Source organism: Aquarana catesbeiana, linkage group LG01 (assembly GCF_042186555.1).
Source record: "Aquarana catesbeiana isolate 2022-GZ linkage group LG01, ASM4218655v1, whole genome shotgun sequence".
NCBI lineage: Eukaryota > Metazoa > Chordata > Amphibia > Anura > Ranidae > Aquarana > Aquarana catesbeiana.
In genome coordinates this window covers 61069465-61141553 of record NC_133324.1, presented here as the reverse complement: position 1 = coordinate 61141553, position 72089 = coordinate 61069465, and the positions used below count along the sequence as shown (strand labels likewise).

The 72089-nt window shown below is 43.5% G+C and overlaps 1 protein-coding gene across 1 annotated transcript; it reads right to left on the bottom strand.

Moving 5' to 3' along the window:
• Positions 1-24430: 24430 nt before the first annotated feature.
• Positions 24431-65739, bottom strand: SMAD7 (SMAD family member 7). Its single transcript, XM_073619250.1, has 4 exons — positions 64742-65739; positions 60152-60205; positions 50764-50838; positions 24431-28581 (listed from the first exon to the last, which is right to left on the bottom strand). Exons 1-4 carry the CDS (start codon positions 65241-65243, stop codon positions 28043-28045), a joined length of 1170 nt encoding a protein of 389 aa, XP_073475351.1. The 5' UTR covers positions 65244-65739; the 3' UTR covers positions 24431-28042.
• Positions 65740-72089: the final 6350 nt, after the last annotated feature.

Genomic DNA, 72089 nt, shown 5'->3' with positions numbered 1-72089 from the left:
ATGGTTTTATTTATAAATTTAATTTACATGTTGATAGGGAGGGGAAGGCAAAGTATAGGGTGATCAATCTTCCAAAACACTTAAAAAGAGTGTAATAGTATATATACATACATACATACTCACTGGCCACTTTATTAGGTACACCTGTTCAATTGCTTGGTAACACAAATTGCTAATCAGCCAATCACATGGCAGCGACTCAATGCATTTAGGCATCTAGAAGTGGTGAAGACAACTTGCTGAAGTTTAAACCGAGCATCATAATGGGGAAGAAAGGGGATTTAAGTGACTTTGAATGTGGCATGGTTGTTGGTGGCACACGGGTTGGTCTGAATATTTCAAAAACTGCTGATCTACTGGGATTTTCATGCACATCCATCTCTCGGGTTTACAGAGAATGGTCCAAAAAGGAAAAAATATCCAGTGAGTGGCAGTTGTGTGGAGGAAAATGCCTTGTTGATGTCAGTGGTCAGAGAAGAATGAGCAGACTGGTTCCAGATGATAGAACAGTAACTCAAATAACCACTTGTTACAACCAAGGTATGCAGAATACCATCTCTGAACGCACAACACATTGAACCTTGAAGCAGATGGGCTACAGCAGCAGAAGACCACACCGGGTGCCACTCCTGTCAGCTAAGAACAGGAAACTGAGGCTACAATTGGCACAGGATCACCAGAATTGGACAATAGAAGATTGGAAAAACTTTGCCTGGTCTGATGAGTCTCGATTTCAGCTGCTACATTCAGATGGTCGGGTCAGAAAGTGGAGTAAACAACATGAAATCATGGATCCATCCTGTCTTGTATCAATGGTTCAGGCTGGTGATGGTGGTGTAATGGTGTGGGGGATATTTTCTTGGCACACTTTGGGCCCCTTAGTACCAATTGAGCATGATTTAAACACCACGGCCTACCTGAGTATTGTTGCTGACCATGTCCATCCCTTTATGACTACAGTGTACTCATCATCTGATGGCTCCTTCCAGCAGGATAATGTACCATGTCACAAAGCTAAGATCATCTTATCACTGGAGATTGGCATCATGGATGTGCAGCCGCGACAAATCTGCAGCAACTGTGTGATGTTATCATGTCACTATGGAGCAAAATCTCTGAGGAATGTTTCCAACACCTTGCTGAATCTATGCCATGAAGAATGAAGGCAAAAGGGGGTCCAACTTGGGGCTAGCTAGGTGGACCTAATAAAGTGTATATATATATATATATATATATATATATATATATATATTAATATACCAGCGACATAACCCAGGAGAGCTGCCGCAGTAGAGGTGAAGTGTATATTCTGGTGGGCCATGCAGCAGGTGTCGGAGGGGCCTTGGCCTGCTGTTCACTTTTCTGGTTTGCTTCTCCCCTCCTTGTACTCTGAGTATTACAAGACACCTCGAACACTCTGAGGAAAGGAATTTGCCAAAGTAAATATTCAGCCCGGTGGCCATCTTTGCCTCTCTGGAAATGTGTCACCTGAAATATGGAGTGCAAAGTGTCATTGTTGCCCCCACAAAGTATGATCCTGAAAAATACTGAGTGCTGAATTTGTTAAAGAAAACGGCTCTATGGGTTTATAACCCACCCCAAACCCAGGTATAAAGGGTTAAATTATACTTGCTTTTATGAAGATTTAATGTAGATAAGGTATGGCTATGTGGTACTTGGTTGCTGGCTCTCCCTTCCTCATTTAACATTGGATGATCTTGTATTTTATTAAATGCATTTGACTTGTATCCACTTTCTTTGCAATCCCTATACAGCAAAGCTCAGACCGTGGGAGGGAGAAGCAGTACACAAAGCCAATCAGGTGTGTTGCAGTGCAAGGAGCATGCTGATAGGACGAGAGAGCAGAGTGACAGAGATCAGCTCCTCTGTGTGCTGCTTCTCCTTCCTGCTAAAATCTTGTATATAGTCCCTTATCATCCCCTCCAAGAGCTTGCATACTATTGATGTTAGGCTAACTGGTCTGTAATTCCCAGGGATGTATTCTGGCCCTTTTTTAAATATTGGTTCAACATTGGCTTTTCTTCAGTCAACTGGTACCATTCCAGTCAGTAGACTGTCAGTAAAAATGAGAAACAATGGTCTGGCAATTACATGACTGTGTTCCCTAAGTACCCTCGGGTGCAAACCATCCGGACCCGGTGATTTATTAATGTTTCCGAAGTCTAATTTTAATCTGTCCTCTGTTAACCATGGAGGTGCTTCCTGTGTTGTGTCATGATGATAAACATTGTAGTTTTGGTAACTGAAGCCCCCCGATTCCCTCAGTAAGACTGAGGAGAAGAATAAATTCAATACCTTCGCCATCTCCCCATCCTTTGTAACTAGATGACCTTCCTCATTCTTTATGGGGCCAATATGGTCTGTTCTCCCTTTTTTCCGAATTTGTAAGCAACTAATCATTCAAGCACCATGCCCACTCCCTAATCGGAGTGGAGGGGAGCGAGAATGCCAGGTGTATAGGAGAGTGGTCAGACTAGGCCATTGAATCTATGTCACATTCAGGAGACCAATCCAGACAGCTGTGGTCACTCATTAGGTAGTCTATGCGACTATAAGTCTGATGTACATGAGAGAAGTGGGTATAGTTACAAGTTTCAAAGCCCTCAGTTTGGGGAATGAGATACACGACCGTGAGGTGGAGGAGTCCAAAAGTGGTTCCAGAGGGGTGTTAAAATCCCCTCCCAAGATGAGCTTACCCTCCATGAATCCTGACAGAATCCTCAAATACTGCAGTGAGGATGGCAATTGATTAATATTTGGTAGGTACATGTTACCTCCTGTAAATTTGGTATCCCATAGCAAGAATTTCACAAAAACATACCTTCCCTGAGGGTCAGAGAGATGATCAAGAACTTCTATAGGGAGTGTCTTATGGAAGGCAATAGATACTCCCTTGGCTTTCTGGGTTGGGTTAGTACTATGGAACCATCTGTTGAAATATCTGTTGGAACAGGAAGGAGTGGAGGCAGAGTGAAAATGAGTCTCCTGTAGAATCAGCACATTAACTTGACGTTTGTGCATTTGATAGAGGATTTGTCCTCTTTTGGAGGCAACATTGAGGCCATTTACATTGTATGAGCAAAATTGTAGCCGGGGGGTGAGAAATCACTGTGTGGGCCATGATGGAGAGACAAGAAGAAAAGAGAATAAGAAAAATAAGAGAGAAGGGGGAGTGGAGTAGAGGAAGAGGGGTCAAGGAAAAGGTGGGGAGGGATGGAATAGGAGAAAGGAGAGTAGTGGGAAAGAGGTTGGTCAGAGAGAACACCTGGAGAAGGTGGCTCAAAAGCGTAACACTTTGTGAAATACCATGTGGTAGGCACAAACCGTACCAATCCTATTTAGGGACAGAGGACAAAATTAGAATAGCTGAGTTGTGATCCCAACAACTCAGCAGGCACATATAACGTAAATGTAGCACACCCATTGACCGTGGCATCTATTGCTTAAAATCTTAGTTACTGAAGAGCACAGTGTATACCTTAGTCATATTGCAGATAAACATTGCGGGTGACCTAACGTAGTCATTTATCACCATTGGTACCCTTGGGTATCATAAACATTGTAAAGGTATATAGAAAATAAAATTGGTGAAGAACAGGATATGAGCAAACTGGGGGCAAAATAAAGGCACAAGTATTCCTAAGTGGTAATGCGTAGATTGAATACACCAATTACTACATCTATAACAGCATTATCTACAATCATAAAAGCACATTAGGTACTATTGAGGAGGTCTACTAATCCCAAGCTACAGGGACATTTAGGTCCGGTACTGAGGAAAGACTTGGAAGCCCCAGGACAAGCCAATGGACCATAGTCAGGAAACACCAAGTCAGTCTGCAGGTCCAATGCATTGAGAAAACATAGCGACAATAGGAACAGTCCCATGAGAATCAATAGTTGGCTCAGTTTGGTCTCAGACCGTGTCCTCCTCAAAAAAATAAAAATAAAAAATCTGAGGTAGCGAAGACCTAATTGATAACAGAAGGCTCCAGGTGTATCTAAACACATGTAGCAGTCATGACGTTATCAGTGTAATCAATATGGTGTGGGAATATGGTGAAGGCCAGGGCGGTCTGGTGCCAAACGGGTCCCCTGTAAATAATTAAGCAATAGCAACATTACTAACATCCCACCCAGAGCCCCAGCAAGCACAACCGCACCAGCTGAGGGCAATGAAAGAATCCCTGAGCCAAGCAAGACAGCTAAACTGTCAATAGCATTTCATTGCAACAATGAGCAGGAGACAATAGGAGGGAAACATAAAACAGAAAAAATATAGTTAAGGCAAACCTGGCCGAAGTCCAGGACATAAACCATAGCCTCTTTGCAGAGAGGAAAACATGGAAAAAAGAACCAATTTAGGTCTTATTTGAAGGAATTCGGGTCAGTCTTCCAGTGACATGGGTCGCTGTACTCTACAACCGGAGGATGCCGATCTAGATCTTGGGTGTCTACGGCGTTGCGGGGAAGGGCCCAGGCCCAGCAGCCTCTAGTGGTCATCTGGAGGATCCAACCAGTTTGGGACGGTGATAGGGTCTTGGTCCAGGTAGAGGAAGAAGGCAGGAAGTTGGTCTGGATCTGACAGGACAAATTTATGGTTATCATCCCGGGTTACTTTGATGCTGAATGGGTGGCCCCAAGTGTAGGTTGCACCGACTTGGCGAATCAAATCCAGCAGTGGGCGGACCACTCGCCGCATGTACAGCGTGTTGCGGGAAAGATCTGGATATAGGTGTATTGAGGATCCGTCAAAGTTCAGTGGGCCCAAGCGCCAGGCCTTTTGCAACATCTCTTCCTACAGGGTATAGTAATGTACCCAGCAAAGAACATCTTGAGGGCGGTCTCTTCGGTCACCCCCCATGCCCCCCACTCTATGCACTCTGTCCAGCTCAATAGGGGACGTAACTTCCCTGCCCAGGACCTGATTGAGGATGGAGATGATGGTGGGTTTGAGTTCAGTACCTGAGGTTGCCTTCGGACACCGTGCAGCCTGATGTTGTTTCTGCGGCTTCGGCTTCAGGATCACTATCCTCTATTTGGAGTTGGTGTTGCCGTAAACCAGGGATATGCAATTAATGGACCTCCAGCTGTTGCAAAACTACAAGTCCTATCATGCCTCTGCCTCTGGGTGTCATGCTTGTGGCTGTCAGAGTCTTGCTATGCCTCATGGGAATTGTAGTTCTGCAACAGCTGGAGGTCTGCTAATTGCATATCCCTGCCGTAAATGGTAGAGATGAGCCATAGATGCAGTTTCAAGCGCCGCTATACGGCTGTGTGGTCTTCTTGGGTGGTAGCCAGAGCAGACACTGCAGTCACCGATGCCGAAACCTGTTGTTTGAGGGCATTCAGTTCAATGCGGAGAGAAGTTTCCATCTTGGAAGCCCAGGACTCAAAGTCAGCCTGGAAGGCAGAGAGCAGGGCAGTGGAGGTGGGGCCCAGAGCTCCACTTGAGGCTGGGGGAAGCAGCTCTGCTGGGACAGTGTCTGCGTTTGTGATAGGGGACAGTGCAGATCTGGTTAGGGGAGCTGGGGGGTCCATCAGAGAAGCCGGGTGCTCATTTGAGGTATCCCTGCTTGCAGAGGAAGCCGCTGCGTTCAGGGGAGGAGGCTTGGGTTTGCCTGGAGTTTGGCTGGTCGCCAGTTTGTCTTTCCCCATATGGGGGTCCTGTGAGGTTGTACGTAGCAGGTAGCGCCGGATAGTGCCTTGCAGGAGGTCAGCAAGTCAGCAGGGTTAGAGCTGGAAGCCGCCATCAGCAGGTCGGGTGTGGTTAGCTGGGAACACAGCCTGCAGTTGTCGGGAGAGCACAGAGCTCAGTGGTACATGTCTTCAGCCGCTCTTCGTCAGCCACGCGCCCCCATAAGTGAAATAGTGAAACAGCTAGTGCGACCTGTGCCACAGGCACTGGCAGAGTAGGGATCTCCAGTGACCAAAGATGTAGTGGGTCAAGCACAGAGGAGTCATCTAAACCATAAAATTGTCCTGCAAGATATTTAGGAATTGGCGAGCCTTAGATAAATGCGTGGTTCCCTCCCCCCAGTCTATGTCTGGATAATTAAAATCCCCCATTATGATAACACTTCCCATCCTTGCTGCTAATCCAAATTGAAATAGGAGATCCGTCTCCCCCTCCCCCTTCAGGTTAGGGGGCCTATAGCATACTCCCAGTAGTGGGGAGGAAACATGTAAGTGAAAGTGAAACTTCTGCAAAAAGGACAGAGCAATGTTAATAGGACTCAAGGCTAAGCGGAGTTCCACCCAAATTTTGAACAATATCTGTATGTATTCTCTTCCTTGCCTAGATGCTGACATGCCGTTTAAAAAAATTTAAATCGCCGTAATTACCTTTTATTTTTCTATTCTTCTTTGCACTTCCTGGTTCTCGTCCTGTGGGAGTAGGCGTGTTTCTAGCCTCTCCCAGACTCCTGGGAGCTAGTCTCAGGCTTCCCAGGATGCCACTGAGCATGTGCGGGAACGAGCAGTGAATGCTGGGAGCACAGCATTCACCACGTCCAGGAAATAAATGCTTGTGGGCTTCAAATGCCCACAATGAAGATGGAAACCGCCTGCAGTGAATAATATAAGTTATTCTTTCCGACAAAATCTGACACAGGCGGACATATTACACACAATATGTGAGTATGTAATGCTGAGAAGAAAAGTTTGTGAATGAACTGAAAAAAAAAAAAACATAGATAGGTGGACCGCCGCTTTAAAGTATAGCTAAAGGCAAAACTTTTTTTTTTTGGTTTTGGGTAGAGTAGGGAGAAATTTGAACACTGTTCAGGTTGGTACTGCTATCTGTGCCTTCATTAGGGAGGTTCACACTATTTGTCCTGTTTACCGTTATCACCAAGAGTGAAAGTGGAAGATAATCCCAAATTCACCAGAACAGGAATAGAGGGGAAATCTTCCAATGGGGACATTAATTCCTGTTTTGTCTATGGGAGAGGAAGTGAAGGGAAATCTCCCCAATAAGACACAGATGAAAAAATTAAAAAAAACAGAGAGGGTTTATATGCCTTCCCTTACTCTATCCGAACTGAAAAAAAAGTTTTACCTTTAGTTCTACTTTAATTCAACCCCCCAGAAACATCACAAAAGTCAGTATGATCTCAGGTGACTTTTCCCATTACCGTGCCAACCCATCTACAGTCCAGCAGAAACATCATACTGGCTTTAAATGTTTCCGGTGATCCCACTATTCTGTGTCCCATGGACACTCTGGATGCCACCCCAATGCGGCCAATTTGGCCACTTCCCCCATTGTGGTTGCTAGGACACTGCCAAAGCAACCAGTGATGCTGTGACTGAGAACCCAGCTTCTTAGCAACCAATGACACTGTGTAGCATGTGTGTCATTGGTTGCTAGGTTGCCAGCGGTGTTATTGGTTGTTATGGTGCTGGCGGTGCCTGTATCCTAGCAACCAGCTGAGTAACACTGCTGTCTGCATACAGGACAATGGTACCGAGCTGCAGTAAGGATGGAGTGTCTGGTATGGGCACTGCAGCCTCAGGGTCTCCCCTTGATTTGATTCAAGCATCAATGGGTGGTAATGCTGAACTGGACAGACAGAAATACAAATCTTTTAGCAGGTATTTGACCGGACTTTTAGACTCCATTCACACTTGCATTACTTCAAAATCATGCGATTTCCATTGCAACTTTACAGTGCGACTTGCTGCGATTTTGATGTGACTTTGTTGTGACTTTGGATTTGACCAATGATAACATACATGAGATGACACAATTCCTTTTCCTGACACAGTGTTGGCTAGGGTTGGGCTAGGGTTAGACTAGGGTTAGGGTTATGGATAGGGTTAGGCTAGGATTAGGTTTATGGCAGGGACGTGCGGTGAGGCCAGTAGCTGGTGAGGCACTGGCAAGTATCAGAGCCAGATACACACAGGTTACATACGCCACGATCGTTAGAGCGAGAGCAATAATTCTAGCGCTAGCCCTCCTCTGTAACTCTAAACATGTAACCTGTAAAAAATGTTAAAGCGTCTCCTAAGGAGATTTATAAGGACTGAAGTTTGGCGCCATTCCACAAGTGTGCGCAATTTTAAAGTGTGACATGTTAGGCATCTATTTACTCGGCGTAACATCATAGTATAACACCCATAGTAAAAAAAAAAAATCGGGCTAAGGTTAGTGTTAGTGTTTTTTTCATGAAACTGTTTTTTCCAAAAAAAACCCATGTGCTGCGCAAATACCATGTGCCATAAAAAGTTGCAACGACCACCGTTTTATTCCCTAGGGTGTCTGATAAAACAATACATATAACGTTTGGGGGTTCTGAGTAATTTTCTAGCAAAAAAAATATGATTTTTACATGTAGGAGAGAAGTGTCAGAATTGGCCTGGGTGGCAAGGGGTTAATTACCATAACTAAGTAATATACAAATAATTATTTTATATTGTTTTTAAGGTAATTAAAAACAATTTAAGGTAATTTTCCAAATCTGTTCTCAAGCAGGTGGCTTAACGGACAAATGACTGAAGTTTGAAGTTATAACTTCCAACCAGTAATTTCACAGTAAATAGATAAATAATAAATTGTTATCTTATAACATATAGCATAATGATATTTGATTTAGCTTGATTAAAACAGTAAACATTGATTAAAACAGTACATTTTCAGCAGGCAGCAGATTCTCATTCTCCCTCTTAACTGTGTGAGAAAAACATGGGATTGTGGTTAAATCTTATACCCATAAACACATGTTTTTCCTTGTAGTTAAGAGAGCTGGGCTGGAAGGGAGCATGTGTCTTTTAGACACATGCCCCCTTCTATGACACTGCATTGAGAGGTGTGCCTCCATTGCAGCATTGTTATTGGACAGCTTGGATCAATGGTACTTTACTATTGGTCCAAGACTCCAAGCTGTCCATTGAGCTCTGTGCTTCTGACAAGAAGTGAGGAGAGGCACTGTGTGCTCATCCTCTCGGTCTGCTGCAGAGTGTGTCAGCTTGTATTTAAAGTGGCCGCTCTGTATTTAGCTTCTGACAGGCTACGCAAGGAGGCCCGTATCTCCAGAACCATAGGTCATAGGAGCTCGATTAATTTTTTGTTTTTATGTTTTTTATGTTCATGGCAGGTGAGGCAGGGCAGGGTTCCGGAGATACGGGCCTCCTTGCACAGCCTGTCTCCCCTGACTGCATGTCCCTGGGTTATGGCTAGGGTAGGTTAGGGTTATGGCTAGTGTTAGGGTTATGGTTAGAGTTAGGGTTATGGTTAGAGTTAGGGTTATGGCTAGGGTTAAGATTATGGCTAGGGTTAGACTAAGATTAGGGTTATGGCTAGGTTTAGAGTTATGGTTAGGGTTATGGCTAGGTTTAGAGTTATGGCTAGGGTTAGGGTTATGACTAGGGTTAGTCTAGGGTTAGGGTTATGGCTAGCATTAGGCTAGGGATATAGTTAGGCTAGGGTTAGAATTAGGGTTAGGGTTAGGCAAGGGTTAGGGTTATGTCTAGGATTAGGCTAGGGTTATAGTTAGGCTAGGGATAGAATCATGGCTAGGGTTAGGCTGGGGATAGAATTATGGCTAGAGTTAGGATTAGGCAAGAGTTAGGGTTATGGTTAGGATTAGGCTAGGGTTATGGTTAGGCTAGGGATAGAATTATGGCTAGGGTTAAAGCTCATTTCTCTTGCAGAAGGGACCCCAGGAACAGAGATTGCTGGACAGTTTGCTTGGGAGGGGCTTCTCTGCAGAAGGGATGGGCTGGCACAGGGGTCAAAAAAGAGACTATGTGATTGTGCTTTACAAAGTCGCACACAAGTCGCATGTATATCATGCAGGTGCAACTCCCATGCGACTTTTGAAGTCTATGACCCTCAAGTCGCACGAAAGTCGGACCTGCATGACATACATGTGAGTTTTAGTCACAAAAATTTGAACGGTAATCATTGGGAAAAAATGGGGTGCGACTTGTCTTGTGACTTTGAGGTCCAAAGTCGCATGACAAGTCGCACAAGTGTGAATGGTGCTTTAAACAATTTCCATTTCATGCTGGTAGCAACTATGTTTTTAATAACAAGAACAGTACTTTTCACCTTTTCTTTATCCTCAGTGCTGCTGATCCCCTGCAGCCTTTTTGCAGCCACTTCCTATCTACAGGCACTCTAGTGATGGCTGTGTGGCATTCTTCAAGTCTGGTTCCCTAGATGTGATAACAATGGACTATCCCTGCATAATGTGTGTTACAATGGCCAGTTGTAATCCCCATCACTAGCCCGTGTGACAAGGTGACAAAGCAGTAGACAGGGTCAGAGAGTTGTCACCTTATAGCAGGAAGTGCCTGAACAAGAACTTTCATGCCTGCTTATATTTTAATCAAAGCTGCAGATTTAAAAACGTTGTTAAATGTTTAACGCTTACATGTGAGTTTAGCATTTAGGTTCAAATGCCGGCCAAAAGGTTTTTTTTTCTTTTTTTTGCATTTTCGATAACATCTGTAGAAGTCGAAAAGTCTGTTAAATTTTTTTTGCTGTCTGGAAAACACAGAGTGACATAAATACAGATGATCTGACCCCCTCCCCCTTCTACAGAATATATGTACATTTATGTAACATTATGTACATCTGTGTCCCCAGTAAGGAGATATCTCATCACTTCCTGTACTTGTGACACCTCGCCTACAGGACAGGAAGTGAAGACAAATCTGTATAGCACACAATATCAGGGGGCCTCTAGTCTCTTCCTGGCCCCCTGATGACACGCGGCAGCAAAGGAGGGGGGAGACAGCCTGTTCCCGATGATGTCAGAGAAGATGATGGTGGTGGGGGGGGTGAGGGCCCCGTGACATTCATTTTGGTGGTGACTGTTCTCCGCACCTCTCTGCTCTGTGATTGGGCCCATAGAGCACAAGTGTGTTCTGACTGCCCTGCCTTCCTCTGTGCAGATAATCGCACATGGTGCGATTGGGCGCATTTAACTCCTCCCTGCCCAACCCCGACATCTTTTTAACAGGGTGTTTACACCTGGGGGGGTTGGGGGCCGGGAAGAACCGAGCAATCAGGGGAGGAGTTTTTCAGGCTCTATTTTTAGCCCAAAAGCACCCGAAAAACGCCCCAGTGTGAAAGGGGTCTTACTGCAGTCACTGGTACCAATGTTGGGAGTTACGGTATTACTGGGTTCACTGACATTATTAAGGCATTTACTGACACCAATGTGGGGGGTTAATTTTGCACTCACTGACACCAATGCTGGGGATATTAATGCGCCCACTGACACTAATGTTGGGGGTTATTATTCCACTGATTGACACCAAAGCTTGTTGTTTTTCAACTGATTGACATCACTGCTGAGGGTTATTATTGCACTCACTGGCACCAATGCTGGGGGTTATTATTGCACGTATTGACACCAATGCTGGGGGTTATTGCATTGACTGACACCAATGTTGGGGGTTATTGTTTCACTCATTACCACCAATACTTGGTGTTTTTGCACTGATTGACACCAATGCTGGGGGTTATTATTGCACTCACTGACACCAATGCTGGGGGTTATTATTGAACTCACTGACATCAATGCTGGGGATTATTATTGCACTCACTGACACCAATGCTGGGGATTATTATTGCACTCACTGACACCAATGCTGGGGATTATTATTGCACTCACTGACACCAATGCTGGGGATTATTATTGCACTCACTGACACCAATGCTGGGGATTATTATTGCACTCACTGACACCAATGTTGGGGGTTATTATTGCACTCACTGACACCATTGCTAAGGGTTATTATTGCACTCACTGACACCAATGCTGGGGATTATTATTGCACTCACTGACACCAATGCTGAGGGTTATTATTGCACTCACTGACATCAATGCTGAGGGTTATTATTGCACTCACTGACACCATTGCTGAGGGTTATTATTGCACTCACTGACACCAATGCTGGGTAATATTATTGCACTCATTGACACCAATGCTGGGGATTATTGCATTCACTGACACCAATGCTGGGAAAAATTATTGCACACACTGACACCATTGTTGGGGGTTATTATTGCACTCACTGACACCAATGCTGGGGGTTATTATTGCACTCACTGACACCAATGCTGAGGGTTATTATTGCACTCACTGACATCAATGCTGGGGGTTATTATTGCACTCACTGACACCAATGCTGAGGGTTATTATTGCACTCACTGACATCAATGCTGGGGGTTATTATTGCACTACAACTTCTTCAGTGTGCATTGCAATATACTGCAAAAAAATGCACGAGGACCAAAATGTTTGGGTGTTGAGGTGGGATAATTCTCTGCTATTGTGCGGCCCTCCAGGGTGTCAGGTTGCCCCCCAGTGCTCTACGTGTTACCCGGGTGACAAGAGGTTAAAGGTAATCTAAGCAGACTGTGGCGGTGATTTCCTCTATTTTTATCCTTCCACAGATCCGGAAGCCCGGTTGCCCTCTCCCGGGCCATGCTGGCCCTCCTGCCGGGCCCCCCTCTCCCGCCATGCAGAGGGACGTGCTCCTCTCAGCGTCTCCTCTATCACAGATTGTCATCTTTACACAGATTCCGTCTCAGAATTCTAAGAATGGTGAGCTTGTGTTTCTATTGTGTCTCTGCACGGCGTTGTCATGGCAACTGTCACATTATAAATGTGCTGAGCGACACCCTGCACGGGGTGATATCATCCGCTTTAAAGGGAAACACGCTTAGAAAAGAAAAAAAAAGCTCCACTTTCATCGACTGGCATTTTATTAGGATTTATAATAATATTTCCTGTCGGGATCTGTGACTCCTATTCACCATGATGGCGCTTGTGGGCCACTGCCTAGGGCAGCAGGGATAGCGGGCCAGCGCCAGGCCTTCGAATTAAAGCTGAAGTTTAATCTGCTTATATTTTAGATTTTACACAGCGGGAAGCTGATCAGTGGGTCCCACGGATCCAGTGTCCACCGGGACCCGCCGATCGTTCGTTACACTGACAGAATGACAGTCTGCCTATGTAAACAAGGCAAGGTTGTCATTCTGTCAGAAGGGAAGGCGTGGGTCCTGTGTTCCTGTAAAGCAGGGACATGGCTCTATGCCTTCCCCTAGTAAAAGCACCTCCCACACTACACTGAAACACAGGCTAGGAACACATTTAACCCCTTGATGTTAACCCCTTCCCAGCCAGTGTCATTAGTACAGTGACAGTGTATATTTTTAGCACTGATCACTGTAATAATGTCACTGGTCCCCAAAAAAGTGTCAAAAATGTCAGTTAGGTGTCCACTGCACTAACGTTTGCGCAAACCAATTAATATACAGTTATTAGGATTTTTTTTTTACCAAAAATATGTAGCAGAATACATATTGGCCTAAATTGATGAAGAAATTAGATTTTTTTTTATATGATGTGTTTTAGAGCCCTTGCACACTGGGGCGGTTTGCAGGCGCTATTGCGCTAATAATAGCGCCTGCAAACCGCCCCGAAAGTGCCGCTGCTGTCATCCCAGTGTGAAAGCCCCGAGGGCTTGCACAATGGAGCGATGCGCTGGCAGGACGGTAAAAAAAGTCCTGCCAGCAGCATCTTCGGAGCGGTGAAGGAGCGGTGTGTATACTGAAATCAATGGGACGGCGCGGCTATACCGCCGGCAATGCGCCTCTGCAGAGGCGCTTTGCGGTGGTATTTAACCCTTTCTCGGCCGCTAGCGTTTTACCGCCGACGCCGCCCCCCGCCCCAGTGTGCAAGGGCTCTTATTGAGAAGTATCTTTGATATTCTTGTATTATATGTTCTGGTATTATATGCTTTGTAATATCTTTCTTTAGTATTTTCATGTTGGCGTTTTCCTATTTTCTTGGGAAATAAATAATTACATAGTAGGTGAGGTTGAAAAAAGACACAAGTCCATCAAGTCCAACCTATGTGTGTGATTATATGTCAGTATTACATTGTATATCCCTTTATGTTGCGGTCATTCAGGTGATTATCTAATAGTTTCTTAAAACTATCGATGCTCCCCGCTGAGACCACCGCCTGTGGAAGGGAATTCCACATCCTTGTCGCTCTTACAGTAAAGAACCCTCTACGTAGTTTAAGGTTAAACCTCTTTTCTTCTAATTTTAATGAGTGGCCACGAGTCTTGTTAAACTCTCTTCTGCGAAAAAGTTTTATCCCTATTGTGGGGTCACCAGTACAGTATTTGTAAATTGAAATCATATCCCCTCTCAAGCGTCTCTTCTCCAGAGAGAATAAGTTCAGTGCTCGCAACCTTTCCTCATAACTAATATCCTCCAGACCCTTTATTAGCTTTGTTGCCCTTCTTTGTACTCGCTCCATTTCCAGTATATCCTTCCTGAGGACTGGTGCCCAGAACTGGACAGCATACTCCAGGTGCGGCCGGACCAGAGTCTTGTAGAGCGGGAGAATTATCGTTTTGTCTCTGGAGTTGATCCCCTTTTTAATGCCAATGTTCTGTTTGCTTTGTTAGCAGCGGCTTGGCATTGCATGCCATTGCTGAGCCTATCATCTACTAGGACCCCCAGGTCCTTTTCCATCCTAGATTCCCCCAGAGGTTCTCCCCCCAGTGTATAGATTGCATTCATATTTTTGCCACCCAAATGCATTATTTTACATTTTTCTACATTGAACCTCATTTGCCATGTAGTTGCCCACCCCATTCATGTGTTCAGGTCTTTTTGCAAGATTTCCACATCCTGCGGAGAAGTTATTGCCCTGCTTAGCTTAGTATCGTCTGCAAATACAGAGATTGAACTGTTTATCCCATCCTCCAGGTCATTTATGAACAAATTAAGTAGGATTGGTCCCAGCACAGAACCCTGGGGGACCCCACTACCCACCCCTGACCATTCTGAGTACTCCCCATTTATCACCACCCTCTGAACACGTCCTTGTAGCCAGTTTTCAATCCATGTACTAACCCTATGGTCCATGCCAACGCACCTTATTTTGTACAGTAAACGTTTATGGGGAACTGTGTCAAATGCTTTTGCAAAATCCAGATACACCACGTCTACGGGCCTTCCTTTATCTAGGTGGCAACTCACCTCCTCATAGCAGGTTAGTAGATTGGTTTGGCAAGAACGATTCTTCATGAATCCATGCTGATTACTGCTAATGATATCATTCTTATTACTAAAATCTTGTATATAGTCCCTTATCATCCCCTCCAAGAGTTTACATACTATTGATGTTAGGCTAACTGGTCTGTAATTCCCAGGGATGTATTTTGGGCCCTTTTTAAATATTGGTGCTACATTGGCTTTTCTCCAATCAGCTGGTACCATTCCAGTCAGTAGACTGTCAGTAAAAATTAGGATAAGACTTTTTTTTTATTAAGCAGTGTGCTTGATTTCATAGCTAACCTTGTATTATAGTGATATCAACAGTAACATGTGATCAGATAGATAACAATAGGAATAGACAAGGGAAACATAGGTGCAATAGATAGAGTGAATCCGTAATCCGTAATATTTATTGTACCAATTACTTCAATTATTATACAGGATTTATATAGCGCCAACAGTTTGTGCAGCGCTTTACAACATGAGGGCAGACAGTACAATTACAAAACAATTCAGTACAAGAGGAATTGGAGGGCCCTGCTCGGTATATAGCTAAAAAAGTAATAAAAAAAAAAAAAAAAGCGAAATTGTCGGTCGTTCTTTGTTTCTAGCACGAAAATACAATACTATCACAGTCCGACTATAAGTAGCTGATCATCAGTGTTAATTTTGACAGCAAATTTCGATTCAGTTTTAGTTATAGCCTTTTGACTAAAGTGCCATTTTAGCTTGTGTCCTATTTTAGTCATCTGAATTGTTTTAGTTTTGATTGTATTTTAGTCGACTAAAATCTCCAGTACATTTTAATCAACTAAAATCGAATTTAGTTAAGTTAAATTTGAATGCATTTATTGGATTTGTTCTTTAGAACTGCCAAACATTATATACTCCTGGAGTAAAAATCGAATAACATGTTTATTATTTATGGTATTACGGTTTGAACATGCACTACAGACATGGATTTAGCCGCTGTGATATAAATTTAATTTAGTTTTTAGTCATAGTCTTTTTGACAAAAATGTCATTTTAGTTTTAGTCGTATTTTAGTCATCAAAATTGTTTTAGTCATATTTTAGTCATCTGAATTGTTTTAGTCGTATTTTAGTCATCTGAATTGTTTTAGTTTTAGTCGTATTTTATTAATCTGAATTGTTTTGGTTTTGGTCGTATTTTAGTCATCTGAATTGTTCTAGTTTTAGGCCTCATGTACACTGCTGCTGGTAAACGGACGTACAGAGGCAGTTGGATGCTTTTTTCAACTCATTGAACTCATCCAATGTTATCTTATGTGTACATGTACACAGTTTCATTTAATGTCGTTTTTAGGCAGTTGCGTTTATAAGCTTTTCTTGGAAGGCAAAAACAGACGCCGAAATTTCCGACATTTCAGACGCCAAATGCGGCTAAATGCGGTAACTCAGTTTTAGTTTACAGGCGCTTTTCATTTTTGGCTACTTTGAAAAAAAATTAAAAAATGTAAAAAATGTTTTATTTTTCAAATGCTTTTAAACGCGAACGCGGCTAAACGCAGCATGTAAATGCGGCAAAACGGTCGTTTTAAACGTGGGTTACTATCTGTTAAGTTAAATCGTTCAGGAGAGGTTGTAAAAACATCCTGTGTAAATTAAGCCTTATGCCCCGTACACACGGTCGGACATTGATCGGACATTCCAAGTTTTTAGAGTCCATTTTGTTTGAAAGAACAACAGCATGGTTGCTAATAATCTGACAATACTGTATGCATTATAGCTATCTATCCAGCAGGTGGCACTGCAGCGTTATAAGGGGTATTCTGTGGTCAGTGTTAATTTTGGCAGCAAATCTCGATTTAGTCTAATGCCCCGTACACACGGTCGGACATTGATCGGACATTCCGACAACAAAATCCATGGATTTTTTCCGACGGATGTTGGCTCAAACTTGTCTTGCATACACACGGTCACACAAAGTCTTCGGAAAATCCGATCGTTCTGAACGCAGTGACGTAAAACACGTACGTCGGGACTATAAACGGGGCAGTGGTCAATAGCTTTCATCTCTTTATTTATTCTGAGCATGCGTGGCACTTTGTGCGTCGGATTTGTGTACACACGATTGGAATTTCCGACAACGGATTTTGTTGTCGGAAAATTTTATAGCCTGCTCTCAAACTTTGTGTGTCGGAAAATCCGATGGAAAATGTGTGATGGAGCCCACACACGGTCGGAATTTCCGACAACAAGGTCCTATCACACATTTTCCATTGGAAAATCCGACCGTGTGTACGGGGCATAAGTCGTATTTTAGTCATCTGAATTGTTTTGGTTTTAGTCATATTTTAGTAGACCAAAATAGTATTAATTTAGTCGATGAAAGTATTTTAGTTGACGAAATTAACACTGCTGATCACCCCCACTCTAGTATAAAAAAAAAAAAATTAAAAATCCAATATCTATAAAAGACGCTATAATTTGCACACAAACCCAAAAATGTACACTTATTAGGATTTTTTTTTTGTTTACCAACAATATGTAGCAGAATACATATTGGCCTAAATTGATGAAGAAATTTGATTTTTTTTTTTATGGGATTTGTTTTATAGCAGAAAGTAAAAAATCTTTTTTTTTTTTTCCCTCAAAATCGTCGTACTTCTTTTGGTTCTAGTGCAAAGAATAAAAAAAAACAAAAAATGCAGAGGTGATCAAATAGCACCAAAAGAAAGCTCTATTTATTGGGAAAAAAAGGACACAAACTTTATTTGGGTGCAGGGTCGCACGAACGCTCAATTGTCTGGTCGGGAAGAAAGGTAAACCTTCCGGAGGTGAAGTGGTTAAACCCATCGATCACTGGGGTCTCCATGCTTCTCTATGCAATGCGGACAGATCATGGCTGGTGGGAGGGGCCAGTAGGGTGCTGTACATAGCTTCCTGTAAAAAATCACAGCGCCCTGTACTACTCTCAAGAGCCCTGGTGCACGCAATGGGCTGGCTCTTGGGAGGAGTTATGCAAATATCAATAATGCCTTAGTGCAGTGATGGTGAACCTTGTTACCCCAGATGTTTTGGAACTACATTTCCTATGATGCTCCACTACACTGCTGAGTGCATGAGCATCATGGGAAATGTAGTTCCAAAACATCTGGGGTGCCAAGGTTCGCCATCACTGCCTTAGTGGGCGAGTGTGAGTCTAGAGAAGTGGGCGTTCCCAAGCAGCGTGCGTTGGCATACAAACCACCCTAGGTAATGCCCACATGTAATGCTGAGCTCCCATGATTGGAAGAACTGAAAATCTAGTGAATGAAATGGGGGGGGGACCAGGGACCAGTCAGGATGGAGGATGAAGGGTGCCCCCGGTTGCCCATGTGACGGTAGCCTTATTTTCAACCAATGAGCAAGCAGGATAACCTAGCCTGTGTGCACTCTAGTAAACCGTACTGCACTAGAGCAAGACTTGTCCAACACTGACCCCGCCTCCTTCCCCGCGTTCGCTCCTCCGCTTCCGCAGAGCGATTTGCAGCATAGATTGCATGTAATGCTGTGATTGAAATAGCGAAATGACCCGACGTGTGGAAGCAGAAATAATCCAGGATGACAGTGGCGATTTGTGATTTGTGAATTTACGCGCGACAGCGGGGAAAGGTTATGGTTACAATAATAACATCCTACCTATCTCTGCTTTAACGATCCCCATGGACGGCTTCTGTTGCTAGAGTCACAGATAACACGATCAACAAATAAATGAATAGGTCACAAAACTGTCTTTTCTTTCACAGATTGAGAACGATTTGATTTGTTAAGGGCATGTCCTCATGACATTGTTTTAGTTTTAGTTGTATTTTAGTCATCTGAATTGTTTTAGTTTTAGTCGTATTTAGTCATCTGAACAGTTTTAGTCGTATTTTAGTCATCTGAATTGTTTTAGTCGTATTTTAGTCATCTGAATTGTTTTAGTCGTATTTTAGTCATCTGAATTGTTTTAGTTTTAGTCGTATTTAGTCATCTGAACTGTTTTAGTCGTATTTTAGTCATCTGAATTGTTTTAGTTGCATTTTAGTAGACTAAAATAGTATTAATTTAGTCGATAAAAGTATTTTAGTTGACGAAATTAACACTGCTGATCACCCCCCACTCTAGTATAAAAAAAAAAAAAATCCAATATGAACATGGCTAGTCCATGTAAGCTCCATTCGCACTTGTACGACTTGTCATGCGAGTCACATGGCAAGTCGCACCCCATGTTTTTCAGTGACAGCCGTTCAAATATGTGCGACTTCAAGTCACATCGACTTTAAAAAGGGTTCCTGCACTACTTTGGGCCCACTTGAGTGCCGTAGACTGCAATGTAAACCCCTCAAAAGTTGCACAAAAGTCGCACCTGAATGTTATACAGACGATAGTGGTGCATTATAATTGGTCAAAGCTAAAAGTTGCATTCAAGTCGCACCCATCCAAAGTGGCATCAAAGTTGCACTCCAAAGTCACGCGACTTTGGAGTCATACACGTGTGAATGGAACCTTAAGGCTGGGTTCACACATGTGTGGTGCGATTTCCAGAGAAAAAGCAGCTGTTCAGCGGTGCTGTTGTATCTGCGGATCAGCTGAGCAGGGAGAGAGAGAAGTTGTAGTGAGGAGGGGGGAGAGAATTGCCTGTTCACAATGGAACGCATCTGCGAATCAGATGCATTCCCATAAAAGATTATGTGCCTGCAATTCGCACCGCACTGCCTAGAAAATGCACACTTTTTTGGGCAATGCGGAGTGCGAATGCAACGCACATATGTGAACCAAACTGATTGAAATAGATTTTAAAATGTTCTGCAAATCGGATGCGTTCAAACCGCATCCAATTCGCATAGGTGCGAACCCAGCTTAAAGGGTAACAGTCACGGCTCAGACTCCATTCACAACTCCAAAGTTGCACCGACTTTGGACGGCAACTTGGATACGACTTTGGCTTTGACCAGTGATAATGGACAACTGTTGCACACAAGTTGCATTGTATAACATTCAGGTACGAATTTCATGCGACTTTTGAGGATTAACATTGAAGTCTATGGCACTCAAGTTGCATGAAAATCAGACCAAAGTAGTGCCTGAACTACTTTCAAGTTGCTGCAACTTTAAGTGGCACATATATGACTGGTTATCATTGGAAAACATGGGGAATGACTCATGTGACTTTGATGTTCAAAGTTGCACAAGTGTGAATGGAGTCTTAGTTCAATTTTTTTTTTCTATGCTTGCATGCATCTTTTGTTGTATTATTCACACAGTATCTTGATTTTACATGTATAGATTTAATATAGAGGGCACCAATTAAACTGGTTTTACAAGGCATTCTGACCGATAAAATGCAAGGTCCACTTATACTGTCAGGACCCCCTTCCTTTAAAAATTCATCTAGTGGTAGTTGTTCCAAAATTTACCTGTAAAGAAAAAGTTAGGATTTATACTTCCCTTACCAGCCCCCCCCCCATTTTACACTTGCAGCCCCTAGGTGTGGGGGGGGGGGGGGGGTGACGTCTCCTTCTGGCTAGATCCTGGGAAATACCAAGCCATCAAAGTTTGGGGAGCAGACGCTCAATGGACTGGATTGTCTTCTGTGAGATTTCACCTGCTCTGCATTCAACGGGATTTTTCCCGGATGGTGACATCACACCCAGCGATGCGGAAGACTAGGATAGAGAAAGTATCAAATGCTTTTTACACACACACACAGATCAGCCATGACATTATGACCACCCACCATAACCCATTGAGGCATGGACTCCACTAGACCTCTAAAGGGATGCTGTGATAATCGGACACCAAGCCATCAACTGCAAATCCTACAAGTCCCGTAGGTTGCAAGATGGGGCCTCCATGGATTGGACTTGTTTTCCAGCACAATCCTACAAAATGCTCTATTGGATTGAGATCTGGAGAATTTGGAAGCCAACACCTCAAACGTGTGTTCCTCAAACCATTCTTGAAGTCATGAGACTGGCCACCTTCCTCCATTGCTCTGTGGTCCAGTTCATGTGCCCATTGTAAGTGCTTTCGGCTGTGGACACAGATCAGCATGGGCACCTTGACCAGGGTGCGACTACACAGCCCCATACACAAACCAGTGGCGGCTGGTGCTCCATTTTTTTTTTTTTTTGGAGAGGTTGGCAAACAAACCCCTCAATCGACCCACCACCAGCCCCACTCGGCCGCCCCATTTGCCCGATCGGCAGCCCCGCTCACCCCTTACCACATCCAGGTGCCGGGCGGCTTCCCCAGCTTCTCCTCCCGGCCAATCCGGTCTCAGGACCCACTTCCTATCCTGATTGGCTGGGAGGAGAAGCAGGAAGACAATAGTGAATGTTGATTTGCTATTGTCACAAGCGGGTGGGCTCCGGGCGCAGTAATTTGAGCCCACTCTTTTTGAAGCCAATTAAACCCCCTGGCTCTAATCCCGTGCTTCACAAAAAAAAAAACAAAAAAAACCCATAGCACGCTATGCATCTGGTCCCCTGCATGGAGATTAGGGGTCGGGCCCATAGAGATTAGGGGGGCTGCGCCCCTTATAGATGGGCCGTTGCAACAAACTGATGCACTGTGTTTTCTGACACCTTTCTATAGGAACCAGCATTATTTTTTTCAGCAATTTGACCTACAGTAGCTCTTCTATTGGATCGGACTATACAAGGCAGCCTCCTCTCCCCATGTGAATCAATGAGCCTTGGCCACCCAAAACCCTTATATCAGTTTTCCTTCCTCGGACAGCTTTTGGCCGGTCCTGACCAATGCAGACCAGGAACATCCCACAAGAGCTGCATTTTTGTGGATGCTCTGCCCCAGTCGTCTAGCCATTAAAAATTTGGCCCTTGTCAAAATTGCTCAATTCCTTGCATTTGCCCATTTTTTATGCTTTCAACACATTAAACTTCAACAACAAGTTGGGTTTTTGTTGACAGAAATGATCACAAAAAGTGACAATTTTCATTGGGGTGAGGACAACAGGCATCTGACAATCTTGGAACTGCGGCACTGAAACAGAGGGAAGTTAAGAGACATAGGCCCTTGGAGAGGAAAAAAAAAAAAAAAACACAACACACACACGTCTCTTGTAGAGAAACCCTTGGCTGTTTACCAGACACTTTACCATAGGTTGCGGTAATATAACACAAATTTGAACGGACCTGCAGGGTTTTTGTTGCATGCTGGGCACTGTTCAAATAAATGCCACCACACTTACCGAATGCATTAAATGGGTGGTACAATACATATGTTCAAGTTCAATGCAGTAGTGTTAACGGGGCCCTTACTGGGTGCTCTGTGTAGCAGGATTTTAAGTGTAGGAGCTAATGGATTTGGCCCATGGGCTTTGCCCTGAATGGAGGCTTGCCCTGGAGGCCAGCAGATTAAGCAAACATGCCCTCTGTGATCCACCAATGAGGCCAGTTCCATTAAATTAGATTACGATCCCTGTGCCAAAAAAAATATTTTCTCTATCTGGGCAAACCTCTGTCAATAATCTATTTTCGTCAGTGCCTTATGCCGCGTACACACGGTCGGACTTTCTGGGAAGCTAGGTCCGACGTACCTGCCGCCAGACTTCCGCCGGACTTTCTGAACGGACGGACTTGCCTACACACGACCGGACTTTCCGGAATCCGGTCTTTGACGGACTTCCGCCGGACTTTCAGAATGAACGGACTTTCCCACACACGGACAAGTCCGTTCATTTTGAACGTGACTCTGGTACGACGGGACTAGAAAAGGAAGCCAATCTCGCTGCTTTTATCAGCGAGATTGAAACCTTGCGAGCCCCGTCGCAGGCATCCCAGGCCCTTAGGTCTGGTATGGAACTGCAAGGGGAACCCCCTACGCCGAAAAACCGGCGTGGGGGTCCCCCCAAAAATCCATACCAGACCCCGATCTGAGCACGCAGCCCGGCCGGTGAGGAAAGGGGGTGGGGACGAGCGAGCGCCCCCCCCCCCGAACCGTACCAGGCCGCATGCCCTCAACATGGGGGGTGCTTTGGGGGAGGGGGCGCCCTGCGGGGCCCCCCCACCACAAAGCACCTTGTCCCCATGTTGATGAGGACAAGGGCCTCTTCTCGACAACTCTGGCCATTGGTTGTCGGGGTCTGCAGGCGGGGGGCTTATCGGAATCCGGGAGCCCCTTTAATAAGAGGGCCCCCCACCCTATGTGAATGAGTATGGGGTACATGGTACCCCTACCCATTCACCTAGGGAAAGTGTCAATTAAACACACTACATAGGTTTTTAAAATAATTTATTAAACAGCTCCGGGGGGGGGGGGGGGTCTTCTTCTTCAGTCCGGCGGAGTTACGACGTAAAGATTTGAAGAAGTTTCAAATCTAAAGTACGTCGGATGTCCGACCGAAAAGGTCCGTCAGAAGTCCGATGGAGACCACACACGGTCGGATTGTCGGCCGGATTTGGTCCGGCGGACTTTTGTAGCGGAAAAGTCCGACCGTGTGTACACGGCATTAGAGTTCCAGTGACCCCTATTTCCCCAATTTTTCATCCCTGGTGTCACATAACAAAACAAAATCTCCCTGAGGGAGCAATAAAGACCCCACACATCACCAAAACCTTCCCAACTTCCTTCAAAGCCAATATAACATGTTCTGGATGGAGTCAGACTTTAAATAGAGACGACCATATGAAAAATTGTTCTTATAGGATCTAGTAACTTTTGAACAGATCTAGACAGAGCTTAGAACCAAATTCTGAGGATCATCTGCAACTGGAGTTTCGTTTTTGATGAGGTGGGTTCAACAGTTCTGCACAAGGGGTGGGTGGGAGGGTCGGCTGCCCTGGGCGCAGTGGTTTACTGGGGGTGCCTCTCTTCTGTTGCAAGGCTGACGGCAGTAGTGACAGCGGCAGGGATTTTGACAAACAAGTGACTGCTGGGTGTAGGATCCCCCAAAGCTTGCACATCATGAGCGGGGGAGGGGCAGCAGTTTGGAATCTCTGCCCTGGATGACCTGATGACCTTGTCCCGGCACTGCTGCACATATAAAAAAAAAAAAAAAAAAAAAAAAAAAAAAAAGGTATGATGGGGCAGCAGCATTTCTTAGGAGTGCCCTCGGGAGAGTGATAATTTGAGTTCTGCACGTCTAAAGACCTTGTTTTTATGTCCTCTGACGTCTCCTGCACCAAGCTACATTCATCATAAAGCGCAAAGAAAGGTTCACTGACAACCAATGAAGATCCAAAACTGATCAGATGATTAAAAAGGCAGAAACGCTTACACAGCCCTCAACTTTTAGGCCTATGGCACTCACTATCTATAGGACACATGCAGGCAAGCTTCAATAAGGTTTTCAAAATGCTTGAAATATTCACTTTGATAATAAATGATGATAATAAATAAATTAAAAACAAGACAAGTTAAATTTTTGATTTTTTTTTAATTTGGCATTTGTTATTTGCATTTATATTAAGCAAAGTGCATCTTTTAAATTTTTCTCGTTTATACACATTGCACAATACATAAATAATGAGGCTTATAAAACGTCTTTTATATTTACAAGTAATAATATATTTATATATAACATAAAATACATTTCTTTAATAAATCTGATTTTTTTTTTCTTTTTTTTAAAGAGTCCGTTTTTGTTTCTGTTTTTTTTTTTCTTTTGCCTTTTTGTTTTTTTTCAAAGCACTACATTGCTTTAAGTTCCAAAGAGTGCTTACCCTCTTGTTCATCTAAATTTCGTTATCTAGAAAAATAGCTTATGTTTAAACATGCTCATTGAGCAATAACCAATGTTAACGTGTCATACGCCACGTATGATATATAGAAGAAAAAAAAAAGGTTCTCTGTGCATAACTTGTACCTTAAAAAAAAAAAAAGGAGGAAAATTATTGAGCAAATACTGTATGTTTCAGATACATAGCCGCAGATGGAACCGAGTTCAGAGGTTGCCTCCCAGAGGCTTCCAGTTTGGACCAATGTGTATGAGAAGGTCAACTTGCGAAGAGCATCAGGTTTGTGGTTTGCAGCTTTTTGTGGCCTGCTAGGCTCCATTCAAACACACATTGGTTTGGCTCCCAACCTGGCTGCCTTAAACCCACCCAAATACGATGATATTTCAGCTTTGTGTGGTTTGGGCAAGCTGAACTACTTCTTGGCTTGACTTCTACTCTTGGGGTCTCCAGAGCAGAGAGATCTCCACCAGAATGTTCTTTCCTTCCTCAACGGATGGACATTACAAGGTCAAATGATGGAAACCACAACCCCTTAGATGGATTCTTCATAATGCAGCTACGAGTGGGCAACACCTTCAATATGGCCTTATTGGAAGAACCAGAGTCACAAATATGTTGGGGAAAGTCAAGATTTGATTCTGTTGGAGATATAAGAAGCCAATAGGTGGATCCAACCCACCAGTGCCCACTTAAGATGTAAATAGCGGCTTTGGTTGGAATTTGCTGTATGGCAAAGGGCACATTCAGAGTGTTTATGCACTGCGCCTCAGTGCCCATTGTAAAAAGCTTTAAAATAAATCTGATATTTTTTACCACAATTATCACAGAACTAGAATTTAGAAATTGTGCATTCAAGGCCCCCTGCAGCCAATGAGAGAGCCAGAAATAGCATATATTCACAATCTTAAGATCACCATATTTCTGAGTTTTCTCCTTAAAAACGGACAATGAGAAGCCACAGTACAAAAAAAACACTTTGTTGCCACTGAAAGTTCCAATACTCACTGGCAGTCACGGAATAGTAAAAAAAAAAAAAAAAAAAAAAAAAAAAAAAAGGGGGGGGGGAGAAAAAAAAAAAAGAAGTTTAAACAATACTTTTTGCACAGCGCAGGCGCTTATTCAGGAAAACATATCCCTAAACCATTGACCACTGCGGCTCTTGAATATCATATAGGTATACATTTACATTAGACATACATAAAGTGAATTTGTCAGTCTGTGAGCTATTTTTTTTTTTTCTTAGAAAAGTCAGCTTTTTTTTTATTGCATTGGCTTATTTAAAACAACAAACCACATGCACTGCCCCTTTTTTAAAAAAAATTGTGTTTGACAATCTGCATTATGAGGGTGGGAGAGGGGGGTCGGTTAGGCAGTTCGGCAGTTTTTGGTTTGGTCTTTGTCAAAAATGAAGCACAATCACTACACTCCAGACTCAAGCACATATTTCTCTGTACATCTTGAGTGCAACATCAGCAAGGCTGTGCCAAACAAGCCATGGCAAAGGCAAAATTCACCAGTCCTGAAGAGGAGATGCGTGGGCCTTGCTTTGACAGCTAAATCTTCCACCTTTATGGTAGCCCTTGACTCTGGGTTTTTAGATGATTTCAACCACATCCACAAAATCAGACTTAAAAGAACAAGTGCACTTTACGTAAAAAAACAAAAAAAAAATTTTTTTTAAATAGTTATGTTGTCCCTCAAACATGGCCAACTCAATGCATGCAGCTGCGGAATTTCAGTGCATGCCTTCAACAAAGTGCCTAGAACCATGTATAGAAGGAGGGAAAAAAAAATAAAAATAAAAAAAAAAAGAAGGGGGGGGGGGGGGGGGAGAGGTGCTCAGGGGGAAGAAAAAAAAAATGGAATAGTGACCACTGTATCCATATATCTTTCTTTCTCTAGAAGACATTATCAACAAATGAAATGACAGTTGAGCTGATATGGCCCTTGAGGATCCACAACTCACAGAAGAATGAGAAAGACAGGAAAAAAAAAAAAAAAAAAAAAAGAAGTGTGAAGTCATATTTGAAAACCTGCTTGGCTTGTCTTGCTAAAGCTGGCCAGGTTTGAATCTCGGCCGGTTCTGTAGGACAGGCAGAGATTCGAACTATGTATGGGCAGGCTGAATGTACCCAACTTGGGTACAACCAGTCTATTGTATTTTTTATAGCAATAATCACCGTGTTCTCCCAGTCGGGACGGCTCCCCCCCCACTAGGAGAACACAACAGCTCCATGGGAGGGATTCCTCCAACACTGACTGTGTTGATTGGGGGGGGAGGGAGAGAAATGGAGCGATCGGTTCATCTATGGGGTTTTAAAAGTGCACTCCTTCCTTCATGTCTGTTCTGTGTGCAAGAGTTTACGGACTATAGTAAAAGGTCACCACAGGACTTAAAAGGCCACCTTGATGCGAAGAGCATTGAGATGCAGTAGTCAATAACAGCCAATCGGAGAAAAGCTTTCATTATGCAGCTTCCTCTTGAGTTTTTAGGCCAATGTACGATTGGTCACTAAAGGTTACGGCAACTCACGCTCTTGAAGTGGACGTAAACCCTCCTATAGTTTTTAGCCAAAGAAGCTGCCATCTTGGCCTCTGTTTGATCTCCAACTGCCGTGATGCTGCACGTGATCAGTTATGACACCAGCCATTGGATGGTTTGACAGTTCAGTTGAGAGCACAACAAATGTGACAGTTACATTCCCGACAAATGACGGGAATGTAACTTTTTTTTTGAAACTGTTAAAAATCGAAGGGTTTACTTCCACTTCAAGTACATGCACCGCATTGAAGGTGGCCGGTGTAGGACCAAATGGTGGACATCTCTAGCTGCTGCCCAACCTCAGCCTCCCAAGCCTGCCCCCACATACAGCTTTATCCATTGTTATGGCGGTTTGCCTTTCTGTACCCAAACATCCTAGAGAAGGTAGAGCAGGGGGATTCACCTCTATACTGTAGAAAAATAAATACTGATGTCTCTCCCCATGCTTTAAATAAAATATGTTGCAATGAGACAGGACAACGTCACATGAGGGGGGGGACCTGTCCTTCACCCCCGCCCCCCCCAACCTACCGACCTCATTCACACTTGTCAGAAAAGTTTAAAAAGAAAAAAAAAAAAAAAAAAAAAAAAAGAGAAGAATCAAATCCTTGACATAAGCCATTTCTCAAAAACAAACACAAATATCTGTGGAGGGGAGGGGGGGAGAGGGAGTATGCACAAAGAAGAAAGCACTCGGAAGGAAATTTTAGCAGCAAGTAGTAAAGTCCCGAAGTCCACTTGTTTCCGAGTCATCGGTTATTGAATATCACCTCTAACCAGCAGGGACAACTACTGATAAACTGTCTCGTGTAGCACTGTCCCCAGCCTTTCACAAAGCTTATCTGTACAGTGTAGCCAGTCCAGGGCTGTTGCATAAACTCATGGTCGTTGGGCCTTTGCAAACTGTAAGCCTTCTCATAGTCAAAAGCTTTGATGGAGAATCCGGGAAACACTTTATGGACCAATAACGTCCTAGAATCGGGGTTGTCCAGTGTGGCCGACTTGATGAAAATGGGATAGCTGCTGCGGTTGTAAACCCAGACGCCGTCCACTTCCTTGGTGAGCTGGATGCCATAGCCGATTTTGCTGCGCACTTTTTGCACCAGCTGGCTTCTGTTGTCCGAGTTCAGTTGTCCTATGCAGAAGCCATTCCCCTGAGGTAGATCATAAAAGATATCCAGGGAAGGTTCTTGGACAGAATACAAACGACCCACCCGCGTTTTTTCTTCCCAGTACGCTACCACGCACCAATGGGACGGGTCCCCAGACTCCTGAAGAAGTTGGGAATCTGCAAAGAGAAGACAAAGAAACATCAAGATTTGAGCTTGATCTACATCATAGCAAACAAATGTGGAGCAATTGGTACAAATATTAAAGAAGATGTATTTACATTACTGAAAAATCCATGTTGAATACCCTAGGAGACCAAGTGCATGTAGCCCTTTCCTATTGCCATAACCATTTTTGCAACAGTGCCACCCAAAAGGCCAAGGAGAGTTACTGCAGACAAAACAACCAAAAATGTTTTAGGACTTTGGCATTAACCTTCAACCAAGCAATTCATTTGAGCCTTTCAAAGTAATGGAGAGCGATATAGAGCAGGGGGTCTTCAAACTTTCTAACCAAAAAGGGCCAGTTTACGGTTCTTCAAACTTTAAAAGGTAGCTGAACAGTGGCCAGTGGGAGTAGAAAATATCCTGGTATCAGTGGGATAGTTGTTCTATCCTTGGTGTTAGTGGGAAGAATAGTGCCCCATCATTGGTTTAAAAGGGGGAACAATAGTGCCCCATTGGTGTCATTAGAAGGAATAGTGCCCCATTGGTGTCATTAGAAGGAATAGTGCCCCATCATTGGTGTTAGAGCAATAGTGTCCAGTTATTGGTTTCAGTGGCAGTAATTCTGATAAAAGGTAAGCAAAGAGCCAGTTTGGACATCACTGATATAGAGAACACCATTGCCAATCTCCCAAAAATGCTTCCCTATACTTTGGGGTTGACTAAAAGGCAAATAGACTCTGCAAGTGCAAATGCTCCGGAACTAAGGCTGGCCATAGACCGTTCATATCGCGGCCAGTTCAGCAGGAACCGGATGAGATTCAAACCGTGCATGGGCAGGCTAACTGTCGATTGATCAACTTGAGTACAACCAGCCTGCCAGATTTACTTGCAATCATCGCTACTGGCTGCTATAGCCGCTAGCAGTAATCATGGTCTTCTCCCGGCAGGATCGGCTTCCCCTGCCTGGGGGAAGCCAATAATAAAAAAGAGCAGAAGCAGATCTACAAGGCCATCCCTCTGCTCACTCAGTTCTCTCCTGATTGGCTCCCACCGCCTGTCCCGAGTGTAGTTTTACAAATCCAGGCACTCAAAATGCATGCGATATATAACTTTATTTTATTTATTTTTACCTGCCCCCAAAAGGTCAGCTTTAAGCATCGCTATGTGCGCAGACCGTTGGAATGAATGGGAGTAAATGAGACGCTGCAATTTTTTTTTTGTTTTTTTCACGACTGCGTGGAGGCTTTGTAATAAAGTAAGCGGCTTGAGTAACAATCTCTACCCAGCTCATCAATCTGTGGTTTTGTGGCGTTGCAGGGTGGGGACCGGAAGTCTTGCACTGAAGCATTAATTGTATTTTTCTGCTAAACAATCGCAACTGCCACCCACCACTGCTCGCAAAAGGGAGTTTGTTTGTACTGACAGCACACCTCCCAGGCACATCTATGAGGGGGGCGGGGGGGATTGGTACAACAGGACAAAAAAAAAAAAAAAAAAAAAAAAAAAAAAGGGAAGAAGAGTTTGCATAAATAGCTACAAAAACCCTTATTAAAACAGCGTCTCTTGGTGGAATGGAGGGGGAGGAGGGGAGGGCATGAGTCACGACCGTCAATTTAATTCCATATCATTAGCTTTGAAAGAAAAAAAAACTTTTTCCAGAAGTTAGAAATCCAGTAAACTGATCTTCCAAGTTTTTTTTTTTTTTAATGTGCGGGAAAGGAGGGAGAAAATTCTATCAGGGAGGAGGAGGTGGTGTACCAAATTCCATGTAAAAAAAAAATAAAATAAAATATAAAATAAATAAAAAACCCTCTAGGTGTGCTTGGTTGCTCGCGTTTCCCCCTTTCATGGTGCCTCACAATACTTTGCTCAAATATCTCTATCCAACTGAAACCTGGTACCAAAAAAAGGCAGCTAGCTGGGGGGGGGGGGGGTTTAGATTAAAAAAAAAAAAAAAAAAAAGAAGAGGGGGGGGGGGGGGGGCGGTGAGGGAAGTTAGGAAACCGATCAAATTACCTTTCACCTAACCTCTGCAAACTACAGTACGTTCATGCAGAAACTCAGAAAAGTATTTGTTGAAAAGGAAGGAGGGGGGGGGGGGTGAGCAATCAAAAAAAAAACTTTGGCGGAGCAAAACCATTACAGACGTTTTACAGAAAAGTAAAACAAAAAAAAAAAAAAAAAAAAAAAAAAAAAAAGCAAAAAAGATTTTCATTTAAGTGGAAAAGGTTTTTTTTTTTTTTTTTTTTTATTTCGGAGTTTGCATCGAGAAACTTTTTAAAACATGTATACACACACGAAGAAGGAGAATCTTGACTCCCAATACATTTTTTTTTTTTTCAGAAACTAATAAAGAAAAAAAAAAGAAAAAAATGAAGGTCAGGAAACATCTGTAAAATGAAGCTCTGTAGCCACCCTGTTGCGTGAAAGAAAATCCTCAAGACTGCATTTTTCCCTTTCATCTCAAGAGCCCCGCCAGTACACCCAGCAATTTTAAGACAGACGTCAGTAAAGAGACGTTTCTCAGATTATGGTAATTACCTAGCCCAAATAAATTGCAGGCTTGGTGAGTAGAGCTACTCTCCGCTTAACCCCTTCGTTGGCTGAGAGGCGTCTCCTGGCCCCTCCCAGCAGAAAAAAAAAAAAAAAAAGAAAAAAATATGGGAAGAAGGAGAAGGAGAAGAAGTCGTCTACGGTTGGAAATGGGGAAAAAAAAAAAAAAAATAGCCACGGCAAGGTTTGAGTGGTCCAAGATGACATTTCTAGAGCACGAGCCCCAGGCTTGGTTTGCGTTTTTATGCCCTGGGGAGGGGGGGAGCGGGAGCAGACGCCCCCTGCTGTCATAAGGAACAAAAGCACAGAATGAGAGGACCAATTTACAAAGATCTTTTGAATGAAAAGGCAAAGGGTTTTTGGAACTTGGGTACCTTGATCTTCATACCAAACTGGATTATTTTTAAATTGAGCAAATTACAAAATAAAATTAAAAAAAAATAAAAAATACAGAACTGAAGTTAAACATTTACATCCCATATGATTTACCTGCATTTCTATTGCGTCAAAATTTTGAGGCCGTAAAATGACCCTGTCAATTGGTCAGCAAGAAAGATGCTAACCGGTGAAGAAAGTAGCATTACACATGTTGGCCCGTTTGCCAACTTTACTCTGTAGCAGAGCTCCCTGACACTGATCCAGTTGGACCCCTCCATTGGTCAAATAGGCCTATAACAAATAAAACAAACAATAAATCTATAAACCATGATGGGACTGTTGATCCTGCCTGAAATCCAGTGCCGTCTTGTGCACATAGGGAATGTAGAAGAGCATGTCTACACACTGGCCACTGTGGTTTTCGCCTGCTGACCCCCGTTCATTTCAGGACTCAAAAGTGATGTAGGGGATCACCATAAGGAACCACAGTGGCCAGTGGGTAGACATGCTCTTCTACATTCCCAGTGTGCACAAGACTGCACTGGAATTTCAGGCAGGATCAACAGACCCATCATGGCTATAGATCTATTGTTTTGTTGGGGGGCAGTGCTGAGACAAGATCATCCAGTGCCCAAGGCAAAGATGTCAAATTAACCCCCCCTTTCAAAATGTGTAAGCTTATGGAGTAGAAGGGGAGAGAGCACAGACCGCACCTCCTCTTACTCCTCTCAGCCTTATAGTAGAAGGAACTTGCAGCGCCCCCATCCCTACAATACACGCTGTGCCCAGGGCAGGTGCCCCTTCTGCCCCACAAGCCAGCACTGGATTTCTGGCAGGATCAACATGTATATATTTCTCCCAGTTGGTAAATGGTATAAAAACACCAGCTACAAAGGAATGAAAAAAAAAAAAAAAAAAAAAAAAAAAACAGACTTTACACTATTTTCAATGGTATATTTAATAGGCCAGAAGGGGGCAAATAGACATGGATTGTTTGAGCTTACATACACTAAGAAAAAATTTAAAAAAATTAAAAAAAAAACGTCCTTAGGGCAGCGAAAAAGGTCCAGAGAATGAACTTTGGGAAGTTAGTAAAAGTAAATATGAGAGACCTCATATTCAAAAGGAAGAAGATATTTATTTTTTGACTCGGCACAACTTGTATACTACAAACTCTTACATTAAAGCTTCGGTGGAACGTTTGAAGAGTAGCAATAGATAGAAATTAGATTTTTTTTTTTCTTTTACCCCCTTTTTTGTTTATTTTTATTTCCTTTTTTCTACACCAACATGAAAGAGTCCCTTCCAGGAAAGACGAAGGGGGGGGGGGAGAGAGAGAGAGCTAGACAAGTCTTGTGTGTTTGTGTATGCGTTCGTGAATACCACATAACAGGCCGCTCACTGCCTCATACAAAGGCCCATTTAATTGGCAGTGTGTATAAAACGGACCATCCTGGCTTGCGATGAACGGATCCAGTTATGGGAAGTACGGCTCGAGTTCATGAATGAATCTTACCAGCTTCTTCAATGACATCGAGCTCCAAAGGAGTTTTTTTTTTTTTTTTTTTCTTCTTGAAATTTTTTATTTTTTTTAAAAGGTAATTTGCCAAACTTATTAATGGTTTCAAGCCAAGGTACACTATAAAATATGTCGACTAAGTTCCGTTTTAAGGGACAGCGGTGTTGACGGGATGTCTAGTCATTAAATCTATAACAATGATGGGACTGTGATTTGTTTCCTTAAGGAAAATATACTCTTAGTTATATATTAACATACAGCTATAATTTATATCTGGCTGGGCGTTTGTGGGGTCGGATGTTTAAAGGAGGCAGAAAGGGGAAAAAAAAAAAAAAAAAAAAAAAAGGACCAGGCAGCAGTAGGCACCACTTTTAAAGAACTACAAACTTTCATTTCACATGTATTTTTCTCCAAAAAAATAAATAAATAAATAAAAGGAGAAGAAGAATTTGGTCTGCTACCTGTGGAAATTTAATCAGGTCTGGGCCTACCTGAAAGGTTTTGTACAAATGCATTTAGGCTCCATTCACACTTTTCCCCCATGTTTTCCAAACGATAATTAATCATATAAGTGCGACTTAAAGTTGCAGCAACTTCAAAGTAGTTCATGCTCATGTCAACTATTTTGGTCCGACTTTCATGCAACTTGATGACCACGAGTACAACAACAATTGTCCATTATCACTGGTCACAGTTCTTGGGGCACAGTGCTGTCCACCCAGTTGTGTGACAACAGCGAATTAATATTTGCTATGGTCTTCCTGCTTCTCCTCCCGGCCAATCAGGAAGCGGGTCTTAAGACCCCATTGAATGAGAGAAGTGACCGAATCGGTTGGGAACAGAAGCAGGGTGGAAGTTGCCGAGGAGCAGACGCAGGGTGAAGCTGCCCACGACCTGGATGGGGTAAGTGCGGGGTTGGTAGGTGGACGGATGTCCGAACACGGGGAAGGGAGGGTCGTTTGCCGATTTCATAAAGAACCATTAATAGCCTTATAATGCATAAGATAATATGATTCCTCTACCACAGTTACGCATATAAGTACCAAATAAGACCTCATAGGGCAACGTGGGGAGAGCTTTTAAATAAAGGTGATGCCCTTGGTTGAAATCAAACCATCAGGTTAGATTTTGGTCAATCATTTATATCTAATCATGGCTATCTACGGCGGTCAGTTTGTGAAGAACCTCTCTGTATGGCACGAAAACAGATACAATTCATGGGGGAAATAGAAAAAGGACCGAGCCATTCATTCATGCTCCAAGGACATATAAAAGGCCATAAAATGAACCTATTCACCTTCTCTCTAAATGTTACCATTCCTTTTGCTGCTGCCACACAGGAAAAAAAAAAAATATATAAAAAGAGAAAAACAAAAATCTTGTCTGACTGACTCCAGTGGTTGGGGGGGGGGGGGGGGAGAGAAAAAAAAATCCCCAGCCCAGAATGGAGTCTCATCAGCCATGCAAATTATAGAGTGTCCTTTGTAGGCTGGAGTTAAAGCTTAGCTTAATAGCAAAATGCCTTAGAGGAAGGGTGGGTTTTTTTCTAGGGAGGCCAAAACCCATTCACATTGTATTATTTACAGTGTGCGATGCTTAGTGTTTGTTTAACCCTTTTATGTCAGAGTGCAGCCTCGGGCAAGAAGCCGATTTCCCTATTAAGACATCTTTCAGGATCTGACACAAGATATATTTGTGCCTGCAAGTCACAAAACATCTGAGCTAGTGCTGCACTGGCGATCTCTCGATTGCCCACATGTGCAATTAAAAACGCCTGCTTTGCGGCACAACAATTTTATTGCGTATACGTGCCATATGAGCGCTCACGGACAGCATTACGATGTTCAAAATCAGCTGCGTTGTGGGAAGTAGTATTTTTTTCCCAAACAATTGGTTGGGTACAACAGCTTCTCTCAGTGACTGAATACAGAAAATGGATCTGGTGACCCCCTTCACCCTCCAAGCTCTTCATTTGGCTTTTCCCATTAACCAATTCCTCTTATTTTTGGGATATGTGATTGAACGAAAAGACTATACTTTGTTGTTGGATACTGATTTGGTTGAAGGGCTTTTTAAAATTTGGTCTTTTATCACCATAACCTGTATGGTTATACTTTCCTGGTTGGGTCCAAAACCCTACTCCATAGAAGCCATGGTTTCCATATGTGTCATTGATAATCACCAAATAAAAAACTGCTGTATTAGGCTAGATTTGCACTATACTCCCAGTAGATTTGGATTTGTCTTCGGCCACTGGGTCGTAAAAAGGTACGATTTAGATGATTCTGCAAATTGTCCTAAAACGAGGAATGATCCTCTTATTTTTGGGATATGTGATGGAACGAAACACGTGAATACCTTCTGTTCTAGGAAGAGTCTAAAATGCTACACACCAATTTGATTGGAGGTCTTTTCAATTCCTTTAGTGTAGTCTCCAAACTGCGGCCTTTTGCCTGCTTTTATCCGGCCCTTGGGGCACCATTTCATCTACAGATACCAACAATGGGGCATAATTCTCCCCCACTGACCCCAATGAAGGGGCCTCCCAATTACACCAATAATGGGGCAAAATTCCTCCCAATGACACCAAAGATGGGGCATTGTTTTTTCCCCACTGTCATCTGGACCTTTTCTACGCCTTGGCCATAGTCAAGTCCCCCAAAAGTCTGAAGGACAGTAAACTGGCTCTTTGTTTAGAAAGTTGTGAGACCCCTGCTTTAGTCTCCTATTTTTTTTTTTTTTAAATAATCTAACAAAAAGACCCAAAATAGAAACCACACGGAGGCCATACAACAAAAACAAACTGTAGCACATTATAATGCATTCCTCAGAGACCAAGCTAATGGCGGTGCCGGCGTCAAAGATGGCCGCTGTATATACTGTAAAGGTTACTCATAGTCGTATATTTAAAAATAAATAAAGAAGAAGAATGAACTCTAGAGCAAAATGAGGGAGGAAAAACAAAATGGAGGAATACTAAAAAGGAAAAACAAATTTTTTTTTTTTTTTTTTTATTGCGGTGCTCAGCCTGCGGTTAAACTCTTTCATACGGAAAGGAGACTCTGTTGTACCTCAAATCTAAATAAGCAGTAAAATGTATATTATTGTGCCAGTGTGGTTAGTTGTTTAAAGACAATTTCAGCATATAAAAAGGCCCTCAAAGTACAAACTGTCTGCACTAAAAAATGCATGGTAACCTCAATTTCTGCAAAAGACAAGAACTGGAAAATGCTAATGTAAAATTGGCTCTTTTGGGAACTTTCAGCTTCCTGGTCTGAACAACGGATAGAGAAGTCATTAAAAGAAAGGGGAAAGAAAAAAGAAAAAAGAAAAAACACGATAGACCTAGTATTTGGCTGCTACAGGTACCCAATGTTTCTTCTACAAAATTGAAATAAATAAGGCTTACAGATGACATTACGGGTTGATTTACTACTAAAACTGGAGAGTACAAAATCTGGTGCAGCTCTGCATGGTAGCCAATCAGCTTCTAACTTCAGCTTGTTCAATTAAGCTTTGACAAAAAACCTGGAAGACGATTGATTTATATGCAGAGCTGCACCAGATTCAGCATTCTCCAGTTTTGGTAAATCAACCATTACATGTCTACAAATGGTCCTCCAACTTGTCATGAAAAGAAAGCAGAGCCCTACGTTGGCAAAACTTTGTCAACTTTCTCAACTCAACGCAGGGTTTTTGGCCTTTCACTAGATCACTTAGATGTTTAGGGTTCTGAGGATGTAGTTTGGTTTTTTTTAGTTGAGTCGTTAGGTTGAACAAGGAGAAGCCTTTTATCAACTTAATTCTATATAGGCATCAGATGCACTTTGCATTGGTTTAGAGCAGTGGTCTCCAAACTGTGGCCCTTTGTTTGCCTTTATTCAGCCCTTGGGGCACCATTCCTCTCAATGACACCAACAATTACCATTTCCCCCCACTGATACAAACAATGGGGCACTACTCCTCCAGCTAATACCAAAAATGGGGCGCTAGTCCTCCCATTAAAACCAACGATGGGGTTGGTTTACTCCTACTGACAGCAGGGCATTATCTACTCTCACCAGCCACAGTCTGGGCCCCCTAAAGCCTGAAGGACAGTAAGCTGAGCCTTTGTTTAGAAGGTCTGGAGACCCCTGGTTTAGAGGAACCCAACCTGCAACCCCAATTGTCAAGCCATTGAAGCATGAACCCAAAGCAGGCGCCTGCTTATCCCCCCGTGGGATGTATAATAAAAACAGTTTGCATGCGTGGACATTTTGTAGCATTTTTACTGGATTCCACTGCTGGATCTGATGAGTAGATAAAAAAAAAAAAAAAAAAAGAAAAAAAAAAAAAAGGGAAGATAAAACCTTTTTATTTCCCTCCCTCACTTTTGTCTTTGTACTGTCGTCCTTGTGTTTCACACTGCAATCCTAGGCCATCATACCATTCCAGTACTTAGTAGAAGAGAAAGAAAAACACACAAACATCACCAGCAGCCGCAGCCAGGTTGGAGACAGTGTGCAGACTGAAAAAGTTAATCATTACTTCTGTCTGCCTTCATAATCTAATCATGTCTCCTCAGCACATGCTAAACTCACATCTCACGCACACAAATACTTTCTGCCTGGAAAACTACAGACGCATGTGTTAGATAGGAGAAGGAAAAAAAAAAACAAAACAAAACAAAAAAAACAAAAAACCAAACACAAAAAAAGTCGGTGTGATTTACACTCTGCATCGCCTTTGGTGTAAATGACACCATAAACCATGTGGAAAGGAAGGACTCAGTCCAAATCAGGGAAAACTGTAAAAAGTTTACAAATTACGTTTCAGGCCAAAATTGACCCAAAGCTTATTTTTAGCTTTGCTTGGTTGCCAGTGCCAATAAACTGGTTTCCTATACCTTTGAGTTGAAACTGAATTCTAGTGGATATGTAGTGGACATATCTTGCCCTCCAACTGTAACGACCATTACAAAGACAAAATACTGGTGTCATGATGCAGAATCAACCCAAAATTTGCGATCATTTCAATTGTGTAACCTAAAGCTTATACTTTGGGATAGAAGAAGCCAAGATTTGTTAACTGATGTAAATTCAAACCATGGTGCAAAAAAAAAAAAAAATTAGGCTTCTGAAAAAAGTGTTGATGTGTACAGGTAGTAATAAGTAACCTAGAATGTACATTTCTATTGAACGTCTATCATCTATGTTGAGAAAAGCCATCACAGAATTCAGCATGGAGGAAGCAACATCAAGGGCCACTCACATGCTTCAAGAATTGCCCTGTGCCTGAGTTATTCCTGAGACACCACAACCAGGTCAGAGACACTGTAGAAGGCTGATAAATGTCTACTCAGCCAACGTATACTTCATAACATGAGCTTGAAGAACCAAGCTTGTTGGCCAATGTAAATTCAACCCCTGGCACCAAAAAATAGGTTTCTGAAAAAATTGGGGACATTTTAGTGCAAAGAAAAAAAAAAAAAAAAAAAAAAAAAAAAGTCTTGACAGTGTACAGCTAGTAAGAAGTCACCTAGAATGTACATTTCCATTGAACATCCATCATCAGCAATACTAAGGGCCACTCGCATGCACCAAGAATTGCTCTGTGCCTGAGGGGGGCAATAACCTCTTATTAAAACAGTAATATTCCCGAGACACCACAACCAGGTCAGAAACCACACTGTAGAAGGCTGATAAATGTCTAACCAGCTAAGACGTCAGTAGCGAGGTTAAAGTACAACCAGTGAGCTGGGTAATATGCTCTATTGAACTTTTCCAGTCTGCTAGATTAACGTAACTCAGGACAACTTTTATAAATGGAGATCGCCGCCCATGATAGGGGTGTTACACTACCACCATAAAACAGTCATTCCTGGTTGCAAAACCGCAATGTAGACTATCAGGTCGTAATGACTTCCTATAACTACAGGCAAGGCTGCACAAAGGCTAAATGTTGGAAGGCAAAAGATGAATCAGGATCTGTCAAGACCTTATCGAGCAGGTTAAATTGTCATCCGCATGACACAGATGAAATCACAGTGACAAGAGTTACAGTGGAGACATCATTGTCAAATACTGGCAGGCGATCAGCGGCAGACGCTATTGAAGGAGCCCATCTATGAACAAAGAATTGATGACATCACTCAGACAGGCACTGTTGACCGCATGACTACCTGAATATTTCTCTTGCCCACAAAGTAATGAGTGACAGGTGCACCGAAATTCTAGGCCTCCAACACATTTCAGCTTACAACTCAAATCATGTTCAATAGCTTTAAAGATCCAAGGTTTTAATGGCATCAGGTCTAAACCTCACGTGAAGCATATTGGGGTCCACATTTTTCATGGCACATCCAAATTTTTGCTCCATGAAGTGAAATGAACATTAGGCAGTACATTACTTGCCTAATTCAAGCGTATTAGGTTTCCTTCCCCCTTCTCTATTAGCAGATACAAAGAAAACCTAGGCAAGCGACTGTTCTAAGACACAAGGGTTTAATTATACAAATAAGAACAAAAGAAACTGGAGCAGCTGCCCACTGCAACCAATCAGATCCAAGCTGCTATTTCCCCAGTGCAGATAAGAAAGTAAAAACCAATTGGCTATCTGTGGGCAGCCATCCTATTGTTTGTAGAATCTCGTTTTATAGAGGAGCTGCCAATGTTTTCCATTGTGTGGGGGCTAACTGGACTCTCACAATGGCAACAATATGGTACACCAACACAAATGGAGACACAAATACAACCGAGAGCTTGTTGTATCTCAGGAACAAAAACCCAGCCTCATAATCTCCTTGCAGTAAGGTTACTAGGTTAAATAGGCTCTTTTCTTATCCAAGGCACGTGGTCTCCGGTTGAACTCCATTATCCCATCAATAGTCTTGCAGAGCAGCAAACAGTCTCTACTAGCAGGCAGCTCTTGCCTTCGAAAAGAAAATGAACATGCATTGAACATGGGGGTCTGTTGTGCTTTTGTACTAGCATCAACCACCCTGGCATGACTTGAAAAGGATACAACCTATTTATACAGGATGAAATGTCACTTGTATTGGTTCAGAGTTACTGATTTCTGCAAAATACATCTGAAAAACAGGCATATTTCAAGCAAAATATTAACCCACCACAAAAAAGAAAAAAAAAAAAAAAAAGGCCTTGGGTGAACAATCATATTTTACACTAACCAGCTTTTAATTACAGAATGGGGATTTGGAATTGTGGAATGTCTAGAGGTAGAACAGGAAGGCCTTAAAAGGGACCAAAGTGAAATCTAAGAGAATAAGGCCTACACATCCTCCAGGAACCGCTCAAAAAAAAAAAACATTAATAGGGAGCACACAAAATGGCTTCCACGACCACAGACAAAAAAAAAAAAAAAAAAAAGATAAAAAAAGATAAAGTTCATAGTGATCATACATACCCTTATAGACAAACACAAAAAGATAAAAAAAGATAAAGTTCATAGTGATCATACATACCCTTATAGACAAACACCGCAACGGAAATATAGAAGGAATGCACAACCTATAGTAAAATCATGCTGTTCTGCCCAAGATTTTGTAAGCACTAGGAATCTTTGGCAAGCTTCAGATACATCAACAAGGATGTTATATGCACACAACACCAATGAATTACATTTCTACCAGGATTTCCTATAGATCCTTTAGAAAATGGCTGCCTTAAAAAAACTATACTAGAATAGCGCAGGTGAAAAGGCTAAAAGGCAGTGCAAACCATTAGAAAAAAAAAAAAAAAAAAGGAGAAGTTTACTTTTTATAAGTTAAACCCAAGATAATGACATTGGGTGGGGATCCGTGTGAGAGCAGAGCCGCCAAAACCAAAATTAGCTGCTGCCAGCAAACTCCTTGGCCCCGTTGCTTAGGGAAGGAAGAAAAAGTCATGAATTCTTCAACTGAGGAAAAAGGAGAAAACTTTTTGTTGTTGCTGTAGAGGCTCACCCACAAATCGTGTATTATGTTAAAATCAAACAATGAATCCATCTGCATACTTTTTCGACTGACTTTGAAATCAACCAAAGAAGCCCAAACCCTAGAGGCCACAGTTGGCTACCACCAGAAGCCCAAACCCTAGAGGCCACAGTTGGCTACCACCAGAAGCCCAAACCCTAGAGGCCACAGTTGGCTACCACCAGAAGCCCAAACCCTAGGAGGCCACGGTTGGCTACCACCAGAAGCCCAAACCCTAGGAGGCCACAGTTGGCTACCACCAGAAGCCCAAACCCTAGAGGCCACAGTTGGCTACAACCAGAAGCCTAGATCCTAGAAATAAGGCTGGGTTGACACTATTGCAAATTTAATGCGGATTTCTCCGCATCCAATTCGCAAAGCGGCTCCAGTGCGAATTGCACAGGAGTACTGTGCGTCTTTTGGTCTGTTTCAGGACCGAAATCCACCCAGAATTCGAGCTGAAATCAGACCTGAAACATAAATGGAGACGCACCGGACTATTACTAGAGGCCCAAATCCTAGAAGCCACAGTCAGTTACAACCAAATCATCCTAGAAGTCGCTCAACTTGCTAGAGGATTAAATCTTAGAAGCCAGAGTCAACTACTAGCAAAGACCTAGATCCTAGGAGCTACAGTCAACTACGACCAGAGACCTAAACCCTAGAAGCCACAATCAGCTACTAAACCTCCCCCAGAAGCCAAAATTCTAAAAGACACAGTCAAATGACTAACCAGAGGTCTAAATCCTAGAAACCACATATTTGTTTCAGGTCACAGCACAAAACTAATATTCTCAAAGAAAAGGTCATTGATGGAACCCACTTAAACGTTTTTTCACTACAGGGTCACTTTAAAAGTATTACTGACATACAAACATCTGGGAAATTTTTCTTAAGGGGCGCATCATCATGCAAGGCAGGCTGGACCTTTTAGCCCCTCAGCAGCCAACCAAATGTTCTCTAGCAAAAGACCTTTAAAACCGGGCCTTTCTGGAGCTAAAGAGCCATCTACCCTCCAGTGTGAATGTTCACTCAGGTTTTATTTGTGTGTCACGACTAAATTGAGGCTGTGGATCAGAAGCCCAAATCTTTGCAGCTGAAAATAAACTCTTAGGAAGCCGCTCGGTGACAGTAGGCAGTCAGCCAGACTGCAGTGTGGGTTATTTAATCCCGCTTAAGAAAGATGGTTGTGTTGGCAGTGACCTCGGCGTGGCCCTGTTACAGTATTCTCCTAGACGGCTCATTCTCAGGTCATTGGGAGCCGGCACCAGCAGGAATTCAATGTTCACTTTCAGAACTGTGCAGTCACGTAGCTGATAATGGAGGCGACAGGCAGATACCGTCAAGCCAGGGAACATTAATTGCACAGAGAGAGCAATGCACCCAGACAGCTCTCCCCTGAGTGGCACCATAAGTTCTTGTGATGTTTGGAATGACAACAACCCCAAGCTCGCAAGAATGTATTGGAGCCGATAAAAGATGGCTACCGAGGAGCAAAACAAAAAACAAGACTGAAAAAGGGAACAAGTCACCACAACACAAATCATAAAAAGTGATAAGTGGGGGAAAAAAAAAAACAGAAAAAAAAACAAAAAAACGATACCACCTGTACTTTAACTACAAGGGATAAAAAAAAAAAAAAAAAAAAATTAAAAAAAAATAAATAATTAAAAAAAAAAAAAAAAAAAGTCTTGCTGTTTGGGTCAGATCAATAGACCCCCTCAATCCCACGTAGCCCACCCTAGCTGTTTGAATGAGCTTTCTGCCAGGAAAGAGGCCGACAGAAGAAAAAGTGTCACAGGCCAAAAGCTACATGGGTCTCTGCCAAGTCCCAGTTTCCCTCCACTTCACCGGCCTGGCCTCTTGCAGGCACGGTCAGATGATGTGTACTTTATAGCAGTACACCCAGTCTGGCAGGCGGCCTAGTCTCATCCAAAGCCTTTACGCTGTCGTCTTGCTATTAACCCCTGACGATAACCTCACTTTGCAAGGCCCCTACACGGGCTCTGCTCACGTAATCTTTCATTAACATGCTCCTAAGCTGCCAAAGACATACCAGGATAAGCTCGCGCTCAGGGTCGCACCCTTTCCGCCTCGCGCCAAGGCCAAAAAAGCAATAGATTGCCCAAAATTTCAAACACGAGTCGCAGCAAACGATCGTCGCAACGCAAGGTAGCCATTGTTAAAGAGTTCAAATCGGAACACAACTTTGAACTAACTTTGTGCGACGGGCTTAAGGCAAAAAATAAATAAATTAAAAAAAAAAAAAAGGAAGAGTAGGCCTCAGAGGAAAAAAAAAAAAGATATATACTTTTTGAACTTGCCAAATGGCTCTAGAAACTTTAGGCACTCACACCAACTAATCATTTTATGATGGATGCCACTGCAATGCTATACAAAGTGCCCAATGCCGTTACCAAAACTCTTAGAGGGAAGTAAAAGATTTAAACGCAGAACTCCAGCCAAAAACAAGATAAAAATGAACAGCCCATTAAAAGATTAAAAACACCACAACCACCTTTCGTTGCAATTTCAGCTTCAATTCAGAGATTTCCCCTGCAGTACCTTTTTCTGCCACTAGATGGCCTCAGTCTGGTGCCCAGCATAATTCAACCTACATACTCTGAGCCCAGGTCATCCGGGACAGTGAAAGGAGAAGCAGCACAGTGATGAGCTTACTCTGCTTTCCCCTCCTATCAGCTGATTGGTTCCTTGTGCTGCTTGTTCGCACACTCCAGCCCTGCTGTACAGAGACTGCAAAAAGGCTGATAGCACTTCGCTGGCAGGTATTTATATGGTTTGCATTTAAAAAATACATACAAATGATGCAAGAATGATTACAGAACTGCATTAACCTGTGGGCTTTTTTTCTATATTTGCCTAGAGACTACATTAAAAAAAAAAAAACTTTAGCTTAAAATGCATTTTAAATCCAATACAAACAGCAGCCGGTATCTAAAGGCCAATTGTCACCGTGCTGTAAAATGCACAGATTGAATAAGATAGTTCTCTGTGACTTTGTGAGATGCCAGCGCGATCAAACAACGCAACGAAACATTCCTGGCTTGTATGCTATGCCATAATGAAAACTCCAGTCAGGCAGTCTTCGGGGCTTTTGTAGTAAGCAGGAACCAAGCACTGAACTCCAAGGCACAGCGCTCTTCTCAGAAAAGGGTTGTACTTAAGAAAATGGATTTTCACACTGTCAAGCAGACTCAAAATATTAAACCACAATTAGTTGCAGTCTGACAACACAGCTTGTAACAAAAACTTAAAAAAAAAAAAAAAAAACCCACACAAACACACACCCCACACAAGTCTTGTATGATTTCTGTATTTGAGTGTCGAAATAGAAAACTGCTTAAAGTAGATCAAGGCAAACCCATTTTTTTGCCTCGATAAGATAAGAACCTGGGATGGGTCTCTCTTGCTGTCCCTGCTGGGGAAATTCACCCCATTCACCCTCTCGGCCTGAAAGTGAAAATTTCTCAATTTTGAATTGGCAGCAGAACAGGAACAAATGGGAAATCTTCCAATGGAGATACTTGTTCTGAACTGTCTAGGAAGGGATTTGCTCTCACTTCCTGTTGTGTGCAAAAAAAACGTTTCAGCTGTCGATATACATTAAAGGGTTAGTCCACCCAAATCTAAAATTTCAGTTATGCCTTGTAAATCTTCTAGAAGCTCTAGTGGCAAAATCTCCCGGCCTAAGTTCCCAATTACTCTATCCTTGTTGTGTACTATCGTTTGTTCTTCTCTACATCGAGAACCCTTCTTTGTAGACGTTCTGCAGCTTGGAACTGAACCTTTCAGAAGTCTTAAGTTACTTGGATAATGCTTTGATCTTGCAGACCCCCTTAACCTACTGGTCCTATGGTAAAGGTCTACATCCACATCATTGTACTCTACCAACATTTCCTCAAGCAGAGGACCTTTTGCAGCTGAGGAATTACAAGTTGATGTAATCCTTTTTGCATAGGGTGGAAAAAGGTTAGAACGTCTTATTTTTTTGGGAGAAGTTTCCCCTCACTTTCTGGTGACCACACAAAAGGGGATTCTACCAAACGGCATCACAGACATTAATAAAATCCTGTCCAAAGCTATAAACCTTATCCCGACGATACAAGACAAAGTTATGCTTTTATTGCCGTCTTTGTCTTCATAGGAGAGATCAAACTCACTTCCTGTCCTGTTGACCACACAGGAAATTAGGGAAATATTTTCGAATAGGGACATGGGGTGCAATAAAGAACCCTAAGATTCTATGCAAAAAAAAAAAAAAATTACTTTTGGGATTTCCACCAAAGTCCATTCTGACCTGTACAATACTTGAAAATATGAACATTTTACAAGGTACAACCACTCTTTTGTTTTGCACATGGTTAATAAAAGGCCTCCAGAAGGAGCTTGGATAAAAACTGAACAAAGTTTGGTCTGCGTTACCCCAGGGAACACGCCGTGCTGTTTCTGATAAGGGAGACGAACCACAGGAGGGGGTCATTAAGAAAAATTGCCCACAAAAATTTGTTTCTGTGCCAAGATAGATTCTTTTAAGAGAAAAAAAAAAAAAAGGGGGGGAGGAGGAGGAGGATGGGGGGGTCTGGGGGAAGAGACGAGTTCCACATACAACATGAAAGGGCAGCTCATGTGAATTAAAGGTCATCTCCATGCTTTGCAGGAGGAACCAGCTCTTTTGTAAGGGGGCCCTCTGGGGATTCAATTTTTTTTGCATTTACATTTTTTCTTCCTCTGCCAAAGGAATCAAATCTCTGGCTCCAGCCTCCCAAGTCCCGACCTTTATGCCACTACCCCCCCTGAACTGTGCCCCATTCATTAAGCCAGCTCACTACAGTGAGGCCCAAGCTGGGAGCAGGGGGGGGGGGGGAGCGAGGAAAAAAAAAAAAATATGGGAAAAGAAAACTGCACAGAAAAAAGCTCTGATTGGTTGAAACATGAGACCTCGAGAAAAAAAAAAAAAAAAAAAAAAACACCCCTACTGCATACTCTCGAAAGCACAACAAAAAGGAGAGAGATTTTTTTTGTATCCAGGTTGGGAAAGATGTCACATTTCATCGTCACCTGCTAAGCTACTGATGGGTTTTTTGAAGGCCCCATTCATATTTCCACTTTGACGTGCCTTTGGGCATTTATTATGCATTTTAGGTGGATTTTGGAACACATTTTACTGCAAAATACTTAATGAGGCAACATCAGATATAATTTAAAGTGTAGGCCTACAGTCCAGATTTCAACTCTCCAATAGCCACGTACGGGCTTGCACCAATTCAGCCATGTAAGCATGACCAGACTGATCACCGTATCTTTGATTCCCGCTGGCTTAAATGTGGTTGAAAGTCGCATGTGTATGGCCAACTTAAGGCCTCTTTAACACGGGCATTTCATCAGTCCGTTTTTTGACACAAGATTAGATTAAAAAATGTAATGCAATGCATCCCTATGGGCGGCTGAACGCAAGCAGATGCACATCCTTTTACATCTGGGTCCATTCAGATTTATCAGACTGGACACAATGGAGTTTGGATCCAAGTATGCTTCTGCAGACGTTGGCAAATATAGGCACATCCAACCACTATATGCATTACATGGGTTCATTTTTCCTCCATTGCAAGATAGAAAAAGGAGTTAAGGATGCTGAATGCAAGCAGATGTGCATCCTTTTACATCTGGGTTTATTCAGGTTCATTGGACTGAACACAATGAGTTTGGATCCAGGTAAGCTTTTGCTGACCTGAATGGACGTCCACGTACATCCAACTACCATATGGATTACACGGGTCTATTTTTCCTTCATTAAAAGTTAGAAAAAGATGTTACGTAATTAGAACAGACACCAATGTGACACCCATTTCTATTCTGGTTTAGCAGGGATTAGTTGACATTAGGTGGTTAGCGATCCTTCTACACATCAACCCCAACCCATAAACGTTCACACCAGGCTGAGCCTTCTAGTTCCCTATGCTGTTCCAGAGGCTAGCACGATATTCCATTGCACTAAAAATGATCAGCAAAACAATTTAAAAGCCACTAGAAATGGCAAAAACAAGATGGCTGTAATATGACGCTGTGTTCATCTCCTCTGCCTCCCTCCCGGAGCCTCGGCCCTCCGCTCCCGGGGCCGGACATTAAAGAAATACGTTAGAACACAAAACAAGGCCACTAGTAAATCGGACCTAATGCAAAACAAATGGTTTTTCATGTGGAGGCGCTTGGCTTGGATTCATGGCCTGCATAGCTGAGCTAGCTCCATTCTTCATGAATCAACACTTATCAGGACCTCATTAGGAGGGAGAGCTGAAGTTACACACAACTTTTTTTTTTTTCCCCTTTTAGGAGGGGGGAGGGTTTGGAAGTAAAAGAAAAACATCAGGGTAGATAAACGGCAACATTTGTTATCTCCATAGTTGATAGAAGTAGAAAAACCCGAAGATGTCTGACGCCAAATTTAGCAAAGCACATATTTTAAATGGCTGCGATGCCAGGATGGGATTAACTTTGGAAACCAGATTAATCAGATCGAATCAATAAGGCAGCCAACAACTGGAGCAACGCCCCTGGCGGCACTTGCGGGAAATAGTGGAAGGCCTCACTTCCAAAAGCTATTTATCAAAAGGAAAAAAAAAAAAAAAAGTCAACTGAATCCCTAAAGGTGTTTTTCCTTCTAGTTATAGGCCAAGGTGTGGGAACTTTCCAGTCTTTTGACCTAGGGTTGTCACCTGGTTGGTATTTTAAAGGACTGGTCAGTACAAAAAAGGGCTCAAGTACAGGCCCCGAGTTCGCCAAATGGATGCACATAAAAATTCAATGAATGAGATGCTACAGAAAGTGGTAAAAAGACTGAAGACGTACTGCAAGAGATGGTCAGAGTCTTAAAAACCTGCAACAAGTATAGTAGGAGGAGAATAGTAAGAGACTGCAGAGATGCTAAAAGAGATGGTGAGAGACTAAGGACATACTACAAGAAATGGTCTAAAGCAGCAGACATGCTACAAGAGATGGTCAGTGACTGCAGATATGCTACAGAAGTTCATCATAGATAATGCATGATCAAACATGTTTTAGGAGTTGTTGGGAGACTGGGGACATGCTTAGGAGACATACTACACAAGACTTTTTTTTTTTTTTTCCTGTCTAAAAGAAAGAAACCAAACCATTTAAAAATACTAGAACCCAGTCTAAGGAATACTTTTCCTTTACTGGTTTGAGTAAGCAACTGGGTATTGAAAAACACAAAATGCAGAAGGGCTGCATGTGGACCATGGGCTGTAGGTTAGGCATAAGGACTTGGAAGGTTTGACTCCAAGTTCTCACTAAAAGGCTTTGTTGCTTTTCACAAGTTACCCCCACACACCGAACCAAAAAAAAAAAAAAAAAAAGTAAATTCAAAAAACGAGAAGGAAAAAAAAAAAAAAAGGAAAAAAAAAAAAAAAAAAAAAAAAAAAGTCAGGACGCATGAAATAAGAGATATTGGTTTCAGCAGCCCAGGCCTCCAGATTAAGCTGCACAAGAGAGCCAGCTCTCCCCTTAAGGAGGTATTCGTAGACTGGCTCTGCTATTTCCTGCATCTCAATCCCCTCCTTTCTTCCCCTCCACTGGCAGCCCAGACAGAGATGTTATCGTCCAGGCAGAACTTTCAACCTAAACCCAGGGCGGTCCCCTCGCTCGTTTCATGTGGGATATAAAAAAAAAAACCCACCAACAAGCAGAGCTCGCTTTAAGAGTTATCACAAACTGGCATCTTGAATAATCTGTTGAGGAACCCTCAGGGCAGGCGTAGACGATCTTTATAGGGGGAAGCGCTTGTTGAACTACAAGTCCTAGCTTGTGTGGTGGTATGACCAGGAGATCTAGAACATCCACCCAATCAATTAAGTAAAAATGGAGGCAACGGATCGTTATTACGAGCAAACGTTTCTGGTGAATAACATCTTTATTGTGTTGCCAGATAGAAAAATAGGTATAAGAGGGCTTCTGCCTACAGGGGGACAGAGGCAAAGGGGCAGCTTTTTTCTATACTGTGACTCGACACACTTTTGTCTATGATCAATAAAAATTACAGTCATCTCAAATAAGCTTATTTACAAATGCATTATATTCTAAGCTGGGTTGGTGTTTGTTTGGAACTGGGTTGAGGTCCAAACCCAGAAGCTATCATTTCTGGCATAACGAGTTGTGAAAGGGGGGATTGCCTGCCCCACAGCTAACGTTACAAAGGGACTGGGATGCTCCTGACATCATTGACTCAATATGGCCTTCTATAGCCATATAAATTTAATGTCACAAGCATCCCAACCCCTTTGTAAAGTCAGCTGCAGGGTGGGAACCAGGATCAGGAATGAAAGCAGGCTTTCAGGCTCCATTAGTGGAAATCCAGCCCTGGGTGCTTTCCATGCTTCTACCTGCCAGTTTTATGCCAACTAAGCATGCCTTAGCTAGTTCTGAACCAAAAAAAAAAAAAAAAAAAAAAAAAAAAAAAAAACACTTTTTTGGTCTGGTCTCCTAGCATCTTCACTGGGGCCATAGAGGTTCTTGTAGGTCCTCAAGAGTTTTGATGGCACCAGTAAGGATGCTAAGAGGTCCTCAACAAGCAGATGAAAGTCTTCACATCCAGCATGGACATTCCCGAGTTCTCCAAGTCTCAAGGCCAGCGAATGAAGGATTCAGGAGTGTCCATGGTGGATGTGTAGACCTTTGTCCGTCTGGTGAGGGCCAACATGAACCTTTGAGACCCCAGTGGTACCCCTTACAAGAACAATGGCAAGTGTCAGAGGGCCTGGATAGAAATTGGCATAGAGGACATGGTTAAAGAGCTCCAATAGCAAAAGACACATCACCACAGAGATAAAACAGGAAGTAGATACAAGAACATATGGTTGTCACTTTGCATTGTCCAAAAAAAAAAAAAAAAAAAGACACCCTAACTTGAAAACACACGAAGATTACTTCAGAAAACACAATCACGTGCAAGAAACTTTTCAAAACAACCTGAAAATGCTCACGCTCAAGTATGAACTGTGGCAAAGAGATGAATTCCCCTAAGTCTGGGAGATTTGAGGTCTGTGGGACAGGAAGTGAAGAGAAACCTCCCTAGACAACAAAACAAAACTTTTGGCCTATACCACCGTACTATACAGAAAGCTAGAAAATGTAACCTAAAGGAGGAATAAATAGACTAGGCCAGATTCTGCTTAGTATGGCACATCCAATATGGGGCTCTGTGGCCATGCCTGTTCCCACAATGCACTGCGGCCTGCTCCTACTTGTATAAAACTATATTTTAAGCATTTTTTGTGCTTCCTCCTCAGCGCTGACATCTGGAACTGAAAATATATAGACTGCTGGGGCCTCCTGGCAAAATCCTTAATGAAGACTTGAGAAGAATTTACTGTTGATTTCTGTTTTTCATTTTTCTCCCCCCTCCTCCTCCTCCTCTCCTTTACAGATGAGGGTCTGCTTGGCTATAACAGCCCAATTAAGTACTATTCAGTTCAACTTTAACAACCTTCAGTTCGATAGCACGATGGTATGTTTGCCTAGTAAATGTGCAAGACTTTTTTTAGCGTACCCACAAAAACTAATTTAGGGCGAGCAAAGAGAGATAGGGGCCCCCTTCTTCCACACGAGCCAAGGAACAAAACAACCAGCTTTTCAGATCTGGACACCACACCAGCACAAAACTCCAAAGGATATAAAATAAAAATCGATTTTGCAACCATCAACCAAATATGAAGAAAAACGTAATTTCGAAGTAAAAGAACTGTGCAGATCTCTCACCTGAAAGCCCCTCAGGGGCCAAATAATTAGATCCCCCTGTCTCTGTAGAGGAAGGCACGAAGTCTGGACAATCCGCTGAAAAAGGAAAAAAAAAAAAAAAAAAAGCTTGTTAGAATAATTCTGAGGTCTCACTTAATATTCATTAACAATAACGATACGGCATATAATATATGTAAACTTTTACCAGCCAAAATAAAAGAATTCTGCACAGTCAGTTTCCTGATACTTTCCACAAGACATACCCAGATCGGTGACCTCCACTGCAGGACACATCCACCCAGCCTACTGACCGGGCAGTAAAGGAGTACCAGCACACCGATATGTATTCATTCTGCACATCCCCCTGTCAGCAAGTAGCCAGTGCTAGACTGACAACACTGGCAGGAAAACAGATTTGGATGCTTGCACCCCCAAATTTGTAAATGACAAATGGCAACTATTGGTAATTTTAAACAAGTAACACACAAAGGCATTCAGGGCATTCTACACCAATCATGTGCCATTGATGTAACTGCCAACAAGCGCATCTGGGATTAGTGGCAAGTGTTCTGTCTATAGCCACTTAAGAAAAGGGAAAAAAAATATTGCATAAAATGATTAAAAAAAAGGATGGTATAAGAACCTCTGTTTTCATGGAAACATGAAACAGAACACAGTTAATGAATCCTGGAGAAGCAGCAATATAAACCATATGTTGCAATGTCTTTTCTGCATTAATGAGATCCTGAGCAAAAAGAGGGAAAAAAAAAAGAAAAAACACCCCACACAAAGACCAGGGGCCCCTGGGGGCCACTAGCTGGAGGCTGCAGAAAGATAACATGAACTATGAAAGATGTAGGTAGGAAAAATATTAAAGAGCAACTAGCCTGCTGAATGATCACCCACTGGTCTTTAGTTGGAAAAAAAAAAAAAAAAAAAAAAAAAGGGAGACTCACTCATCTTGCTATATTCTTGTGTCACCCTCCTAACAGATGGGTAGAGCCCTGACCTCTTCAGATATCCTGACCAACAGATGTCCTAAACTGGTCCTGTTCACACCTGAGCGTAGTGTCTGAAGCTTGTCGCTCGAAAAAAAACGTACATGGTGCAGAATTGCTAGTTAACTTTTCATTGGCTAAAATACTGTTTAAAAAAAAAAAAAAAAAAAAAAAAAGGGGGAGGGTAAGAAGAAGCTTAACACTGATATGCAGAAACAAGTATACAAGCGCAAAAGATAAATAAAAAAAATAAAGGACCCACAAAACTACCAAAGACCTCAGCTCAAATGTACATGAGGCCTTAAGCTATAGATTCTCCCATCCAGGGCTAGAACAAGGGGTTAGCAGGAGAAACTGCTGCCCTGGGCACAATGGTTTACTGTATGAATGGGGGGGGGGGGTGCCTTTTTTCTGTTATAAGGCTGATAGGAGTAGTGACAGTGGCATTACTACTCCTGTCAGCCCAATGATGGAAGCAAAGGAGACAGCTGGGAGGCAGTGCAGGCTGTGTTCTCTCCCCCCCTCCTCTTACTGTCAGTCCAATGATGGAAGCAGGAGGAGAGAGCTGGGAGGCAGTGCAGGCTGTGTTCTCTCCCCCCCTCCTCTTACTGTCAGTCCAATGATGGAAGCAGGAGGAGAGAGCTGGGAGGCATTGCAGGCTGTGTTCTCCCCCCCCCCCTCCCCTCCTCTTACTGTCAGTCCAATGATGGAAGCAGGAGGAGGAGAGAGCTGGGAGGGAGTGCAGGCTGTGTTCTCTCTCCCCCCCCTCCTCCTACTTTCAGTCCAATGATGGAAGCAGGAGGAGGAGGAGGAGACAGCTGGGAGGTAGTCCAGGCTGTGTTCTCTCTCCCCCCCCCCCCCTCCTACCAGTGCAGTGCTCCTATATTCAGAAGATGGCACTGGTGTACACATACAGGAGTGACTGCTGGGCATAGGACCCCCTAAACTTGCACACTATGAACAAGGGAGAAGGACGCAGTTTGGCATCTTTGCCCTGGGCACTGGATGACCTCGCCCTGGCACTGCTCCCATCCACACTAGACACCACTGTCTGCTACTGTAGTCTGACAGCCAGCAACCGCGGCTATCAGAATACCCAAAGAGTCATTCAATCGGACTGGCTGCAGCTACTGTTCGGTGAATTGTTTTTCTGCTCGGTGCCATCAATTTCCCAATGGTTGGGGTCAGCAGGGCCACCCATGGCTCAAATTGTAATCAATTTACAGGAATTTGATGAAATCCCAGCCATGTATGGCCGATTTAATTCAACCCATTGCCATTAAATTGCTCAAAGTTTGGAATGATTTACATAAATTGGCTTAAAATTCCAGCTATGTATTGTAACTCAACCTGTTGTCATCTACCCCTAAAAGGAGATCTACATTTTGGTTGACTGGGCACTGCCGCTGCTAGATGTCCTAAGGATAACCAAGATTCTGATGCAATTTGGGAACAGAAGAAAAAAAAAAAAAAAAAAAAAGAAAAAAGCTAATTCAAGTCCACTAAAAGTTTAATTGGGGCAAAGTATGAGCCATAGCAGGAATATACGGTTTAACAGGAAGCACTTAATCAAACTTCAAACAATAGAGGAGACAGGAAGGGTAGACACTTGTGTAATGGTGCGCACTTTCTCAATGTCTTAAGAATTTTTTTTTTTTTCTGTCCCCTAAATATCCTAAAGGAAATAGTTGATTTTTCACCCCTTCCTCACCAGTTAGGTTAATTACGCAAGAAGGTTGTATACATTACAGGAGGAAGACTAAATGGCAAGCCTGTGCCAGTGCCAACATTCAGTACGACACTTCCAACCCCCGGAGCACAGTGCAGACTATAGACGACGCAAAGCGCTGCACTCCCATGTAAGACGCCGCCTCGGGTTATGCAGGAACTTGGCAGGGGAACAACAGGAAAAAAAAAAAAAAAACAAACACAGGGACATTTTCTTTTGTCATCTCAGGAAATAACTCGGACTGCCTTCTTTCAGCTCTGCGCCAAGATGTTTACCTTGAAAGAGAAGAACCCAAAAACTTTTGGCTCCTCCTCCTGCTAGGAATATGCTGTCAGCCATTTTTAAATAGCTCGGAGCAAATATTTAAGGCTGGCCAAGAACCAGGAGGTTCCAGACAAAGCACTGTTTAAAGTGTCTGGGCCAACATAAGAAACATATGCAGCACATCCCTGCAATGCATGCACATGTTCCCTGGTTTCATCTCTTTAAAAGACCTTGCAAGTACAGAAAAAAAAAAAAAAAAAAAAAACTATATACCTGTTGGTCTGCCAGAAATCCAGCGAGCGCCTTCACTTTTTTTGGGCTTACAGCACTGCCTAAAATCCCAAGCAGCGTTCTCCCCTGCTGGACTACAGAACATATCTGCCTCCTTATGCTATGGAGGCGAGGAGGTATTCTGTAGTCCAAGGAAACCTCAGGCAGGGCTGACAGCACTGTTGGGAATTTCAGTGCAGCAAAAGCACAGTGTTGTCAGCTCACATAAATAGGAGCTCACTGGGTTTCTGGAAGGATCAACGAGTATTTTTCTGTACTTGCAGGCTTCATAAAAGGGATAAAACATGGGCCGAGATGTGACACGTGTTGTTATTTTGCCTAGACACTTCAACAATGAGTCCACCAAAGATCACATACAACTTCATAACTAGTTTACACCCTGTTAAATCCTCCTGTAATTAAAGGGAAACATTACCCTTATGAAATGTATTATTTCACATGGATACAAAGAGACTTGCGCCATCAATGTGAACATTCCAAGCATCAATAGCAATAACTAAGAGAACAATTTTTGACACTTGTGAAAAAGCTGATAGCTCATGTCCTCATGATTGAGAGATCCATGAGATTTCAGCATCTACATCATGGCTTAGAAGGGGAAGCCCATATGACCAGTCTCAGGCAAGGTCCTGTGGAATCGTAGGGTTCCTCCAGAAGTTGCAAGGCAGTTCTTTTGAGCTTTGGCTGACTGGCTCACCTGCCAATGATAGTCTTTCCTAGATAAGCAGGCTTTTAATGACATCCACACGATTTGAGCATCTACATCAAGGCTTAGAAGGGGGAAGTCCAATTTACCATTCTCAGGCAGGGGTTGTATGGAATCTTAGTGTTAGCAGTCCCTTCAACTATAGCTGACCTGCTCATCTCCCCATGGTAGTCTTTCCTAGATAGGCAGGCCTTTAAAGACATCCATAAGATTAAAGCACCTACATTAAGGCTTAGAAAGGGAAGCCCAGTTGACCAGTCTCAACCGGAGCTCAATAGAATCCTTGGGTTCCTCCAGAGGTTGCTAGGAGTTCCTTGAGCTGTGGCTAATTGACTTCCCAATCCGATGGTGCCTGCATAGTTCTGGGGCCAACACCATTAGGCAGAGCTAGCAGCGTGAATCCGATGACCTTATAGCCGTCTAATAGGATGGCATTCTTCACTCTGACCACCACTGAATTTTAGAAGTGGTTCCCCAAGACCTGAAATGTTTGAAGGCTTCCTTTAGAGGTAAAAAAGGTTGGGAAAGACTGTTTTACTGCATCATGGGAGCTGAAGGTTTTTTTCAACCCTAACACTCACCTACTTGCCAATTCTGCCCTACGTCCCAACTCTTAGAGGCCCATAAATATAGAGGATCGAGTCAAGAAACTTGTCGATCTACTAAAATTACCAAATCACCTGAATGGGAACTCAAATTTAAGTCTAAGAATCATACAATTACGAAACACCAGCCGTCGTGATTCATAATTTTCTCTGCCACAATTGCACAATGCACAAATTTGCATGCATCTATTCTATTTGCATGAATTGTGAGTCACTTGACACATTGCTACCCATGAATGATATGTACGTTTTCACTGGAAAGGGTGCTGATGTAACTTGCATAAAACAGTGAACATCAGTATATAATTATTACTTTATTCCTCAGGCCACCCCTAAATTCCCTTTTGGCGATTATGGTGCATCTTGACTAATGGAGAAAATGGGGGTCTATGAATTCTATGGATGTATCAGCACAGCAGCCATTTTTTCCCCAACCCAAACACAGCAGTGTCTTTGGAAATGTCCATGCCTTTCCACATTACCAAGACATCAGCCTATATTTTACCAATCTTTTGAGCCGCTATAACCAAAGAAAAAGCCATGTGCTTCTTGCTGCAAAGGCCAGTTATAGGTCGGGGTGGTTGCCATGTGTTAAAAACCATTAGCCCATCCCATCCCATGGTCCATTCCCCCCCCTTTTTATCAGCAAGAACAAGGAGGGCAATTGCACTCCTCTTGTTAAACTAGGTATGACTTCACAGTGTTCCATTACAGAGCTGCGTTCCTGTTTCTCACCTAGAAACACAAAATAAACAGAAGGAACACACTGCACCGCTTGCCCAAAAAAGAAAAAAATTCCAAAATTTCTCTTCTGCACGAGAGCATAAAACCCCTGCGGGGAGCGTGGGACCAGACAGAAGCTCAGCGCTGAGAGCGATTTACCCAAGATTCTCCATAGCCGACAATCAGAACCAGTCATTCGGCAAGACATACCAACAGATCTATTACAATGCTTCCAGACACAGCAAGGATGAAATCAACAGGCAGTCATCCTTCACATCCAATCAGAATCCATCTTACACGAATATGAGTTCAGTATTCTAAAGCATGTTGGGTTGGGTTGCATCACTGTTTGCATAAAAAAAAGTTCACTAACACCTAAAAAGTGTATATAAACCCCAACAATCACCTTCTATTTGCTCCATTTCTTTTCTACAAGTCTAAAAAAAATATCTTTTGATCCTGCCAGAAATATTGGCGCTTTGCCTCTACCGACTGTTATCAATTAGGAGGTCAGAAAATGACTCCCTGTGAACGCGCGTCCATGCGGTCCCTAAAGTGAGCGTATAAGTGGCAACCTCAGGCTGGACTCCAGCCAGGCCACAACCCCAATGTGTTTCGCTCCGCCCCTCAGAGCTTACTCATGGGGAATCAGTTATTACTGTTCCCAGCTCTCTCTGGGGACTAAAGAATACATTTCTTCCAGCCCAGGGATTTCCAAACAAGGGCCTGGTTTACTGTCCTTCAGATTTTAGGGGTCCGGACTGTGACTAGTCTGAGAAAAAAAACAAAAAACAAAAAACAAAAAAAAAAACCCACTAATGCCCTATCTTTGGTGTCAGTTAGAGGAATTGTGCCCCATCATTGGTGTCACGGGGTGGGATTGTGCCCTTTTACTGGGGTGGGGGGGTTATGCCCCATTGCTGGTTTTAGTGGATGAAATGGTGCCCCAAGGGCTGGATATAAGCAAGCAATGGGGCCGCATCTGGCCCCCGGGCCACAGTTTGAAGACCACTGTCCTAGCTTATAGAGGAAAAAAAAAAAAAAAAAAAAGAAGGGTATTCTCTAGTTCTGGTGACAATGCTGCTCCTCCATAGCTGCAGTCTGATTGGTCACCCTAGGACAGCAAGACCAGGTGAAAATAAAAAAGTGCCTGAAAAGAAAATGAATGCAGCCACTACATCTAAAGACCAGAAAGCTGTCACACATGAATTATCAGTTATTGAATGTAGATGCACTTTAAAAAAAAAGGAACAGTCTTGTTACCAAGGGGAAATGAAGACTACAAAAGGGCAAAATTGGATGGTAATGCTGCATTACAATCATGGTTTTCCTATTCATTACGTCCCCCCCTTCTTTTCTGATGCCTTTAAAAGTGTTACTAAACCCACAACAGTAAAATCAGTCTGTATATGCAGTAAAGCATGCTTGTTATACTCACTGGGAAGCTAAGGGGGTTAATCCACTGCATTCTGTAAAAAGGCAGTTTAAGCCTGTCTTCTCTGATCCTCCCCTTCTTCCAGTCCCCAATCTAACAGATAATAGAAAAGAGCCTTGGGGGCAAGCTGCACCTACTCAGTTTGGTGTGTATTGCTAGAGTTTGCTGTTTTTTTTCCTGAACAACTGGAGGGCCGTAGTTTGAAGACCCCTGGTCCAGACAGAGGGTCAAGAGTCCTGCAGCCTCATAGGACAATCAGAGGAGAATGAAAACCCATTCTACAAGCTTTAATCAGACACTGAAAGAAGTCACAAGACTGCTATATACTGCTGATTAGAAAAAGGTATTTAGCAGTTTATATTTACTAAAATAATTGCATTTCCATGTTCTGTGTACTGTAGGAGACCAGATCTAGTGAATGCAGGGTCCTGGGTTTAGTAACATTTTAATGCTTCCCCCTCCTGGTGGAAGTAAAGTCCCCCCTCCACAAAGCTGCCAATTAATGCTGTAAGGTCTACATTGTTACGGAATAAATCACAATCTCTATGCCAAAGTGAAAAAGGGAAGTGATTCCTCATCACTAACTATTGCCAGTCAGCTTTACTTCCGCTACAAAAGTCAAGAAACACAAAAAGGCCCTTTAACATAATAAATGCGGATCATTACCCAGAAACCACCGCACAGTTTCTGATGATCGCCCCTTTAAGATCCATCAAAATGAGCATTCATCACCCATATGTGGTTCAGTGTCCAAGTACATTACTGTACAAAATAGGATGCATAGCACTGAACCCTATAGCAGAGAGAGAGAGGGAAAAAAAAAACAAAAAAAAAAAAAAAAAACAAACACGGAGGGCTGGATTTCACATAACTCTACTTTCCAAATGACAAATGGGGCAACTGAATGCTCTCCAACCTGTACCCCAAAACTTCTTCCTTGCTTCCTCCGCATCCTATTTATATAGGTAAAAAGGTGAGCAAAATGCCAGCCAGGTTCAGAAAGGCGACTCAATAGCGCCAGTGCCAGCTGAAAACTGGCTTTTGCTCTGGAGGGCAGCCCGTTCATTAAAAGCAACAGGAGTGCCAAAAGGAGATTTAACAAGTTCATTGCTGACAAAAGAAAAAAAAAAAAAAGTGGGAGGGGGGGGGGGATTGGGTAATCAGGCAAAGATCCCAGGTGTGCCAACTCAATCACCCCAATGTCACATCAGGGAATGGATTCTGATTTGCAGCTGTCAGACGCTAATCAAATGAGTCCACTAATTAAAAGGGAAAAATCACCAATGGAATAAAAAAAAAAAAACAAAAAAAAATAAATAAATAAACCACACACAATCCCAGTTATAAGTACAGATGCAGCTCAAAACACAAGAACTAAAAAAGATACACAACACTTCTTTGGATCAATCAAATCACATATGTAAAAATGGAAAAAAAAAAAAAAAAAAAAAGGGATACATTATATCAAAATGAACACATCAGTAGATCAAAGCAAAAAACACGTGTGCAAGAATTAGAAGGAAAGGCTAACTGATAAACTAGCATTGAAATATTTGCAGTCATATGCAGAACAAGCTAATGTAGATAGATCTATGAAATGATACAAAACCCAAGAAAAAAAAACCCCATAGAACTAATCAATACTCCATATCAAGCCAAAATCACGGATCTAAAACATATTATATCTATGATACAATACCCCATTCAAAACAAAAGAACTAAATCAATACATCATATCAGGGCAAAAATCACATATCTATACCCACAAATCTAATATAGACATGCCTATGGCAGAATATAAACACCCCAAAACCAAACATAGAACTAATCAATACTCTGTCATATCAGGCCAAATCACAGATCTCAAACAGAAAACATTGTAGACATGTATATGACATGGTACATCACCCCATACAAAACATTTAATCAATACAACCCATACAAACCTAAGATCAATATTTCATTATATCAAACCAAACAGATAAACATAAAACTTCATCATATCAAGCCAAATCACAGGTCCACATAAGCCATCTGTATTATACTCAGCAACTATAGGACATGTCCATGACATAATACAACACCCCAAACCATCAATACTCCCATCATATCAAGCCAAACCCCCTGTCTCTAAACATCAAAGATTTTGTATAAAAATACAAAACAAACAATCTAACATAAATATGTATAGAAAATACAAAATTAAAAAAAACTCAGGTCTATGAAAGACTGGAAAAGCTCCCCTGTAGCTCAAGTCAAAAATCACAACGTTTATATTAAATAGGATGCAATGTAACATTAACATGTGCATTAAATAGTACATTGAAAAAAAAAAAAAAAAATCTATGAAATACAAACAACCACCCCCCCCCCCCCCCCCCGAAAAAAAAAAAAAAAATGAATAAAAAAAATAGTCCATGGGATAAACGTTATAAATTAAAAACCGGATCAAAGAAAATAAGACATAAGCAGTAATTAAAACACATGACTTCAATCCAATGTAACCTAAAACTCACAGAGAAAATGCATGATGTCCAGAGCTCCCCATGCTAGAACACATTGGCTGTCCTGGGAGCTGTCAGTGACACACATCACAGGCAGGCACGATACTTTTACTCAAGGAGAGCAAAAAAAAAAAAAAAAGTTTGAAGAACTCACCAGAAGTTTTGAGAATATCCATTGGGTATCTGGAGTAGGGAGGTGGGGGGGACTCTGCAAAAGAGAAAATAAAGAAAAAGCCATGAGAAAAAAAAAAAGGAGATAGAGACTTGTGATAACAGCGGGCGGCATTCTTTTAGCTAAACTGTTTGTGTAAGCTCTGGGGGTTGGAAGTAGGGGGCAGCGGGCGGCGACTGCCTTGATACTAAGCAGTCTGATAAACAAAAGAGGGACAGCTGGCGCCAGGCTCCCTGCTATCAACTCCTCTGGCTGTCTGATCAGGGATCTGAGTCTGCTGCAAGCCAGCACAGCCTGATAAACCCAACCAGTTCCACATTTAACACACACACTGACCACCCTACCATTACAAAGACCCCCACTACCCCCCCCCCCCCAAAAAAAAAAGACTTTGCATTTTACTGCAACTCTGATATAGATTTATAAATTTTTATCTATTTTTTTTTAAAAACTCTAAAAATACTTTTTCCAGTGCACTGCACCTTTGCTTTATTTTTTGTGTACTTTTAAGTATTTTTATATATATATATATATATATATATATATATATATATATATATATATATATATATATATATATATATATATATATATATATATATATATATCTCAATTATTATTCTGTTTTGCAATCTGTTGTAACGGTCTTAAAAAAAAGAAAACACATCTTCTTCCCATTTATTATTAGTATTATTTTTGCATTGCTCCCTGATGCAACTTTACATTATTTGCTAATATTTTGCTTTAAATCAGTAATTCTTTATGTATTTATTTTATCTGCTGTATCTTTGCTGATAATTTATTTTCCAAACACAGACCATAAATACACTAAAATATATAAAAAAACAAAAAAGGCATCTGGTGTTTGCAAGCAAAACATATATATTATAATAGAGGGGGTTGTTATGTTGTTTTTTGTTTGTAAACACCAGATACTTTCTCCCCCCTCAAAGTTGCCCCTCCAGCATTGGATGCAAAAATAAATAAAAGACTTTCATACAATCCAACTTCACTTCATTGCAGCCTGGAAACAAACTAGTCAGTTTACTAGGAGGGTCGGATACACACAAAAGGTATTTAATGCAAATGTGTCATATGAAAGAAACAGCCAAGTGACAAAGTAAAAAACCCAAAGCAAAAAAAAGGAGGACAATGGAGTCATTAACTCTTTGCAGTCTGCCACTGGTGACAATTCTTTGAGTCATTCTGACAGCAGTAATGAGGTTGATGCAATGAATGCAATTGTCGGGTGATACGAACTTATTATATGTTTTAACTGTTGTTGGGTTTTAGGTTTAGCTAGGAGCCAGCTGTAACCCTGACCAATGGCATTTTTTTTTTTTTTTTTTTTAGGCATGTCACCAGCCCTGGCTGGGCTATCACATCTCAGGGCGTCTGAGGAGTTGACAAGAGTCCCTCTAAAAGTCCTGGGTGACTAGCAAAGGCTTAACACAGACTGCTCCTCCAATAAATACCACAGGCTCATAAAACTGGAAGTTAGCTAATGGGACCTGTAGAGTTAACACATGCCTGTAAAAGCACCATTATATTCTGCTAACAATCTCTAGACATAGAGCAAGATAATCAGAGGGAGACTCAGAGGCTCCAGTACTGCCATTACATGAACATCTGGGCAACAGTTCACATGTCACTAAACTCCATTGCCAGCCACCCTAAAAGCCAACCCAAGCAATGCCAACAGAGACATGGAGCCATCCTGGCACCTACCCACAGAAAGGATCAAGGGGCATTACCAGAAAGACAAGAGAATAGGCGCCAGTGGGGTGTCGATACATATATCACAGCAATAGACCTATAGTTGGCTTGCAAACTGCACAGAGATTACAGAATGAGGGCTCAACATACATTATTGGGGTACAGTCCATAGAGAGGATGGAGAACACACAGACATGGGGTGAACGTCGCACATTATAGGGGTACAGTTAATAGAGAACCATTCTAGAGATGCAGAGAGAAGAGTCAGGCATGGGGGTGAAGCTTATAATATGGTTAGAACATAATGGAGGGGTACAGTCCATAGAGAACCATTCTAGAGATGTAGGGAGAAGAGTCAGGCATGGGGGTGAAGCTTATAATATGGTTAGAACATAATGGAGGGGTACAGTCCATAGAGAACCATTCTAGAGATGTAGGGAGAAGAGTCAGGCATGGGGGTGAAGCTTATAATATGGTTAGAACATAATGGAGGGGTACAGTCCATAGAGAACCATTCTAGAGATGCAGGGAGAAGAGTCAGACATGGTTGGACCTTGCACAAATATGATATGGTTAGAACATATATTATTGGGGTACAGTTAACCACTCAAGAGATAGAGGATGAAGACGGCACACATGGGGGTGAAAGTTGCATATATATAAACAGATATTATTGGGGTACAGTTCATAGGAGAAGCAGTCTAGAGATAGAGGATGGAGTTTGAACATAATGTAGTAATAGAGATAGGAGATCAAGGCAGTTCATTATTCAGAGCAAATGAATGAGGATTTCCTATATTTGGGGTGTACCTTAGAGAATGCAAAGTGTGTAGGGAACCCGGGGTCTCTTGGGGGGGGGGGGTTACATCATGGTATATACAATTCTTCAGATTATAACTGAGGGCACACCGCATTTTTAGGGGTGCAGAGGATGTGTAGTGGACGCCTAGTATATTGTGGGGTATCTATGGATGACAGGGCACAGAGGACAGGCTTGGCACTGCCATCTCCGTCCTACTATGAGGTACACATTGGAGCGCAGAACATATAAAAAGAACTGGGTATAGTAAGGGTACCTATGAACTGGCGCGTTTTGGGGTGCAGAGCACAAAAAGGTACCTGGGTATACTGGGGGTGAGATGATCGGGTTAGAGTATGACACAGATTTTAGGGTGTATAGCCTATATAATGGCACATGGTATACTGAGGGACAGACAGATGTTGGGGTGCAGAGCCTATATAATGGCACATGGTATACTGGGGTTCGGAAACTATACATGGACACATTGTACAGGAAAGAATCCTGTTATGCTGCAGAGTCTAATAATGAAGGGGGGGTCCAGATAGATCCAGATGTTGGGGGTGCATATATACAGATGTTGGGCAGAACATATTGGGGGGGCAGACAGATTTTGGGGTACAGCCAATAAGAAATTGTAAGAAACCGATGTTGGGGTGCAGAGTCTACGACAGGACAGGTTGTTTTGAGGGAGCAGACAGATGTTAGAGAGCACAGTCTTATGACAGGCAGCATCGTATGTAGGGAACACCCAGATACTGGGGTGCAGAGTTTGGGACAGGACACATTGTAGGAGGGGGAGTCAGAAAGATGTTGGGGTGCACATCCTAGGGGAGGACACAATGTATAGGGGTAATCGGACAGATCCAGGTGTTGGGGTGTAGACATACAAATGTTGCGATGCACAATCTAAGACAGGATGTATTGTATAGGGGGAGGGAAGCAGACAGATCCAGATTTTGGGGTGCAGGACAGGGCACACTGTACTGGGTTGAAGGAAGCCGACAGATCCAAAATGTTGGGGTGCAGGCATACAAAATGTTGGGCTACAGAATGTAGGATGGGGCAGGAAGAGGGAAGCTGACAGAACCAGATTTTGGGGGTGCAGGCATACAAATGTCGGGGTGCAGTGTAGGGCTAGAGGACGGAAACAGATCCAAATGTGGGGAGGGGGGGTGCATGCATACAGATGCTGGGGTGCAGAATCTAGGACAGGGCAGGAGGAGGGAAGCAGAGGGATCCAGATGTTGGGGGTGTAAGCATACAAAATGTTGGGGTGCGCAGCGTGGAACAGGAGGAGAAAAATCAGATCCAATGTCTCAGTTTGCTGACACAGAATCGTTGGGGTGCAGAAGTAGACAGATGTGGGGGTGGTGCAGAGGCAATTAGACAGATGGGGAGTGCAGAGGTTAGTAGAAGGTAGACAGATTGGGAGGGGGGGTGCAGAGGTAAGTAGACCTACATTGGGGTGTACCTAGCCCGCAGAGCCTGCTGAGGTGGTGCGGGTTGCAGACATAGAAATGTTGGAGTACAGAGGTAAGTAGACAGAAGGGGGGGTGCAGAGGTAAGTAGACAGAAGGGGGGGGTGCAGAGGTAAGTAGACAGAAGGGGGGGGTGCAGAGGTAAGTAGGGGGGTACAGAGGTAAGTAGACAGATTGGGGCTGTACAGAGGTAAGTAGACAGATGGGGGGTATAGAGGTAAGTAGACCTAAGTGGGGGGGGGTGCAGAGGTAGGTAGACAGATGGGGGGGGGAGTACAGAGGTAAGTAGACAGATGGGGGGTATAGCGGTAAGTAGACAGATGGGGGGTATAGGAGGTAAGTAGACCCAAGTGGGGGGTACAGAGGTAAGTAGACCCAAGTGGGGGGGGTACAGAGGTAAGTAGACCCAAGTGGGGGGGGGGTACAGAGGTAAGTAGACCCAAGTGGGGGGTACAGAGGTAAGTAGACCCAAGTGGGGGGTACAGAGGTAAGTAGACCCAAGTGGGGGGTACAGAGGTAAGTAGACCCAAGTGGGGGGGGGGGGTACAAAGGTAAGTCGGGGGGGGGGGGGTGTACCTAGCTCGCAGAGCCTGCTGAGGTGGTGCGGGTTGCAGCAGACGATGTCGGGGTTGTTCTTGCCGTACGAGTCACACACGGTAAGTCTCTTGAGGTCGGCGGAGTGGCGGAGATCGGGCCACCGGAACACCTTGGCGATGAGGAGGGGAAGGGAGAAGGGTTGCTGGCAGAGCCGGGAGGAGTCGAGCTTGGCGGCCGGTAGTAGTAGACAAGGACTCCGGGTCCCTCCCCGGGACTCCACCGCCTGCAGTAAGCCCTCCAGCTGGCGCTCCTTCAGCCTCTTGAGCACGGAGTGGGTGATCGCCTTCAGTTCGGCGTCGGAGCCCATCGGAGCCCCCCGGGGCCCCTTGTTGCCCGTCTTGCCCATACAGCAGCCCCCATGTAGCGGCGCCGGTGCCCGGCTCTCCCCTCCTCCTCCTTCCCCGGCTCCTTCCCCCGGATCTCCGGGTGCTCGGCTCCTCCAGAGTCGCCGGACGAGCACCGATCGTTTGGTCCTGAACATGCGGGACGACAGCAGGGCTTCCCGGCTAAAGAACGTGCATGACGCCCGCAAATCATGAAGGAGCCTGGATCCGAGGCCGGCCAGAGACAAGCAGCAGCAGCCCGGGGGGCACCGGGGGTCCGACAAGCCAAGGCGCCCTGGAACATGCGCCAGTCTTTATGGGGAGAGGGGATCCCTGGGGACGGGGGGCCACAGATCCGATCAGATCGGCCGACGGCGGCACCGCATGCCAGGGCTGCGATCACACAACTCCCGACACCAGGAAGAACATCCGACACCCGGCTACACCGACCGACACCATCCGACCATGCACGGTGCCACCGGGGGAGGGGGGTGAGAGAGAGAGAGATGGGGGGTCCGGAGAGGTCAGACCTCCAATAATAATAATAATAACGTATAATATCCGGGGGGCGAGCACTGTCCTCCGCTTCTCTTCTCCTTCTTCTGCTCCTTAATCCACAAGAAGAACCTTCATCCGCCTGTCCGGGGGGAGAAGAGCAGAAAAATAAAGCGGCTCTGCAGACTCCCTCCTCCCCCTCCCCCGACCGACCGGGGGGCGGGGCGTCCGCTGTGTTATGGAAATGGAGGGCGGGGCTGGCAGACAGAGGAGGCGGGGACTGACAGGGGCTACACACTGTCACTTCACCTGACTGTCACTGCTGGCCTGAGTCTCCCTATAGAGATCCTTACCGGGAATATTACCGGGACTATACCCCTATAGAGATCCTTACCGGGAATATTACCGGGACTACCCCCCTATAGAGATCCTTACCGGGAATATTACCGGGACTACCCCCCTATAGAGATCCTTACCGGGAATATTACCGGGACTACCCCCCTATAGAGATCCTTACCGGGAATATTACCGGGACTACCCCCCTATAGAGATCCTTACCGGGAATATTACCGGGACTACCCCCCTATAGAGATCCTTACCGGGAATATTACCGGGACTATCCCCCTATAGAGATCCTTACCGGGAATATTACCGGGACTATCCCCCTATAGAGATCATCTCCCTATAGAGATCCTTACCGGGAATATTACCGGGACTATCTCCCTATAGAGATCATTCATTACCGGGACTGTCACCGGGACTATCTCCATATAGAGATCATTAAATACCGGGACTGTCACCGGGACTATCTCCTTATAGAGATCCTTACCGGGAATATTACCGGGCTTATCTCCCTATAGAGATCATTCATTACCGGGACTAACTCCCTATAGACATCCTTACCGGGAATATTACCGGGATAATCTCCCTATAGAGATCATTCATTACCGGGACTATCTCGCTATAGAGATCCTTACCGGGAATATTACCGGGATATTCTCCCTATAGAGATCCTTACCGTGACTGTCACCGGGACTGTCTCCCTATAGAGATCATTAATTACCGGAACTGTCACCGGGACTGTCCCCCTATAGAGGTTATTACCGGGACTGTCTCCATAAAGGTCATTAATTACCGGGACTGTCCCCCTATAGAGATCATTAATTACCGGAACTGTCACCAGGACTGTCCCCCTATAGAGGTTATTACCGGGACTGTCTCCATAAAGGTCATTAATTACCGGGACTGTCCCCCTATAGAGATCATTAATTACCGGGACTGTCACCGGGACTCTCTCCCTATAGAGATCATTACCGGGACTGTCTCCCTATAGAGATCATTAATTACCGGGACTGTCGCCGGGACTTCTCCCTATAGAAATTACCGTCCGGGACTGTCTCCCTATAGAAATCCTTACCGGGACTGTCACCGTGACTGTCTCCCTATAGAGATCCTTACCGGGACTATTACCGGGTCTATCTCCCTGTAGAGATCCTTACCGGGGCTGTGCCATTATATTGTGTCACTATATGTCACCTGTCCTGATTGTGCCATTATAATTGTCCTTTATCCTGTCTGTGTCACAATGTATCAGTTTACTATGTCACTATGTGTCCCCCGCCCAGACTTGTCACGATGTATCTCTTTATCTTGTTTCTGTTATTATATGTCCCCTATCCAGACTATGTCACTATATGTCCCCTACTCTGTGTATCTCACTATATGTCCCCTACTCTGTGTATCTCACTATATTTCCCCTACCCTGTGTATGTCACTATATGTCCCCTACCCTGTGTATGTCACTATATGTCCCCTACTCTGTGTATGTCACTATATGTCCCCTACTCTGTGTATCTCACTATATGTCCCCTACCCTGTGTACGTCACTATATGTCCCCTACCCTGTGTACGTCACTATATGTCCCCTACCCTGTGTATGTCACTATATGTCCCCTACCCTGCATATGTCACTATATGTCCCCTACTCTGCATATCTCACTATATGTCCCCTACTCTGTGTATGTCACTTTGCAGTGCAAAGTGGATTTGCCTTTCATAAATAACCCCCTATATGTCCCTTACCTAGGCTACATGTTTTTACCCTGTCAGTGTCACTATATGTCCCTTACCTTTTATGTCGGTCTCACTATATGTCCCTTAGCCTGTCTACATGCCTGTCTGTGTCATTATATGTTCCCTACTCTGTCTGTATCACTATATGTCCCCCTGACTGTAACATGCATCGCTTTACTCTGTATCACATTGCATGTCCCTTACCCTGTCTATCTCACTACATGTCCCTACTCTGTCTAGGTCACTATATGTCCCATTACCCTGTCTGTGTCACTATGGGGGTTATTTACTAAAGCCGGAGAGTGTAAAGTCAGGTTCAATTGAGCTTTGGCAATAAAACCTGGAAGCTGATTGGTTTCTATGCAGAAGTGAGCCTGATTTCGCACTGTCCAGATTTAGTAAATAAACCCCCATTACCCTGTCTATGCCACCCTTCCTCTGCCATTGTAATTCTCTCTTCTGTCTGTACCAGCTGGTGTTGTCACATATGCCAGTCTATGGTTTACCTTTCATCTGTGTATACCAGCTGACTCTGCCACACACGCCAGTCTCTGTAGTATGTACTGTATACCAACTGATCTCCTTCTGTCTATGCTTTCCTATACCAAGATTGGACTTTCTTTGCCTAGACCAGCTTGTCTTTTCCACCTGTGCCAGTCTATGCCTTGTGTCTCTCTGTTCAATATGTGCCAGGGTAAGCTGAGACCTATGTTATCACATGTGCCTGAATATGCCATCCTCTATCCTCTTGCCTGTCTGTCTGTACTTTAGTTAGGATCTTTCTTACTTTTTTGTAACATCATGCCTGCTTACCTGTGCCATATGTGCCAGGCTGTAACTTTCCCCCATACTTCACCTTATGCCTGTTTATCTGTGCCATGCTATACATTTCCACCTTACTACTATTATTATACAGGATTTATATAGCGGCAACAGTTTGCACATCGCTTTACATTATAAAAGGAGACAGTACAGTTGCTATGCAATTAAACAGCAGGGTTAGGAGGGCCATGCCTGCTTATCTGTGCCAGGCTATACATTCCCCCATACTATACCAGCTTGCCTGCTTATCTGTGCCAGGCTATACATTCCCCTGAACTATACCATCACGCCTGCTTATCTGTGCCCGGCTATACAATTCCCCCATCCTTAACCAGCATGCCTTCTTATCTGTGCCAGGCTATATAATCCCCCTATACTATATGAGCATGCCTGCTTATCTGTGCCAGGCTATATAATCCCCCTATACTATATGAGCATGCCTGCTTATCTGTGCCAGGCTATACATTTCCCTTATACTATATCAGCATGCCTGCTTATCTGTGCCAGGCTTATACATTCCCCATATTATACCAGTATGCCTGCTTACCTATGCCAGGCCATGAACTTCCCCCATACTATACCAGCATGCCTGCTTATCTGTGCCAGGCTTTACATTCCCCCATACTATACCAGCACGCCTGCTTATCTGACCAGGCTATACATTCCCCCCATACTATACCAGCATGCCTGCTTATCTGTGCCAGGCTTTACATTCCTCCATACTATACCAGCACGCCTGCTTATCTGACCAGGCTATACATTTCCCCCATACTATACTAGCATGCCTGCTTATCTGTGCCAGGCTAGATATTTCCCCCATACTATACCAGCATGCCTTCTTATCTGTGCCAGGCTATATAATCCCCCCTATACTATATCAGCATACCTGCTTATCTGTACCAGGCTATACATTTGCCCATCCTTAACCAGCATGCCTGCTTATCTGTGCCAGGCAATATATTTCCCTCATACTATATCAGCATGCCTGCTTATCTGTGCCAGGCTATACATTTCCCTTATACCATACCAGCATGCCTGCTTATCGGTGCCAGGCTACACATTCCCCCCCATACTATACCAGTATGCCTGCTTATCTATGCCAGGCTATGAACTTCCCCCATACTATACCAGCATGTCTGCTTATCTGTACCAGGCTATACATTTCCCCATACTATACCAGAATGCCTGCTTATCTGTGCCAAGCTATATATTTCCCCCATACTATACTAGCATGTCTGCTTATCTGTGCCAGGCTATACATTTCTCCTATACTATACTAGCATGCCTGCTTATCTGTGCCAGGCTATACAATTCCCCCATCCTTAACCAGCATGCCTGCTTATCTGTGCCAGGCTAGATATTTCCCCCATACTATACCAGCATGCCTGCTTATCTGTGCCAGGCTATATAATCCCCCCATACTATATCAGCATACCTGCTTATCTGTACCAGGCTATACATTTCCCCATCCTTAACCAGCATGCCTGCTTATCTGTGCCAGGCAATATATTTCCCTCATACTATATCAGAAAGCCTGCTTATCTGTGCCAGGCTATACATTTCCCTTATACCATACCAGCATGCCTGCTTATCTGTGCCAGGCTATACATTCCCCCCATACTATACCAGTATGCCTGCTTATCTATGCCAGGCTATGAACTTCCCCCATACAATACCAGCATGTCTGCTTATCTGTACCAGGCTATACATTTCCCCATACTAAACCAGAATGTCTGCTTATCTGTGCCAAGATATATATTTCCCCCATACTATACTAGCATGTCTGCTTATCTGTGCCAGGCCATCTGCTTATCTGTGCCCAGGCATGTACTGGCCATTGGGACTACAGGGAGTTTCCCGGTGGGCCGATGGCTCAGTGGGCCGATTTCAGTGACAGTGGACCGCTGCCTCCCTCCGGTCCTCTGTCCCCCCCCCCCCCGCAGTGCTCACCTCCTCTCCCTGGCTAGTTATGCAGCGCGCCTGAATACAGACATGATGCTCAGGAGTCAACACTGAGAAGCTCATCATACGATCTGGAAGGAGGGCGGCCTCACTTTCCTGCCTAATCTTGTCCCATTGGGGGGGGGGGCGCCAAACTGATTCTTTGCCCCAGGTGAAATAATGTCTAGCTTCCCCACTGGTACTGCCTATAAGAGAAATAATGTAGACCGGCTAATGGCTAGTGGGGGGGGGGGGGGCTTGGGTGGCAAGCCGGCATGGGAGAGACCTGTCAAAGTGGGCCAGTCTGGATGAAGTCCAGGGCCAAATTTTTGTCCCAGTCCAGCCCTGTCTGTGCCAGGCTATACATTTCTCATCTATACTATACTAGCATGCCTGCTTATCTGTGCCAGGCTATACATTTCCCCCATACTATACGAGCATGCCTGCTTATCTGTGCCAGGCTATATAATCCCCCCATACTATACTAGCATGCCTGCTTATCTGTGCCAGGCTATACAATTCCCCCATTCTTAATCAGCATGCCTGCTTATCTGTGCCAAGCTATGCGATCCCCCCATACTATATCAGCATGCCTGCTTAACTGTGCCAGGCTATACATTTCCCTTATACTATACCAGCATGCCTGGTATACTAATACGTACCATCTTTTGTGTACCAGCTTATCCATGCCAGACTAATTTTAGGTATATCTATTACTATCTGTCTTAGTCTTTTCATTTTCTTTGATTTCTATGCCAGTCACCATGCCCTCTGTGCCCTTCTACTCCCTCTATATCTTCCACCTCTATGGTCTGCCTTGGCCACATATGCCCCTCTCCAGGCTTTGTCCACAGTCATCATGTCTCTTTTCTATGGCAGGCTCTGGTGTCTGCCCTCTCTATCTTTTCATAGACAGTCTCTGTGACTTGCACTGACTGGCTGTGTGTCCTCACACTGACTGTCTCTTTGTATTTCCACCCCATGTATAAAGCATGACTCTACAGGAGAGACTGCATGTCTGGCTGTACTTCCCAGGCACTCTCATGTCAGCCAGTTTATCAGTGATCTCCCCTCTCCTCTGTGTATTCTCTCCCCTCTCATATCCACTGTGTAGTCTCTCCCCTCTCTCCTGTGTAGTCTCTCTCTCCTCTCATATCCACTGTGTAGTCTCTCTCCTCTCCCCTGTGTAGTCTCTCTCCTCTCCATTGTGTAGTCTCTCTCTCCTCTCATATCCCCTGTGTAGTCTCTCCCCCCTCCTCCCCTGTGTATTCTCTCTCCTCTCCTCTCCTCTCCCGTGTATTCTCTCCCCTCTCCTCTCCTCTCCCCTGTGTATTGTCTCCCGGTGTAGTCTCTCTCTCCTCTCCCCTGTGTATTCTCTCCCCTCTCCTCTCATATCCCCTGTGTAGTCTCTCCCCTCTCCCCTGTGTAGCCTCTCTGTCCACTCCTCTCCCCTGTGTAGTCTCTCTCTCCTCTCCCCTGTGTAGTCTCTCTCTCCTCTCATGTGTAGTCTCTCTGCTCTCTCCTCTCCCCTGTGTAGTCTCTCTCCTCTCCCCTGTGTAGTCTTTTTCTCTCTCCTCTCCCCTGTGTAGTCTTTCTCTCCTCTCCCCTGTGTAGTCTCTCTATCTCCTCTCATGTGTAGTCTCTCTGCTCTCTCCTCTCCCCTGTGTAGTCTC

Excerpts from the sequence above, each read along its gene's own strand:
- SMAD7 (XM_073619250.1), bottom strand. The coding sequence starts at position 65,243 with ATGTTCAGGACCAAACGATCGGTGCTCGTCCGGCGACTCTGGAGGAGC. Across the intron at positions 60,206-64,741 it reads CAGCAGGCTCTGCGAGCTAG|AGTCCCCCCCACCTCCCTAC; the intron begins GTACACCCCCCC and ends TCTCTTTTGCAG. Across the intron at positions 28,582-50,763 it reads GGCCCCTGAGGGGCTTTCAG|ATTCCCAACTTCTTCAGGAG; the intron begins GTGAGAGATCTG and ends TTCTCTTTGCAG.